Below are 72,089 nucleotides of genomic sequence, written 5' to 3'. Positions count from 1 at the left end.
CTTCAAATTCTCTAAAATGGCTTTATTCTTCGGCCTCGGCTTGTCCATTGCTTTGAAGCGTCTTGGGGAGTGGAGAATGCATGAACGATCTTCCACTTGGCTAGGAGGAACTTTTCGAATTTGTTTTGCCCTTGAACTGGGAACCATTGTCCATCACCAGTGTGTGTGGTAAGCCAAATCTAGTGATGATATGAGTCCAAATGAAATTCGACATGTGACTCTTTGGCGTGTGCAGCCAGGCCGCCGACCCACTTAGTGAAGTAATCTGTGGCAGCCAGGAAAAAGTGGAAGCCGATGCTCTTCTGAGGGATGAATGGTCCCATAATGTCCATGCCCCACATGTGGAATAGCCAAGGGCTCGCTATGTTGATCAGTTCGCGGGCTGGCTGAATGATGTTAATTGTGCCCAAATGTTTGACATTTGACACACTTGAGGACATATGTTTTGGCATCGATCTGCATACGGGGCCAGAAGTATCCTTGGGAGATCGCTTTATGGGCCAATGAGCGACCTCCAGCATGGTTTCCACACTCTCCTTCATGAATCTCAGCAAAAATTAACTGACCTTGTTCTGGACTGATGCATCTCAGATGAGGTCCCCCAGCAGATTTGCGAAATAACCTGTCATTTACCAAACAATAGCTATGTGCCTGGTGCGGAATCTTCCTGGCCCTCGCGCGTTCATCTGGGAGTGTACCGTGCTGGATGTACTGTATAATAGGCTGCATCCATGTTTGACTCATCTGATCTCCAGAGAGTGGGCACAAGTCACTGATCGCTAAGATATGGTCCGCTTGGTAAGTTGGTCGGTCGACCACTTCAATGGTCAGTTGTCTAGGGGCACAATTCGGTGTCTGAGTGGCCAGGTACGCTAAGCTATCTGCGTGACGGTTCTCGTCACGCAAAAAATGGTGCACTGTAGCTCTGTTGAAAGAAGGAAGTAAATCATTAACAACTTGAAGGTACTTGGAAAGGTTACCTTCATCAGTACTGTACTCTTTTGCGATCTGGCGAACAACCAGTTGCGAGTCACTAAAGATTTGGAGCTCCTCTACACCGAGTAGGATTGCCACACGCAACCCCATTATTAATGCCTCGTTACTCTCCTTTAGTTATTGGAGGTTGCGAAGTCTATCGCGAACCGCCTTTTTCTATCATAGCTCCCTCGGGGGATACTAAAAGCGATTCGATACCAGCGCCTCACGGGTTCTTTGGAACCATCAACGTAGGGACGGACTGTTTTTATGTTTGCTTTTGTGGGTGCGACCCGCGCTTCGACTCCCAATTGGGGTCGCCGATTTGGAAAATCTGCTAGAAATCTGCGGCGACACGGCCCTTCTCAAGGACGTCGGGGACGAAGTCCATGTGGTGCTCGCCCAATTCTTCGGCCCATATCGCCATCCTAGTAGTCTTATTCTCCTTGTGAAGGATCCGCTTCAATGGAAAATCGCTAAGTACTTTGATTGGATGAGTTTGGAAGTAAAGTCTGAATTTTCTTGCCGAGTATAATAAAGCAAGCATTGCTCTTTCCATGTGGGAATAATTCTTCTCGGCTGGGGTGAGCGTCTTACTTGTGAAGTAGATTGGCTTTTCTGAATTGTTTTCCTCTTTGAAGAGAACCGAACTGATGGCGAAGTCTGATACTGCCAGATAGAGCCCCAGTGTTTCGCCATCCGTTGGTTTGGCTAAGACGGGTGATAAGAGCCTAAAACTGTAGTTTTAACCCTGTAACAGTCATACTTTTAGACCAATTATGTGAGTAATAATTAAGAGTTAACACTGATTATGTGTTTTTATGCATTTCAGGCTTCAAAGTCTATTATGTGCAGAAATGTGCCACTTTAGCGAGATAAAGGAGCAAAGGTTGGTTACTAAGGAGTTCCGTGACTAAAGGACAAGATTCAAGAAGACAAAGCCTTTCTAAAGCCTGATCAAAAGCTGAAAAGTCGACGCGGGCAGAAACAGCACACAAGTCAGCAGAACTTCCGAAGGCCGTATCTTTGGACTCAGACCTCGGAATGGGATGGGGCCTACCTTATGTCAAAACGACCGGCTCGGAAAGAGCTTTCCAATGGTCCAAGCCTTGAGCCAATCAGAGGAGCAGAAGTGGACGAAAAGTCTGTTGAAGCCAACTGCAGCTGAAGAGGCCTTTTTAGACTGAAAAAATTGGGTTTTGGGCCTGATTCTCTGGCCCAAAACATGGCTCCAAGCCCATGCATGATTTTTGGATCTGAAAGTATAAAAACAAAAGCTTAGCTTTTGGTTAATGGTAGATAGTTAGACCTAGATTAGAATTAGATTAGTTAGCCTCCATTAATGAGTTTTAGAACTTAGTTTTAGAATTTCATTTCTTGTTTTAGATTAATTTCTTGAATCATTGAATATCATTCATTAGATAAATAAAATAGTTATTATTCTTGTCATTTCGATTTTTGTTATTTCAATCTATTAGATCTAGTTTTAATTATTGTTGGTTACCATTTCTTAGTTGTTAATTAGATTTTAATTATTGTTTAATTTAGATTAGTAAATTTCGAATCTTGATATTATGTTTAGTTTAGATTCATATGGAAATGATTGCGGAATGATTCTCGGCTAAACCTCCATTAGAAGGGATTGAGAAGCCTTGATGAAAGCTTGATTCCGATTATCGTAGAGTCATCGTAATTTCTATTCCACTCTAGAAACGATTAATTCGCCATGAGAATGGGTTTAATCGTTCACATGCTAGTTATGAATTGGTAGAAATGTCATGTGTAATTAGGGATTAGGAAGAACCAATTGTTCTGCGTAGCAGTTCAATTCGGATTACGACAATTCGTCGTTAGTGAGTTAAGTTGAGTTAAGGTGGAATCAATCCCCCCTAATTCCTTATTATAGAATCAACGTAGTATTTCCGTAGTTGAATCAATTATAGTTTGTATCTTGTGGGTAGTTGCATCGTAGTATAATTCCCCCTCGTAAAACTCTCATTAGACTTAAGACCGACAAATTAGACTATAAAACATTCCATGTTAGAGAACTAGGAGTGGAACGAATTTGTTACTCCACTCTATTTCGATAGAATTGAGAGTAGAAACGTTGATAAATATAGGCTCATAAGAAAGTTTTAGTTTACTTACATTTTGAGTTCATCGTTCATTTTCGTAGGTAAACTATTCATTTTTATGTTTATCAAATGGCGCCGCTGCCATCTTAGTTTCACTTTAGCATTGTTTTCATAGTATAATTAGTCATTTTTAAGTCCCATTAAACCCACCCACCCTTGTTTGATTCATACTGTGGTTGTCCGTTTCAGCATTGAAAAGTTCCGCAAAAATATACACGGAGCGACCGACCCTATCCGAAAGCACACTGCCAAAAGCTGGAACCTTGAGCGACCGCCCCATGCCGAGTCGCGACCCGCTAAGTTCTTGGAACACGGAGCCGACCACACGCCCAAAGCGAAGCGGCGCCTAAGCTAAAATTTGCGGATTTCCACAGGTTTGTTTGAATTTTGATTTTTCAAGTTTTTCAGTGTTTTAACTTGTTATATACACCGAACACGTAGCGTAAACAAGACACTATTCATAAAGCGAAGCAAGGGCCAATCAGGTATTCCTTTCTTCTACACCTCGCGATCTCGGTTAGAGGTTTCTACTAGTATATCGTAATTGTTTGGAGTGTTGCATGTTTAGTTAAGTTCGACTTAGTCTTGCATGAGATTAAAGATGCGGTCGAAGAAAACAACTAACGTAATTACATGGCAAGCGTCAACAAACAAGTCTATCTAGTTTCCACCCACTACACCTCTAGCTACTATTTCACACACACCACCCGATATTATGGATGAAGAAAGAGAGACTCCTCTCTCGACTTTTATAAAGCCTTGGCGATAGCCCTAAATCTTGCATCGTTCTAGCGGACCGATTGGGGATTTCGCATCCCCCAAATATATTTAATTTGTTACCCGTTTTTCATGGTTTAGACCATGAAAAACCTTATCGGCTACGCGTAGGATTGAACAAGTCCTTACAACATTCCACCATCCTACGGTTGGTGCGGAACAAATTAAATTGAGGGTATTCCCTTTCACCTTAGCGATAAAGGCGTCTTGGTTAAGCGCCCAAAGCCTAATTACAATGGACTCGTGGGCCAAACTTGTTCAATTTGTTTATGGAACATTTTTACCCACCCCTAAAGACGGATGAAATGCTTTCCAAGATTCACTTCTTTTCGCCGAATCCTCATGAATCATTTTCGAGGCTTGGAATCGCGTTTCACCGATCTCCTTATAGAGTGTCCACACCATCACCTAGCAAAAGACACGCGTTAGTTCGTGCCTTTTTCAAAGGACTTCTACACCACCATAAAGAAGTCCTAGACATAATGAATGGGGGTAGTTTCCTAAGTAAAGGAGCCTCAGAGGCATATACATTTTTGGAAGATTAGACTAAGCGTAATAATAATTGGGGTAGTGACGATTACTCCGCTCCGCTAGTTCTTCTTCAACAATTAAGGCTACCAGTATGTTTGAGGTTAAATCAGATCCTGAGCTTAAAACTCTAATTGAATCCCTCACAAAAAGGTAGAAGCCATTTACGTACAACAAAAGCCTATCCCCGTCATGAATGTAAATTCAAATCCATGTAGTTTCATTTGGAGTCCCGAGCATCCCGACTCCCGTCGTCTATAGCCTATGAACATTCTTGTTCCATTAATAGTGAACCCTAGCGCCCTTGGAGACAAAATCCCAACTTCGGTTGGAGAAATAACCAACAAGTCACACCTACAGTGGTACAATAATCAATATGTTAGGCCAACGCACGTTATAACCAAGCTCCACCACAACAAGGCGGGGATCGGGGTAATTATAATAATTATAACAACCAAAGCGCAACCTCGACAAAGTCAAGCACAAGGTCAATGTAGTTATAATAATTATAATGCTAATAGAGGTATCGTTCAGGTAAATAATAACTATCACAATCCGCCCATAAATAATCAACGCGAGATAGTTCCAGTCACACCACCCGTGACTACTACACCCACACAACCGGATCGTCTTGATACCTTCATACAAGTGAGCCAACAACTTTTCCAAACCATGGCTCAATCTAACCAACACATTCTACAATCCATTAATAATTTAAACCAACAGTTAGCCCAAGAGAAAGCCCAACCAAAAGGTGTGTTTTCAGGCCAAGTGATACCTAACCCTAGAACAGCAAACACAGCCTTTGAGGTAAACGGTAATACTAGTACGGAAACTATATCCGTAGGTCAGCTAAATGCCATCACCACTCTCCGGATTCGGAAGAGTGGTTGATAACAAAGTAACTATGCCTATAGTTACCCCATCAAGATACTCCTACACCGGATATCGAACTAGATACGAAATAGAAACCGAAGAACCTACCTTTGTAGAGGTACCGGTTAAACCACAACCTAAGAAACAGAAAGCCAAGGTTACACATCAAGTCGAGCCATACGCTAAATATAGAAGCGAAACCACCGTTCCTAAAAAATTAGCCATGCTAACCGGGGATACTAACTTTGAGGAGATTAGGAACGTTTTCAAAAATCTAACGATAAACCTTCCATTTTCGAAGCTATAAAAAGCTACCTAACCACGCTTAAGTTTCTTAAGGAGTTGTGCACTACTAGGCGTAAGACCAACATACCTAAAGACGCCTTTCTAACTGAGCGGTTCCCAACTTTATCCGAAAATAATGGAATTGTTAAGTACAAGGACCCCGGTTAGATCAAATATAATGCACCTTAGGAGATTCTCACACGACGATCGCAAGGCTTACTAGACACGGGGGCTAGTGTTAACTTACTCCCGTTTTATTTGTATAAACAAATAGGTCTAGAGGAGATGCAACCTACTAAAATGACATTGCAATTACCGATCGGTCTATTAAGTATCCTAAAGGGTGTGGTTGAAAACGTCTTTGGTTAAAGTCCAAATTTTTTACTACCCAGCCGACTTCGTTATCCTCGACACAGAAGTCACTAACGACTTTGTACCTATCATTTTAGGGCGTCCCTTCTTGGCTACTACCAACGCGCTCATAAAATGCCGCGATGGTTCGATGTCCTTGTCCTTTGGCCATCTTTCTGTTGAGGTAAATGTTTTCAAAACGAGGACATAGTATCTCGATTCATCTACAAATAGCGAGGTTAGCATGATCGAGAGCTTAGCTCAAGATTACTTCAAAAACATGTTTCCGGAGAAACATATTAACAAATTCCTTTCCTTCGGAAATTCCGACTTTAACAGTGACTCCCTGGTAATAGACGAAATCGAAGAAGAATTTCTGCAACTCTTTTGCACCACTTCTTTACCACTTCGTGAGTCCCCCCTTGCCAACAACCATTCATCCCTTGATGCTATGACGGAAGATGAATTTTTCAATCTTTATCCCAGTGATCCTTTTGACCCACCTATTGAGGAATGTCTTGTATATATCAAGATTTCTGATAATATGGACTTGAGATCTCTAGCTGAGAATCATTCACCTTCCATCACCAATATTCCCCACCCTCCACCTTTTCAAAGGAACCTCGAGTTTGCACTCGATCCTTTAGTTTCTCCTGTGCTTCATGATTTTCTAAATCCACCTAGTAAACAAATACTTCCCAAGGATAAACCACTTGACACCTTCATTTTCAAACTTGAGACAGTCCCTAACTACACCATGAATGAGTTTTGTGCTAAACCCACATCCTCATTTTTTCCATGCTTTTTCTCTAAAACTTATCCCAATCCACCATATCTTCCACAACCATTCACTTTTCCACACTTATTCACTAGGACACCCTCTCGTTCAAAGATGAAACATAAGGTGCATGCTCGGTTATGCTATAGGTCTATCCGACTTCGCTTTCATTTCACTAGGCTGCGTCGTAAGAAATCTTGGTGCTTGATTGTGTTTGGATATGTTTTCTGTGATATTTATTTATGGAACGATCCACAACTATTTCAGTTGTTGATATATGATAAACTGCATATTCATACATATATTTAGATAAAGTCTCGAAGTATCGACTATAAATCGACTCAATTTTTGTGTTTGGTGCATTTCCTTTCATTTCCATATATTGGTGAATACACCATTCAGGTAACCGGGCCCTCCCTATGGAGTGTGTGGTTGTAAGTACCGGATCCTAAGTCCACGGTTCACATAATTCACGTTTTCCACTCTTGCATGTTTTCTTGGTTTTTGAGTCATGTTTCTCTATGGTGTGAATTATGTCTTTCTCTGCTTATTGTTTTCCTTTATATTAAACCTAATTCATAAAAAGTAAAAAAGTTTAAAGCTATAAAAATAGTAATCTAGCAAGTCTCGGGAATCTGACCTTAAAAGATCCACGTTTTAAAACAAATTTTTACAAACCTGTTTTCAAAAATTTGTTTGGGGTAAGTGTTTTTTCCATTCTTGATCACTCAAATTCCTATTCTTACCCCCACCTCGCCCCTTGTCAAAAAAAAAAAAAAAAACTTGACGCACTCTGGTAGTGGAAGCTAGCGCTGGCATACGACTCAGTAGACCAGAAAATTCCGGTTTTCTGCGGGTTGTTCCTGTGTCATTTGTAGCTGTTTCGAGGCGTAGTTTCGAGATGACATCTCCTACAATAATACCGAACAGTCTTTTTGAAAATTTGTTCCCAAGCACTACTTATGGTGGTTGGACTCATGAGGTGATCACACACGTAGGCTAGGAACCGCTTATGGTTCTTGCTAGCATTTGTTCTTGGACTTGCCATGCCATTTGAAATACAAGACCCATAGTGCTATTGGGTAGATAATATGCATGTCAGGAGATAAGGTAAGTTTTTAATTCCATTTTAGTGTCCGCTTATGTCCCAAGTAATTTAAGTCCTTAACCCCATAATGGGTGGAACTCTTATAGAGTTCGTCGGTTTTTATATTAGTATGTTTTAACCTTGTTTTTGTAGATGTTCGAATTTCCACGCGTTTCCATGGTACTTTTCTACCCTCTTTATTTAAATGCTTTGAGGACAAAGCATGCTTCTTGTTTGGGGTGGGCATAGAAACACGTGTAATTAAGGCATCTGTTAGGATATAGATATGTATAATATGCACTTGTTTTCTAGTTAAAATTTCATAAATTCAAAAATATAAATAAATAAGTTATGCTATACACTTAGGAATATTGGTATTGTTTTCTTTCTCTATGCTCTTAACAATCTAGAAGTCTCACGTAGCTTTTGCATTAGAATAATTTTTAGAAACTTAGGTTAATATGTAGGTAATAATCTTTGCATCTATCTATAAATATATTACATGAGTATCTATGATTGTTAGCAGTAAGTTTATGAAATCTAGGCTAGAGTACTTATTCTACAAATCCAGTGAGAATATAGCCTAAAGTCTTATAAGAGTGAAACATTTGAGAAATAACACAAGGGAGAAGTAAAATCCGGATAGAGAAATCACACGTCCACTTGTTTGATTACTAAACCATATCCTAAGCGAGAATTTAGGCCCTCTTTGGATCGATATAGCCAGAAATTCAAACCTATGAATTATTTTCCGCTAGTCGCCCCTCTAAGCCTTTCTTTAGCCTTTCATAAACCACAAATCCTTTACCCTGTTACAAAAACAAAAAAAAAAAAAAAAAAAAAAAATCAACCTACCCAATTTAGAATAAGTCTGAGAATAGAATGAGGAAGAAAGAAGAAGAGAAAAACCTATGTAAACAAAAATTAGTTAGTTGCTTCAGAAATAAAGAAAAGAAGTTTCCATCCAAAGAAAAGAAAAAAATAAAAATAGAAATAAAATAAAAACTCCAAAAAAAAATAGAATAAAAGGAGTCAAAAGCCAAAAAAAAAAAAAATATGGCTAAGGATGGAAACAAAGTGTAGAAGCAAAAGTAAATAACAAGGTTTTCTCTAGTTACATAATATGAAGACTCTTTTATCTCAGACTTGTCCGTTTTGAATATCCATTTCCTTCCTTCTTAAACCATCTCCTAATCCCCGAAACACCTAATAAAGATCTCTAGCTCAATTAGGAATAGGTTAGTGTGATAGTAAGTGGCAGATGTGTTTGATCGACTCCGGCTTCCTTGTGTGTCATTGAGATTGTAAGGTAAAGTGTGCCCACTGCGCACTAGAGTAGTGAAAGTTGAGTGGAAAAATCAGAGTGTTGTATCTTGACTATTATTGTGAGAACCTACTTAAGGACGCTATTCCGAGTTTCAGAAATGGACCTGCTATTGCATTTCATAGTAGTACTCATTGTATATATGTTTATTGTAGATGATTGATTATTATGCATATATTAGCTTAGGTTTTTTACTTGGTTATTCTTGTTCATAGCTAGTGAGAGGAATAGTTAATTTAGAGCATGGATAAGGAAACAATAGTTTTATTTCTTAGTCATTGTAGTATAGATGAAGTTTGTGAGTACCTTCACTGGAAAACTCTCACGAGGCTATAACTCGTCCACTAGGGAATTCCTAGTGGTTTAAGGCCTTGTTGCATATGGTCAATGCAATCACACTCAGGGAAACGAGAGTAGTTAGAACTCCATTTTTGGTCACTTATTCTAATTTCTCATCTTTGCTTGAGGACAAGCAAAATGCTGTTTGGGGGTGGTTTGATAAGAGGCCAAAACTGTAGTTTTAACCCTGAGTCATACTTTTAGACCAATTATGTGAGTAATAATTAAGAGTTAACACTGATTACGTGTTTTTATGCATTTCTGGCTTCAAAGTCCATTATGTGTAGAAATGTGCCACTTTAGCGAGATAAAGGAGCAAAGGTCGGTTACTAAGGAGTTCCGTGACTAAAGGACAAGATTCAAGAAGACAAAGCCTTTCTAAAGCTCGATCAAAAGCTGAAAAGTCGACGCTGAATGGGGCCTACCTTTTGTCAAAAAGACACACTTAAGTTTAGAGTTCAGAACTAAAGGACAAGGCCATATCTTTGGACTCAGACCTCGGAATGGGGCCTACCTTTTGTCAAAACGACCGGCTCGGAAAGAGCTTTCCAATGGTCCAAGCCTTGACCCAATCAGAGGAGCAGAAATGGACTAAAAGTCTGTTGAAGCCAACTGCAGTTGAAGAGGCCTTTTTAGACTGAAAGAATTGGGTTTTGGGCCTGATTCTCTGGCCCAAAACATGGCTCCAAGCCCATGCACGATTTTTGGATCTGAAAGTATAAAAACAAAAGCTTAGCTCTTGGTTAATGGTAGATAGTTAGACCTAGATTAGAATTAGATTAGTTAGCCTCCATTAATGAGTTTTAGAACTTAGTTTTAGAATTTCATTTCTTGTTTTAGATTAATTTCTTGAATCATTGAATATCATTCATTAGATAAATAAAATAGTTATTATTCTTGTCATTTCGATTTTTGTTATTTCAATCTATTAGATCTAGTTTTAATTATTGTTGGTTACCATTTTTAGTTGTTAATTAGATTTTAATTATTGTTTAATTTAGATTAGTAAATTTCGAATCTTGATATTATGTTTAATTTAGATTCATATGGAAATGATTGCAGAATGATTCTCGGCTAAACCTCCATTAGAGGGGATTGAGAAACCTTGATGAAAGCTTGATTTCGATTATCGTAGAGTCATTGTAATTTCTATTCCACTCTAGAAACGATTAATTCGCCATGAGAATGGGTTTAATCATTCACATGCTAGTTATGAATTGGTAGAAATGTCATGTGTAATTAGGGATTAGGAAGAACCAATTGTTCTGCGTAGCAGTTCAATTCAGATTACGACGATTCGTCGTTAGTGAGTTAAGTTGAGTTAAGGTGGAATCAATCCCCCCTAATTCCTTATTATAGAATTAACGTAGTATTTTCGTAGTTGAATCAATTATAGTTTGTATCTTGTGGGTAGTTGCATCGTAGTATAATTCCCCCTCGTAAAACTCTTATTAGACTTAAGACCGACAAATTAGACTATAAAACATTCCATGCTAGAGAACTAGGAGTGGAACGAATTTGTTACTCCACTCTATTTCGATAGAATTGAGAGTAGAAACGTTGATAAATATAGGCTCATAAGAAAGTTTTAGTTTACTTACGTTTTGAGTTCATCGTTCATTTTCATAGGTAAACTATTCATTTTTATGTTTATCAACAGGAGGCGTTGTGAGGTATTCCTTGAGAGTGGAGAATGCTTGGTGACATTGATCGTTCCATGAGAACTGCTCGCCTTTTTTTAGGATCTGTAGGAACGGTCGGCACTTGTCTGACGCTCTCGATATGAATCGGTTGAGTGCAACGACCATGCCTGACAGTTTTTGTATATGTTTCTTTGTGTGTGGGTCGGGCATGTCTAAGAACGCCCGGATTTGGTCTGGATTTGCTTCGATACCTCGCTGTGAGACCTAATATCCTAAAAAATTTCCGGAGGACGCTCCAAAGATGCATTTTTCTGGGTTCAGCTTCATTCCAGTTCTGCGTAATCTGGAGAACGCTTGCTCAAGGTGGGTCAGGTGGTCGCCTGCTTTTTTGCTTTTGACGACCATGTCGTCGATGTAGACCTCCATGGTATCTCCTAACATGTCCTGGAACATGTCAGTGACCAGTCGTTGATATGTCACCCCAGCGTTCTTAAGTCCAAACGGGAGAACGTTGTAGCAATAAATTCCTTGCTCAGTGATAAATGAGGTATTCTCCTAATCTTCCTCAGCGAGTGGTATTTGGTTGTACCCACTGTATGCATCCATGAATGATAACAGCTCGTGCCCACAAGTCTAGTTGACAAGTCGGTCGATTCTGGGTAATGGGAAGCTGTCTTCAGGTGTTTCTTGGTTGACATTGGTGAAGTCAACGCACAGGCGGACTGTACCGTTCTTCTTCGGAACTGCCACTATGTTGGCTACCCAATCTGGGTAATCGACCTTCCGGATGAAACCGACCTGCTTGAGTTTATCGACCTCATCGTTGACTGCTTTTTGAAAACGTAATGAGAATCTTCTAGGTTATTATCGAACTGGTTTGGCACCAGGGTTGACGTTTAACTTATGGCATGCAACGCTAGGATCTATACCAGGTACATCGATGTACGACCAAGCGAACACATCTTTATTCATGGACAAAAAGTTTACAAGATGAGCTTTAAGTGTGTGGTCGAGGTTAGCCCTGACATAGATGAGTTTAAGGTCGTCTTCTGTTCCCAGATTCACTTGATGCCTTTCTTCAGTCGGTGCCGGGACTTGTGCTGTTTGATTGCTCTCTGGAGGATTGTACTTTGCAGATATTATGCTGGTCTGATGAGTGGCTGTAGTAGCTGTAGGAGCTGGAGCGTCTTCTGTGGTTACGACAATAGGGGGTCGAGGTGACTTCGTGGGTCGCGACAATTGTGTCGGAATGGTTTTCGCAGCCTACACCGGGTTGTATGAGAGCTGGCGGGGCGATCTCTAGGCTCTGCTTGCGCGGGATGCTCTCTACTGGGGCGACCTCTAGGATTTGTAATGCTGGGACAACTGCTGCCTTAGTGGAGCTCGGGATTTGGGCTGGTGAAAGGAAGTTCTTGTTGGAGCCCCCAGCGTTCTGCTTTGGGACGTTGGCTCTAACCTCGGCCACTAAGTCTTTGGCCATTGTATAGTTGGTGGGCTCGTGTCTGACGTTGATGGGAGATTCATTGGTCTTGTTCGTTGTGATGATCTGGTTACAATGATAGGCCTCGAGCTGGTTGCTCCGAAGCTCCAGCATTCCTCTCGGGCCAGGAAAACGGATCACCTGATGCAATGTGGAAGGCATTGCCTACATTTGATGGATCCATTGTCGTCCTAGAATAGCATTGTAGGACGACTTGGTATCGAGGATGCTGAAATGCGTGTTGAAGCTGACCTTTTCTTCTCGGGAGCCCACTGAGACTGGGAGTATGATGTCTCCTATTGGGTCGGCCCTGGAGCCATTGAATCCAAAGAGAGGCGCGATCAGGTCTATGAAGACCGATTTTGGCAGGTTCATCTCTTGGATGGTATGGTAGAACAAAATATCGCACAAGCTGCTAGGATCTATCAAAACTCGCTTGACAGTCCAGTCGCTGATTTTGACGTGGACCACGAGTGCGTCGTTGTGCGGGAGGCAAACCTTGTTGAGGTCGGCCTCTGAGAAGGTAATATCTCCTGACCTGCGTCCTGAACTGCGTGGTGCGGGTGCGGCCTGCGAAGAAAAGTTGTAAACTTTGTGAAGGGCGCCAACGCGTCTTCTCTTTTCTCTAGATGTGGAAATGGAATCATCTTGAAGTGTGATCATGTGAATGGTTATGTCGTATTCCCGACCTGTTGACGGTTGGCGACGATCTTGATGAAAGCGGTCTCGGGGACGTCCTCTGCTGTGAGAGCGACCTTGGGACTTCTGATCGTTACGTCGAGGTGGGGATCTACTTCGTACTCTGCGGGCCATGAGCTTGTGGCGCAGGTCGACGTCGGGTATGTTGGTGTATTGCTTGATGTGTCCGGCTTCTATGAGATCCTTCAAGTAATGCTTGAGCCCCCAGCATACATCGGTCTCATGGCACCTAGCTCGGTGGAAAGCACAGTAGGGCTGGTTGGGGTGATCTGCCGGTTGTCTGATCTCAGGTCGGTAGTAGGTAGCTTGTTTGATCTTCTCTAGTATGTAACTAGGAGATCTAGTGAGTACGGCGAATTCTCGGTCATTGCTTGCTTTAAGTTTGGAGGGCTGCCCTTGTTGTCGGGGTCGTTTTTTAGAGGATGATGTTACCTTGTAAACTTCTCCTTCTTCTACTTCTTCTTCTTCTTGGTTCTGATTTTTCAAACCTTCTTGTAACTTGATGTACCTATCAACTCGAGAGTACAGCTCGGCCAACGTTTCGGGCTGTTCTTTCAGGAGCGATCTGGTGAGCACAATGTTGCGGGTGCGGCAGGCGTTTGTGAAAGCCACCGCGGCGAATGACTCTTTGAGGCCACTCTCCATGTCTAATAGTTCGGTTTTGAACCAACTTAAGAAGGAGCGGAAGGTTTCCTCCTTGCCGAGTGCAAGCTGAAAGAGTGAATTGAGATCGCCCTTCTTACGTCTGTTATGGACGTATTAGCTTGCGAACAGGTCGGTGAGCTGTTCGAAGTTCTTTATCGAGTCGGCCTCGAGGGAAAAGAACCAGTCGAGTGGGCCATCTTTTAGACTAACGGGAAATAGTCTGCAATGAAGGTGGTTGAACTCTGGTGTACTGTAGAGTGCTAGACTTTGAACATATCGAGCTATATGCTGGCCTGGGCATGTGCAGCCATCGTACATTGGGAATCGTGGTTGGACGAAATCTGGAGGAGAAATTTTGCGGAGCAGCTCAGCAGCAAATGGAGATGCGCGGTAGGTTTTCATCATCTTTTGTGCTATCTAGGTGGAGTCTTTCTTTACTGCATTTTTGTCGAGCCTTTGGCTCAGCTCGTTGATCTGTTGACTGACGTTGATGACGTCGTCCTCTGCAGTGGCACCTAGTGGGTTCTGTGTATCCACTTGTGCACGTAGTGTGACGTTTTCCTGCCTGCGCTGAGCTATTTGCTCGTTTACCGTCCCTAGTTGTCCTGCTAACATGTGGAGTTGAGCTTCGAGGCTTGCCATGCTTCGTGGGCTTGAGAGTTTTGGTTATTGATTTGTTTGGAAGTGGTTTGGTTTCTCAAGTAATCGAGACCACAGACGGCGCCAATGTAAAGGTATGATTTAGCTTACCTTTACACACAGTCGACTGGGGACTGGAATGGGTTGTTGGGTGGACCGAGTTCGTCTTGGGAGCAAACTGCCTACATATCTTGCTCTTGGTTTTAGTGGGGGAGAGCAGAATCAGGTCTGGCGTAGTTCATAGGAGAGGTATTTATAGACATTGAGAGTGTATCCTTGCCCTCCACGTGTAAATGGTGTTCCAAACGAGGGGTGGAGATCAGGATAGCATGTGAGAAATGTCTACATAGGTCTGCTGTAATGATGTGGAGTGGCGAACAGACAAGTAGCTTTACTTGGCGTTGACCGATGGTGGACGCCAAGATATGTGCAAGTACATCTTTAGTCATGATTGCTTCTGGAAGGGGTATCTGAGTCACTTCCTAGTGTAGTTCGCGTGATACTGCGACCTGTCTGTAGCGTTCTATTAGCTCATGGATGTGACCTGGATCCATAGGTCGGTGCGCCATTTCCACCATGTCAGGCACGTGCTGTATAGAGAACATCACTCCCCTACAGTGAGGGTATCATCCACCTCCACCCCACCGAGCTCAATGTAAAAGTTTCCTTTGACCGCTATCACTTGAGCTGCCTATTCGTGCCTTTCATGTGTACACAATGTTTAGGTCATATACATGCTCAAACGCGACTCATTCAAATACCTTACTCACGTGTGTGGCGTGGGTAAATATTGTCACCCTGATATTCCAGCCCAAATATTGTGATTAATAAAAAATATCAACACGACTGTCGATATTTCGCACTATAGTTTGTATGTTGCAGGAAAAGCGGGAAAAGGAGGAAGAAGAAGAGAAGGGACACGTGGCAGGAAATGGGGGCGAAGCTACCATTGCAACACTATATAAAAACTGGAAAGAGGAAGAAATATTCATTCCAAATTCATTAGAGAAAAACCAACAAAACCAGAGCAAAGAGAGAGAGAAAGAGAGAAACTTGTAACACTGTTACTAATCAATAAAGATAAATTTCAACTCGATCTTTGTTCCTGATTCTTGTTTAATTCTTGATTGTTGATCTTTGAGAAACTTTTTTGCAAACTACATTGGAGCCGTCCGTGTTTCAAGGATCAAGAAAGAACACTCTTTTCTTGTTTTCTTTGGAGTTTCGAATCTACTGTTAAAAGGGTTGACGGAGTTTCGATAGGATCAGTGAAGAATAGTGAATTTGTTTAGAGAGATATTTGGTTTCTTGTCAAGATGCCTCCCAAACGAGCGACATCAAGTACAACATTAATGGTTGATAAAGCAAACACGTCTCAAGCAGCATCTAAGAATGCAAAGCGAAGAACTAGACGATCAGTGAGTAGACTGGTGGAAGAAGTGGATGAGATACGAGAGGAAGAAGTATCTTTGAAAGATTTGTTGAGAAGGATGACTGAATTGGAAAAACAAAATCAGATGTTAATGGCTGAAAATAAAGCGATGAGGGAAGAAAAGGAGAAGCGTGCTGAAGACGCTATGTATGAGAAGGATGGTGAGGAGTCGAGCTCAGGCACCCCAGTGGTGAGAAAGAGTCACCTCGAGGAGGTGAGAAGAAGCCATCCTGAAGAGGTACAATCTGTGGCGAGAGCGACACCAAAGGTGGTGCAAGAAGAAGAAGTTAAAGCACCAATCACGAAGGAAATGGTGCAAGAAATGATGTAGAAGCAGTTAGGAGATCAGCTACTGGAAAAGGTCTCATCTTCGATTCGAAAGCTGGCAGACGATGTGAGTAGGAATCCATTGAAAAAGGAGATAGAAAGGGCCCATTTACCTCCAAAGTTCAAGAATCCAAAATTCAGTTAGTATGAGGGGGTCACTGATCCCATGGACCATCTTTTTAGTTATCGACATCAGTTCTCGATATATCAGGGTACCGAGTATTGGGATACTGTACTATGTCAATCGTTTTCTTCAGGCTTAAAAGGCAAATCACTAAAATGGTTTTGCACAATTCCAGAGGGATCCATGTCATGCTTTCGTGAAATTGAAGAAAGGTTCCTCACCAATTACGGTCACCAGAGGGTGAAGCCAAAGCAGGTGTTGGCCTTATTTTAATTAAAGCAAGCAAAGAAGGAATCATTGAAAGATTTCTTGGCAAGGTTCAAGGCCGAAACCCAGTAGGTAGAACGATTGGATGAATCAGAAATGACAGCTGTCATTGCTTTTCAAGCAGGTGTAATACCAGGATCTTTTATGCACAAGTATCTATTGAGAAAATAGGTTAAAACTCTGCAAGAATTTTATGATAAAGCTGATAGAGATATCAGAGTCGAGGAAGGATTAAAGACGGCCACCGCTCAAGCAGTGTTGCAAGTCATTGATGCAGGAAGAAGAGATAAAGATAATACTGATTGATATGAAAATTGAGATTCCTCGAGGTCAGATCATAAAAGACCTCAGGACCAGTACACAAACAGAGATAATCAGCCGCAACAAAGAAGGAAGTATGAGAGAACACTGAAGGAGGAATTAGATCCTAGTAATTTCATAGCTCTCAATTCCACATCGGAAGATATATTGAGGATGATAGCAAAAGAAGAGTTTGTGATTTGGCCGAAATTCACTCTTAGGGAGATAAAAGGCAAACCTTACTGTCAATTTCATAAGGTTGAGAACCATGAAACTAATAAGTGTATGCAGCTGGTAAAAGAGATTGACAGGCTCATGAAGGAAGGAAAATTGAGTGAATTTCGGGCTGATGTTAGACCTGAAGAAACGGCGACTATACGTGAGAAGCTACTAGGGGTAATAAACATGATTTACAAAGGAGAAATTCCCTAGAAAAAAATCCTTCAAGATAAGATAAGAAAGATATCGACGGTGAAAGAGGTGCTCGAGGTCAATGTCGAGCCAAGTCCGGTGAATCAGCAGCTGGTGTCGGCTAGCATTCCTGGGGCAATTATGTTCGTACCAGAGGATCTATCCAAGGTAATGTTACCACATTACAATGCTTTGTTAATCACTTTGCGTATTGCGGGCTATGATGTACAGAAGATATTAGTAGACTGCGGTAGTTCAGTTAATATTTTATTTTGGAGAGCATTCAAAGGAATTGGTCTTGATAAGTCTCATGTAAAGCCACTGAAGTTCAGTTTATATGGTTTTAATGGAACTTGTACCAAGCCCGCTAGAGAGATAAAATTGCCAGTTCGAGCTAGGCCTCAAACGGTGATGACGACATTCGTGGTCATCAAGCACCATTCTGATCACAATGCCATATTGGGAAGGAAGTGGAGACACAAAATGCGGGCTATGCCTAGCACATTCTATCAAGTCATCTGATTCCCAACTGTATATGGATTGCATGAAATTAAGGGCGATCAGTCCGAGTCAGAAAAATGTAATTTTGCCACAGTAAAGGGAATGATGAAGGGGAAAAGCCAAGACACTGGGGGCGTCTTGGAAAATTCTAACTAGCAATTACAGCAAGCTTTGCCTGTTGACACCAATGTGCAAATACACGAGCAGGTAAAGTTCACTTAAGAGCTCAACTAACATGAAGAACCCCTCTAGGAAAGAAAGACTATAGAAATGGTAGAGAAAGTTAATATTAGTACAAGAGAAAGTGAGCGTCATACGTTCATTGGTATAGAGATGGAGGAAAACATAAGAAATGAGTTGATGGTCTTTTTGAAAGAGAATCAGGATGTTTTCACATGGTTGATGTCGAACCTCACTGGTATCAATCCAGATGTTTGTTCACACAAGCTGAATATGGAAGAGAATGCAATTTCGGTGCACCAAAAACATCGAAAGGTGAGACCGATGTATGAAGAAGCGGTGCAAGTCGAGATACAAAAGATGTTAAAAAATGGCATAATCAGAGAGGTGAAGCATTCTCAATGGGTAACAAACATCGTGGTAGTACCTAAGAAAGATGGTAGAGTTTGAATTTGTGTCAACTTTACCGATGTAAATAAAAAGTGTCCAAAGGATCATTATCCCATGCCTAGAATTGATGAATTGGTTGATCGAACTGCTGGTTTTGAGTTGATCAGTTTTTGCGATGGGTATTCGGGATATTTTCAGATTCTAATGGCTATTGTGGACTAACTAAAAACGGCATTCGTTGTTAATCACTACTAAAAAAAATGGTTTTATATCGGCCAAAAAGTGATATAAAAGACTTATTATATCGGTTTTTCAATAAACTTCAAACCGATATAAGTACCCCCGATATAACAGATAACCATAACTGATATAATAAGTGTCCCTTTCTAGATCGGTTAAACATGAATTGATGTAATAATCTTATGTATTTATAACATAAATTCATTAAAAATTGATATAACTAACAGAGAAAACCGATATAAAAAAGAGTTATTATATCGGTTATTATATTGTTTGTTATATCGGTTTTGATATTTGTCTGTTATATCGGTTTTTGTAAAATTGTTTAATATCGGTTGTTTTGTAACCGAAATAATATTATTATTATTATTATTTTAATATTAAAACCAATTGCAGCACCACAAAATAACCTGCAATCTCACAATATACCAACAACATCCTTGCAGTAAGCTAACAAAAGAAGACTTGCATAAGAAAGCTTGCTATAGACAATTTTCCACTGAAAAAGTATGTGTTGCACTTTCATGTACAAAAATTTAAAACAAAACAAAAAATCAAAAGTAACACAGGATGCCTCCATGTAAAGCTTCCTCGATTAGTTCTCTAATTTCCATTCCATGCATGTACAAAAAAAAAAATTAAAACTAAACAAAAAACCAAAAGTAGCACATGATGTCTCCATGTAAAGCTTCCCCCATTAGTTCTCCAATGAAAACTTTACCACACGGCATAAATCAAGCACTTCATCAATACTTTGCAAGAGAAGCCTAACAAAATAATACCAAGCACGTACACCAAGAAATTAAACATGTAACTACTAAACTCCAAGAGAAGTCGCCAACCTAACATTGAATATTATTTTACACTATTTCACACATGGCAAATAAGTGTAGTAGTGTAAGTATAAGTGTTTACTTAAACTTCCTATCAATTGCTTAACCAAATGAGATATTGAAAGGCTTGAATGGGCAGGTAAGGGACAGACTGATTGTTCCTACCAAGCACACTCACTCAAGCTCACCTACGAGTGCCTTCCTGGCTTCTGTTCTGACCAAAGAACCAACATAGCGCATTGCCCAACCAAAGGCAGGGGAAGAAAGAGCATGTCCAGATACATCTATTACATAGATGAGGTTACCCTTAACTCCCTGACTACTGCACTGCTCTAGTAGCGAAGTCACTTTTATTAAGTCAGTGTCTCGCCTAACAGCTTTGACAACATAGAGCTTGACAGTGTATCCCCAAGGATAACCTAAAGCCTTGACAGATTTTCCAACTCATTTGTTAATAATATTCATAAGGCATGTTATGTGTGACACAATTATTAATATTTCTAAGGATGTATAAGGGTGGATAGTTGGAACAGTCAGGCTGAGCCTTGGGACTTGGTCTCATTGTCTTGGGTTTAATTCCCACCTTCCCAAGGAAATAGAAAGGGGAATCAAGTTCTAACTATAAAGAAAAAGCTTACACCCCAATCCCAATCACCCTCTAAAAGGTTTGGTGCCTCAAGGCTCTCAAGTGTTTTCTTAAACTGATGACGTACTCACAGTTTTTTAAGGAAAAAAAGGAAATTAATTCAGCAGGGACAAACACAACAAAAAATCACATTTGTTAATACTGATATGTCATGTGAAACATATATAAAAGAACAATTACTGAAGTAAGCTAAACAAGGCAAAATAAACTCTCCGCATTAGCAAAACCGACTAAAAATACTTTTAGACCCTGTTTGGCAGTAACAAATTATGTAGTACTTAATCAAGATTGAAGTATAGTAATGAATGTCATAAAGGTGAATTGTTCAGAAGTTGTTTGGCTTCCACACGTGCTAGATTATGCCACAAAACCTAAATACAGAAGATCAAAAGAACAAAAATAACAAAAAAATTGGGAAAACAGCATTTCAACACCCATAGTAACTCCAAAATGCATACTATTTTGCATAAATTTTACACTGCATAGTTTTGGATTTCCAAAAACAACAAAAACCCTAATATGGAATTAAAAGAAGAAGAAAAAAAAATGTTGGAAGAAAGTACAAGTGTCCGATTTAGACACAGGTACGGAAATTTGGGTACGGCATAGTCTAAAATATCAGATTCGTTGACATGGCTAATATTCATTTTAATTTTAATTTTTTTTATTAAATAGACTATATGACGAGAAAGTTATAGTAAAGATAAGTAAAACTCTGTAGTAGGAATAGACAAGTCTAACTCTTGTCCTTAATAGGAATACAAATGCGGAGGTCAGCTTGTTTTAGGTCATAAAGGGAATAGGTTTCATGCCATCAAGAAAGACAAACATGCATTCATGCCAATTAAGAGCCAAAAGCATAGGAAGTACCTATTCTCCATGGTTGATAAAATCCAAAATGTATTCAACTAACTCCAAGCGAATATCATTAAGCTCCTCGTCTTAGGTGATGTCGCTACTTCCCCAAGTTCTTTCAACTTAGATTTTGTCGACACGAGAGGATCTTCCATAAGGTGCTTCATAAATTTCATTCCATAAACGCCGCATTCCTTATTCCCTGTTTGTTTAGGTAACTACATAGAGATGAAAAAAGTCACACACAGAGGATTAAACTATGTGGTATATCATCAACACAACTATTCATTCCTCACCTTCACCAATTCCCAAGTCGGATTTCCTTTAGTTCTTTTTCCCATTTCCATAGCTACCACTTTCATCGCACTTCACACAACGGTATCCATTACGACTTAGTATTTTAAAAATGAAGCCTTGAAAAAAAACAAACAAGAAGAATGAACTACTCACTCATTCACTATGAACTTTACATCCAAGTCAATAGCCTTTCGTACCATGGAGTCCAACCAAAACACTTCCATTGATGTCATATCAATGACTAACAAAAGCCAATGACCCCTAAAGCCACAAAAGTGGACAGATTAAATGACAAGTAAGATTTAATTACATACAAGTGGTTAAAATTAAATAACTAGTAAGATACATTGAACACACATGAATATACAGTACATACACACTTACATGGTGGAGTATGGCACAAAAATCAATTGATCCTTTCTCACAACTTTCATTCTCTTTATCAGGTTGCATTTCATCTCTTCTCTATCTCCAAAATCATTGAAATGTGAAGGATGGAAGAATCCATATTTTGCTCGAGAACTTTCAAATCGGTCGTAGAGAAACCTAAAAAAATAAGTATAGTAAATTAAATGGCAATACCACCCAATGTATAAAAGATTCCTCTTGAGACAAATAGTTTACCTTAAGTATGCAGTCATTGAGTTAACCTCAAGCTTCTTCATGTTACAAACATCTAACAAATCAGATTTTAAGAAATAATTGAATGCTATCTCTTCTTCAAACACCCCCTTCTCAAGTGGAATACTTATTTGACTTGATTTCATCATTTTTTCTATAATCTTGCCAAACTTTTGGAGCTGACTTGCCACTTCACCATTAGCTACAGAAGAATCATCAACGACATCCTACAATCAAGTAAAAACGTTAAAGTTAGTTACGATAGTTCTAAAAGCATAACTAATAAAATTTGGAAAATATATTTTACCTTATCACCTACTATCACCCACTTTTCAGGCCAAGCCACAAATGAGTTGTGTGCATCTAAAATAGAGGTCAAAACACGTTATGCTGGTATAGGGAGGGAATCGGGGACACAATACACAATCAATCGACACTTTTACATTGTGCTCCCCTAAAGGAAGATTGTGAATTTTTTCCAATGGTCCCGTCTTCTCATAAACCTTTCCTTTGGCAACAATCTTGTCCTTTGATCCCAAAGCCAATCTACAATTCTGCATCTATCAAATAATACATACAAGTATTAAATACTAATGTATATTATAGAATGAAACTAATGTTGGATATACTTTCACAATTTAGCCCATAAAACATACTTGCGGGATACTAAACTCAATATTTGACACTGCCTTGTCCACTTTTGAAGTACCACCATCTTCAAACTACATGTAAGAGATAGTGAAAGTTAATAAATAAAGACAAAGCAACATTGCATAAATTTCTAAAATTTCTACTAAACCAAAAAGCTAAGGTTTGGCAAACTACCTGTCGACCTCTTGAGATGCCGCTACTATTGGATGCAACATTTTCTGAATGGTGGGAGTTATTTGTCTCTTTTTCCTTCACAATATGTTCTAAAACTCTCACCCTTTCCTGAGATTCATGTAATTGGGCCAACAGCTCCGCATTATACTTCTTTGTTCCTCATTTTGGTATTTTGAAATAGGCCATTGGCGTGACATGCTTCCCTTAAGCCTCTAACTAAAGCCCACGAGGTGCTCCGGGGTACCCAAAGCCATAGCAAGAACATCATTGCTTCCCTCAGTCACTATAATCCCTCATCTACTTGCTTTTTCAGATCATCCTACAATAATAATGAAACCGGTGAATCGAGCCATATGTATACGGGTGATATAAAAAATAGCTTGATGTATGGGCATGCAAAGGCGATCTTCCTACTGCCCCGCAAATTAAGAGCAATCAGTGGAAACCACCTACTGCTCAAACCATAAAAATTAACACTGATGGAACAGTTAGGAAGAATTCCGGACCTACAAGCTATAGTTAAGGCGTTTGATACGTCACAACCTTGGGAAATCTTAACAAAAAGTCCAAAACAGTTGACAATGGAAACTTACAATTTTTCCTATTACTTCCCTTGTGGCGTCATTTGAATATTCGCCGTTTTTGTTTTGACGAGCCAATTTCCATTTGACACTCCTATCTTCATGATCAACAAAAATGCCTGTCTCTATAGATTTTTTTTTCTACACATGAACCATAACAACACAATTAGACATCTAAGTTAGTTTAGTTTGATCGTAAGAAACTACTTAAAATAGTATTTACTAAATGTACTTACAATATCTTCTTCAAGACCCACATAACCTGATCTGCTCAGTCGGTGTGTATACACATTATTGGATTGCCTTTCAGATTGTAGCAAGTTTAACTCCTTAAAAATTCCAAAGAAGAAAAGACATTAACATATGTATATATATCTAAAATACATTAACAAACAAAAGAAGTAGATATATACCTGGAACTCCGGGGTCAACCTTGATTGCACAAATGCAGTCCAAACCATTATGTCAAGATATTTATACTTTGTAGGTGGCGCCACAAGTAGTTCGAGATCATCTTTGAATGGAAGTATGTACTTAGTAGTCAGAGTTGTCTTAAATGTCCTCCACTTGAGGCCAATATCAGATATAACTTGAGCCCTCGTATTTGGATCCAACACAAATCTCGTCTATATCAAATGAATTAAATGGTAAGCCCACAGAAAATTCATTCTAAAATATATAAATAACAGGCCGGAAAGCGCATATTTCTTTACCTGCATTGTAGCCCATAAATCTTTTTCCAATTGCCCTCCCCAAAAATCTTTTAGTTTGCGCCAATCACTAAACGCGTTAAGTGGGACCATTACTCTTGCCAAAGCCCCTTCATAACCGGCTATCTTCTTCTGCGTCTTTGCTTTCGTGGTGTAGGCCTACCTTTTTTATCATACTTTCAACGGTAATTACCTTTCCATCCCAATTCTTGGTCATCTCAAGCATTACAGGTTGTCCCCCTACTAGCTTTTTTTTTTTTCTGAATGTGGGGTTGATCAACATTACTTCTATTGTCTCCGTGATTCACCATTCCTTTCGGATCCATTACTATGCTATGAAAAAACCATACATATCAATAAATATATTGTGCATGGCCTAGAATGGGTAAGTTCAACATGATACGAGAACAATGCGAGCATATGAGTATGAATAAACATAGTATAACAATGCAATGCGAGCATCACAGTATGAATAAACATAGTACAACAATGCCTTTGCAAAGAAATATATAGGAACAAAAAAGACACTTACACAAAAATCGCAATTACCATACATAGTCTTCGATTACATGTCTTTGGCATCAATTTTCAAAACAAACAAAAAAAATGTCATAAGACAAAAACAGACTTTAAAAACAGTAGCACCATGCAAAAGATCTATTACTTAAATATCATTGTCGGTCAAATCCCTCAACATCTTCATGTGTGTACATTTTCTCGGATTCATTTCAAAGATCCAAAGGTTCATCATAATGCACTACTGCCGGGGCCGGGTATGATCTTCAATGCCAAACATCAAAGAGGTCTTCTTCATTGTCATCAGCATGATAGGTTCTTTGAGGAGCTGCTAGAGCAATGGACCATTTCTGATTGACTGGATCAGGTACATAGAAGGCTTTCTTTGCTTGAGAGGCTAAAATGAAAGAATCGGATTTATAGCCAATTCTAGAAAGATCAACTATGGTGAAACCAAACTCATCAACCTTAAAGCCATTCTTGTTGTCAACCCAATCACACTTGAACACTGGGATTTTGAAATGACCATAATCAATCAACCATATTTCCTCAATAACACCATAGTATCCTGCTTCGCAGAAAACAAGATTTTTATCCTTTGCACTAGAGACATGCATTGCAGTGGCCACTAGACTAACACCACTATTCTGACTGACACGTGAAGCATCACGATCCTTTGTGGTAAAATGACAACCATTAATTGTGTAACCATGATATGTCATTACATGTATACGGGGACCTTGTGATACCCATCTCAAGATTTCTGAGATTTTGTTACCGGAGACGCGCCGATCTTCAAAAACCTGTCCTTAAAAATGTTAGCTACATTTATTAAATAGACACAAAACATGTTTTACTGTTGACAATTGTTACCTCGTTTTTTAGCCAAGAACTAAAAGAACGATTATGTTCATCTTGTAACCATTTCTGAACTTTGGACTGTTGGGGAAATGTTTTCTTTAGGTGGTTCATGTGTCTCCTACATAGTTTTCCATACGAACCACATGGTTAGCTCTAAAATTTCCATAAAGAATTAGAGTAAAGCGTAAAATTTGTAAGTCAAATAGTTAAAGTATAATTACTCAATATATGGCTGAACAACACTTGTATTGTGCAATACATAGCAATGTGCTTGCTCCAAGGACTTAACATCACCGCAATAAAATCACCTCCGGAGGATTCTTTCGATCACAATTTTAGAGGGTGTGTTATTTTCAATGGGAGAAATTCCAACCTGCATCCAATCCGGAGAAGAACTCACTACAAAACTCAACCGCTTCCCTCGGCAATATAACATTCCGCCATGCAACCTACGGACGATAACGATTTCTTACTTGACCTTTTAACACCGACATATACCTAAAACACAGAAACCACTCTTTACTTTAAATAATTTAAATTAGTAATAATATTAGAAGAATATTTAATGTTCTTAATACCTCTCAAATCCATACATCCATCGAAAGCAAATGGGACCACCAAGCTGGACTTCTCGAACAAGATGGATGGTTAAATGAACCATAACATCAAAGAATGACGGTGGGAAATATTTTTCTAGTAAACACAAGGTGACCACCAAATTCTTCTGAACTTCAAGCAATCTAAGAACATCTACTACCTTCGCACATAATTCATGGAAAAATGAGCAGAATTTGATAAGTACAATCCTCACATGTTTTGGTAACACCGATCGTATAGCCACGGGAAGTAATTGCTGCATCAACACATGACAATCATGAGATTTCATACCCCCCAACTTCAAGTCTTGCATAGAAACCAATGCTCTGAAATTCGATGAGTATCCATCTGGAACTTTTAACTTATGCAATGTTTCACACACACTAAATTTCTCTTCTTTGGAAAATGAGTAACAAGCTGGTGGTAAGTAAGCTTTCTTTTCACTTACATCAGGTACCAATTCATCCCTTAAACCCATCTCCTGCAAATCAAGACGACTATTCAGTCCATCCTTTGTTTTGCCTGGAATATTCAGCAAGGTTCCAATAAGACTCTCACAAACATTTTTCTCTATGTGCTTCACATCCAAGTTGTGCCGAAGAAGCAAGTACTCCCAGTAGATGAGGTTAAAGAAAATTGACTTCTTCTTCCAACAAATTCTACCACCATCATCACTAACATCTTCCATCCGCTTCCTCTTTAATGGAGTTGACCTTTTTGATTTCTTTTTCTTTTTCTTGGGCTTCTCTTTTTGTATTGGTTTCCCCCACAAGGTTTTGATTCCATCAACCTTTTCTGCCACTTTCTCACCAGTCAAAGGAATAGGTGCTGATCGAAGCTCTTGCTCACCATTGAATGCTTTTTTCTGTTTCCGAAAGGGATGATCTTCTGGAAGGTACATTCTATGGGCCATGTATACATTCTTCCTTGAATGTTTTAATCTACACGATTGTGTCTCTTCACCACATACGGGACAAGTATGATAGCCTTTTACAACACAACCAGATAAATTACCATATGCAGGGAGATCATTAATAGTCCACAACAATACAGCTCTTAATGTAAAAGCCTCTTATCGATAAGCATCATAAGCTTTAACCCCTGTATCCCACAATGTTCTTAAGTCATCAATTAGTGGCTGTAAGTAAACATCAATGTCGTTTCTAGGTTGTCGTGGACCTGAAATCAACATCGTTAACATAACAAACTTTCTTTTCATGTACAACCAAGGTGGGAGATTGTAAGTGACTAACATTACTGGCCAACAACTATACTTGCTGCTCATTGAGCCATGCGGATTGACCCCATCTGCTGAAAGTGCCAAGCGCAAATTTCTTGGCTCTTTGCCAAACTCTGGCCATTTCTCATCTACCAACTTCCATGCGGGGGAGTCAGCTGGGTGGCGTAACTTATCATCAACCTCTCTCTTGTCAGCGTGCCAAGTCATATGTTTTGATGTCTGTACCGACTGAAACAATTTCTTAAACCTAGGGATAGGTGGAAAATACCACAGAACTTTTGCCGGCACCCCCTTATGTTGCTCAGTCAGGTTCTTATTCACTTTGTATCTTGACTCACCACAAGTAGGGCAATTAGTTTTATTCTCATTATCAGTTCCCTTTCTATAAAGCACACAATCATTCGGACAGGCATCTATTTTCTCATAGCTCATCCCATACACAGACAATGTCTTTTTCACCTCTCTCATACTTCGGGGTAGTAAATTATCATCATCGGGTAGCATATCTCCAATGATTTTCAACAATCGTGAAAAGCTTATGTCAGACCACCCACTCCTCGCTTTCTCATTAAACAATGTAACGACCGCAGATAATTTGGTGAACTTTGGGCAACCTTTGTATAAAGGTTCCTCAGCCTATTCAAGAATTTTCTGAAACTTTTCGGGATTAGATGAATACTGGTCACAAGCGGTCTGAGCCAATTTTATTGTGCTAGCAGCATCATCTGGGGGTGTGGTATCATCTGCGAGTGCATCATCACCTAGGGCTTCACTCCCAAAATGGTGATGGGTGGGCCTATCTAAAGGCACACTCAAGGGAGCTTGACCATGAGATTTTTCTCCATGCCATATCCATTCGGTATAACTTCCATCAACACCATGGTAAAACAGATGGAACTCAACATCCTTAGCCACAAATTTATTGAGATTCCCACATGTTTTGCATGGACATGGCATGGGATTATGTTCACCAAACTTCTTTTTGGCAAACGTCATAAAACTTTCAACCCCTTTCCCATATGCAGTAGTAAACCGATTCAATGACATCCAAGACTTGTCCATTTCTGGATAGCACAATAAAATGCTAGAGACAAGAAATAATCAGAAAGCGATTGCTTAATTACCTAAGAATTTTCCTAACAATGCCAATATTATGTAAAAAAACACATGTACAACTTATAAAAAATCGGTATATTTAAGCAAATACACAAAACAAAACTGGAAAATAATAAAGTCTACTTCAAGATTTGTTTTAAATCATTCCTATTAAAATACAAAGAAAATGTTTAGAACTGGAAGTAAGGTAGCTTAATGCATCATAGATAAGTTAAGTTTCTAGCAGATTTGGTAACTAGTGTGGTTCTAAGCTAGACAATGGAAATGAAGCTACCTACTTTAAATTTAATTGATGCAAAAAACGTAAGCCACACTTTAATTTACATTCTAAACAAACATTTAGTCAAACAACTGAGCATCAAAGTTCAAAGTTTCATAAACTAATAGATTCACACCCAAAACTATGACTCTAGCAAGAACCCAGAAAAAAACACAATATTTACATATTATATTGAAAACTAAAACAAACCCCAACCATGTTTAGCAACCGACAGATGCACAATCGCAGTAAACACAAAGATATTCACAAAAACAAGAAGAACACTGCAAAAGAGGAAGAAAAATTACCATGGGGAAACACACCAAAGCACTGCAAAAGAAAAGAAGAAAAGTCGCAACTTTGGAGAAGAAAGATGTCTACTTTTGAGCGAGAAGTTTCTATTTTGCTGTTTGAAGTATTGTGGGCTGCGAGAAGAAAGATGTCTTCTATTTCCGTTTTAAGCGGGAGACTCAAAACTTTCGGCGTTGTATCCCGCCTATGATTTTAAGTGATATAACATACTTTGAGAGAGGGCTTTAGTTTTTAACGAAATATATTAAGTTATGGCTTTAAGTTATTATCATAGCACATGAGTCGGCCCGATATTAAATATAACAAACTAATTGTATCGGTTTCAATTTTGTGATATGAAATTGCAAAATTAATATATCGGTTCTGATGCCCGATATTTGAAATTTGAAACCGATATTACAAAACTGGAACCGATATCAGATATTTTGGAGGGGATTATTATATCGGTTTTACTTACAACCGATATTAAGAGATTTTATAACCGATATAAAATCACTGTTTTTTAGTAGTGAATGGAGGGATATACTGTTTTATCAGAATGTCATTTGGGTTGAAGAATACGGGAGCCACTTATCAAATACTAGTAGAGAAAATCTTTAAAAAACTCATCAAACGAATTGTCGAGGTCTATATAGATGATATGGTCATCAAATCTATGAAAGTTGTAGATAATGTAAAAGACCTCGACACTGTATTCAAAATATTGTGAGAGTTTAATATGAAGTTTAATCCTGAAAAGTGTACCTTCGGGATTAGTTCTGGCAAGTTTTTAGGGTACATCGTTACGAAGCGGGGTATCGATGCTAATCCTGATCAAATACGAGCACTTCAGCAAATGCCATCTCCTACAACCAGAAAGCAGATACAAAGGTTGACGAGAATAATAGTTGCGCTCAATAGATTCATCTCCAGAACTTCGGATTGATGTAAGCCGCTTTTTAAGTCGCTTAAAAAGAATGTTAAATTCTGTTGGAATGAGGAATGTGAAGAAGCATTTTTTGAATTAAAGAAATATTTGTAAGAAATGCCAATGCTTACAAAACTAGATGAGGGAGAAAGTTTGCTCCTTTATTTGGCTGTATCAGATTTTGCTATAAGTTCTGTCCTTGTGAAAGTAGAAAATGGGTTGGAAAGGCTCGTATATTTTTAGAGAAAAACGATGGTCGAGGCAGAGACTCGGTACTCCATTCTGGAGAAATATGCTTTGGCACTTTTATTTTCATCTCAGAGGTTGAAGCCATATTTTCAAGCACATTCTATGATATTGATGACGAATCTACCGTTAAAGCAAACTTTAGCAAAAACTACTAAGTCAGGAAGGATGTCTGATAAGAGCCCAAAACTGTAGTTTTAACCCTGTAACAGACATACTTTTAGACCAATTATGTGAGTAATAATTAAGAGTTAACACTGATTACGTGTTTTTATGCATTTCAGGCTTCAAAGTCCATTATGTGCAGGTATGTGCCACTTTAGCGAGATAAAGAAGCAAAGGTCGGTTGCTAAGGAGTTCTGTGATTAAAGGCCAAGATTCAAGAAGATAAAGCCTTTCTAAAGCCCGGTCAAAAGCTGAAAAGTCGACGCGGGCAGAAATAGCACACAAGTCAGCAGAACTTCCGAAGGCCGTATCTTTGGACACAGACCTCGAAATGGGGCCTACCTTATGTCAAAACGACCGGCTCGGAAAGAGCTTTCCAATGGTCCAAGCGTTGACCCAATCAAATGAGCAAAAGTGGACGAAACGTCTGTTGAAGCCAACTGCAGCTGAAGAGGCCTTTTGATTTGAAAGAATTGGGTTTTGGGCCTGATTCTCTGGCCCAAAACATGGCTCCAAGCCCATGCACGATTTTTGGATCTGAATGTATAAAAACCAAAGCTTCACTCTTGGTTAATGGTAGATAAGGGTAGAGAATTAGGTTAGAAAATAAAAGTAGCTTAGAATAGAAAGTAGCCATTAGAATAGCTTCTAGATCTAGATTTAATTCTTTATGTTAAGTTTAGTTTCAAATCCAATTCTTGTTTTAGATTAAACTCTAGAATCATTATTCTTAATTAGATTGATTAATAAAATAGCTAGTTTGTTAATTTCGATTCTTGTCATTTACATTTGTGTTAGATCTGATTTCATTTATTACTTGTTATTCAATTCTTAGTTATTAATTAGATTTTAATTATTGTTTAATTTAGATTAGTAAATTTCAATTATTTATATTATGTTTAGTTTTAATTTAATCAGAAATGATTGTGTAATGATTCTCGGCTAAACCTCCATTAGAGGGGGTTGAGAAGCCTTGATGAAAGCTTGATTCCGATTATTGTAGAGTCGTCGCAATTTCCTTTCCACTCTAGAAGCGATTAGTTCACCATGAGAATGGGTTTAATCGTTCACATGCTAGTTATGAATTGGTAGGAATGCCATGTGTAATTAGGGATTAGGAATAACCATATATTGTTCTCGGGCGATTCGATTCGGATTACTGACGATTCGTCGTTAGTAGGATTAAGTCGAAGTTAAGGTGGAATCAATCCCCTCTAACTCCTTATCATAGAATCAACATAGCATTCTCATAGTTGTTACGATAATCGACTAGTTGCATCTTGTGGGTAGTTGCATCGTAGTCTAGTTGCCGCCAGTAAATCTCTCATTAGACTTTAGAGTTAAGAGTACTTATCGTGGAGAACATTAACATCTTGGAAGGACTAGGAGTGGAACGAACTTCCTACTCCACTATATCTCATAGGATTGAGAGTAGAATCTTTGATAAACTTATAGGCTCATAAGATAGTTTTAGTTTACTTACGTTTTGAGTTCATCGTTCATTTCGTAGGTAAACTATTCAATTTTTTAATTTATCAAATGGCGCCGCTACCATCTTAGTTTCACATTCGCATTGTTTTCGTAGTGTAAGTACTTTTCTTAAAGTCCCATTTCACCCACCCACCCTTGTTTGATTCATACTGTGGTTTTCCGTTTCATCGTTGAAAAATTCCGCGATAAAATTAAACCGAAGCCGATCGATGCCTATAAAGGAGCGACGCCTATATACTGGAACACGAGCGACCCCCCCATACCGAAAAGCGAATCGCCCAAAGTTCTTGGAACATGGCATGACCAGCCTTTGCTAATTTTTTCCGAATTCTACGGTTTTGACTCGAACTTTGATTTTTCAAGTTTTTCGGTGTTCTAACTTGTTATATACGAACACAGCGTAAACAAGACGCTTATTCATAAGCGAAGCAAGGACGAATCGGTATTCCTTTCTTCCACACCTCGATCTCTGTTAGAGGTTTATACTTGTATATCATAATTGTTTGGAGTGTTGACGTCTTTAGCTAAGTTTGGTTTTAGCCTTGTATGAGATTAAGGTCTGGCCGAACAAAAACACCGAACGTAATTACCCAACAATGTCAACAAACAAGTCTATCTAGTTTACCACCTACTACACCTCTAGCTACTATTTCACACACATCACCTGACACAATGCCCGACGAAGAAGAGACTCCTCTCTCTGACTTCTACAAAGCCTTGAGCGATAGCCCCAAATCTTGCATCGTTCTAGCGAGACCGATTGGGGATTTCGAATCCCCCAAATATTTTTAATTTGTTACCCGTTTTTCATGGATTAGACCATGAAAAACCTTATCAGCACATGCGTAGGATTGAACAAGTCCTAACAACATTCCACCATCCTACGGTTGGTGCGGAACAAATTAAACTCAGGGTATTCCCTTTCACCTTAGCCGATAAGGAGGCGTCTTGGTTAACTGCCCAAATGCCTAATTTCGTGGACTCGTGGGCTAAACTTGTTCATTTATTTATGGAACATTTTTACCCACCCTAAAAGACGGATGAGATGCTTTCCAAGATTCATTTTTTTCGACAAAATCCTCATGAATCATTTTTGAGGCTTGGAATCGTTTTCACCGATCTCCTTATAGAGTGTCCACATCATAACTTAGCGAAAAGACACGTTAGTTTGTGTTTTTTCAAGGACTTCATCACCATAAAGAAGTCCTAGACATAATGAATGGGGGTAGTTTCTTAAGCAAAGGAGCCTCGGAGGCTTATAAATTTTTAGAGGATCAAACTTAAGCGAAATAACAACTTGGGGGTAGTGATGATATCCACGCTCCGCTAGTTCTTCTAATCTGATTAAGGCCGCCGGTATGTTTGAAATTAAACACGATCCCAAGCTTAAAACTCTAATCGAATCACTCACTAAAAAGGTAGAGGCCATTTCGGTTCAACAAAAGCCTATCCCCGTCATGAATGTAAATTCAAATCTATGTAGTTTTCATTTGGAGCCCGAGCATCCCGACTCCCACGGCGCCCTATAGCCTCTGAGCGGGCTTGTTCCATTAATAGTGAACCTAAGCCCCTTGGAGACAAAATCCCAACTTCGGTTGGAGAAATAACCAACACGCCACACCTCCAGGGTACAAAAATCAATATGTTAGGCCAACACAAAGTTTTAACCAAGCTCCACCACGACAAGGGCGTGGTGGGGGTAATTTTAATAATTATAACAACCAAGTGCAACCTCGACAAGGTCAAGCACAAGGTCAAAGGTAGTTATAATAATTATAATGCTAATAGAGGTATCGTTCGGTAAATAATAACTATCAAAATCCACCCATAAATAATTCCGTGAAATAGTTCGGTCCACACCACCCGTGACTACTATACCTACACAACGGATCGTCTTGACACCTTCATACAAGTAAGCCAAAACTTTTTCCAAACCATGGCTCAATCTAACCAACAACCTACAATCCGTTAATAATTTAACCCAACGGTTGGCTCAAGATAAAGCCCAACCCAAAAGGTGTGTTTCAGTCACGAAATACCTAATCCTAAAACAACAAATACAGCCTTTGAGATAACCGATAATACTAGTAATGAATATGAAAATGTAGGTGAGCTAAAGGCCATCACCACTCTCCGATTACGGAGAGTGGTTGATAACAAAGTAACTATGCTTATAGTTACCCCACCAATAGCCCCTACACCCGCTATTTTACTAGATACCGAAAATAAACTGAAGAGCCTACCAGCTGTAGAGGTACCGGTTACAACACAACCTAAGAAGCGAGGAAGCCGCGATTAAACATCGGGTGATACTATTGCTAAATATGAGCCGAAACCACCGTTTCCACAAAAATTAGCCGTGTTAACTAGGGATACAAATTATGAGGAGATTAGGGAAGTTTTCAAGAATCTAACTATAAATCTTCCCCTTCCTCGAAGCTATTAAAAGCTACCACACCATGCTAAGTTTCTTAAGGAGTTGTACTACTACTAGGCGTAGGACCAATATACCAAAAGGCGCCTTTTAATAGAACAATTTCCAACTCTATCGAACATAATGGAATTGTTAAGTACAAGGACCACTGGTCATCCCTCTCATACAATGCACCTTAGGAGATTCTTATACGACGACCGCATTATTAGACTTGGGGGCTAGTGTTAACTTACTCCCCGTTTTATTTGTATAGACAAATAGGTCTAGGCGAGATGCAACCCACTAAAATGGCGTTGCAATTAGTCGATCGGTCTATTAAGTATCCTAAGGGTGTGGTCGAAAATGTTACGGTAAAAGTTCGAGGATTTTTTACTATCCGGCTGATTTTGTCATCCTCGATCTGAGAAGTCGATAAGCGACTCTGTCCCAATCATCTTAGGGCCTCCTTTCCGGCAACTGCCAATGCGGCTCATTAATTGCCGCGATGGTTCAATGTCCATGTCTTTTTGGCCATCTTGCTGTTGAAGTCAATGTTTTTAAAACAAAAGACCACGTTTACCCAATTAGTCTATGGATGGAGAGGTTAGCATGATCGAGAGCTTTGCTCGAGATTATTTCAACAACACGTTCCCGATAATTCATTGGCCAAATTTCTTTCCTTTGGAAGTTCAAGACTCCAACATTTCCATCCCTACACTAGTCGATACACATATTACGGATGAGGATGAGATAGATGACTTTCTCAAAGATGTAGAGGACTATCATAGTAACGAGGATATGACCAATCTAGATGAGCAATTCGATGAGTTTCTTAGAGCAGGTCATGATTCACCCTATCAAGAACTACTTTCCATAACATCCACCTCGACCATTTCAAAGGAATCTCGAGTTTGCACTCGATCCTTTTGTTTCTTCTGTGCTTCATAAGTTTTTAAATCCACCTAGTAAACAAATACTTCAGAAGACAAAAGCGTTTGACACCTTCATTTTCAGACTTGAAACAGTCCCTACACACACCATGAATGAGTTTTGTGCTAAAAGAACATCCTCATTGGTTACATTCTGTCCTTCTACAACTTATCCATATCCACCATATTCTCCACAACCATTCACTTTTCCACACTTATTTACTATAACACCCACTCGTTCAAAAATGAAAAAGAAGGTGCATGCTAGGTTACATAATAGGATTATCCGACTTCGCTTTCAATTCACTAGGTTGCGTCATAGGAAATCTTGGTGCTTGATTGTGTTTGGATATGTTTTCTGTGATATTTATTTATAGAATGATCCACAACTATTTTGGCTGTTGATATATGATAAACTGCATGTTCATGCATATGTTTAGATAAAGTCTCGAGTATCTGACTATAAACGACTCAACTTTTGTGTTCGGTGCATTTCTTTTCATTTCCATATATTGGTGAGTGCACCATTAAGGTAACCGGGCCCTCCCTACGGAGTGTGTGGCTGTAAGTACTGGATCCTAAGTCCACGATTAACATAATTCATGTTTTCCACTCTTGCATGTTTTTCTCGGATTTTTGAGTCATGTTTCTCTATGGGGTGAATCATGTCTTTCTTGTTTATTGTTTTTCTTTTTACAAAGTAAATATATATATATATATATATATATATATATATATTAAAGAATAAACATAGTAATCTAGGAAGTCTCGGGAATCGACTTTAAAAGACCATTTGTTAAAAACAAATTTTGAAACTTTGTTGTAAAAATTTGTTTGGGGGTGGGGTGTTCGTATTTCCGTTCTAGAATGTTTATGTCCCATTACAGTTGCTTAGGCCGTTTAATTGTATTACGATCTGGGTTGACATAATCTTGAATTTAGAGATCAGTCGTACGCATAACATACATCATGCACGCACTTCGAGGCATTTTCCACTATCTTATATGTCATCCACGGTCGGAATAGAGTGTTTTATGGATCATTGGATTGGAAATTCTCTCCTGATCATTTCCATATCTCATTCGTAAAAATCGGACCGGTAACGAAGCGGCAATTTTGATTTAAAGTTTCGCGAAAAAATCGAAAAATTCACAAATTTCGATTTGGGCTTGGGCCCAACCCGCGCCCACCGACAGCGCACCCGCGCCCTTACCTTTACCATCAGTTCATCATTTTTTCCACAAACCGCCATTAACAAAGCTTCAAACCCGACCAAAAAAAAATAAATTAAAAACAAAACCTAATTAACCCACGCCCACAATCCAAGACCCAACCCAAATCTACTCCAACCGCGCCGCCCCACAACCTCCACCAATTTACATCAACAAAAACCACCGGAAAATCAAAATTAAAAAAAAAAATCGGTGCTGCCGCGCCACCACACCACCACCACCATCGTTCTTTTTAGTGAGGTGTCCCTCATTGCTTCCCCCTACCTTCTACAAACCTCAAACCGTATTCAAACTTCCAATGACTCAACAACGCCGAATTTTGCCGGAGCAAGCTTTTACTGGCGACCACTTCGCGCCGTTTTACGATAACGAAATGATCAGTAGAGACTGGAATAGTTTGTGGTACTCGACTGAAGCCTATTACCACGAAGACTTAGTCCGACGGTTCTACAATCTGAGAGGGAGTTGGAGGTGACTAGGATTTTGTTATGGTTGCGAAGAGGAGGAAGGAAGTGACTACTGGGTTGTTGGCTGAGATTCTAGGTATTCCGCCTAGAATCTATCTGGATGTCATGTTGCGGGGAGTCCCAATATAATGGGGTAGAACCATTGATGAGCGTGGCGATTACGAAGGAACTACAATGCGAGATCGCATTGTGTTCGCCGATCATCCCTCATAACCAACCCGGTGGCTGCATTTCGATGGATTGGTCGAGCGAGCGTCTGGGAAAGGAGAAGGTCGGCGACATCGGCCTGAACTGCCTCCACATCTTATGGATACTCGGGGAGCGAGAAATGCGAGTTACGTATCTTGGAGTTTTGCTTAGCATGATTAGGGGAGTAGGGAAGTCTATTGCACCTCTCCCCGCGTGTTGATAACCAAGATCATCTTTGAAGTTGAGGAAGCTCAAAGGCGTCGATAGGTCTTACATCACCCTACACCAAAACCCTCGCATCTATAAGGAGTGTGTCCAACGAGTTTGGAGGTTGGCTGAGGATATAGAAGAAGAAGGAGGAGGATGGGGAAGCGAGAATGCCGAGGAGGATGGGGAAATCGAGAATACTCGGAGGATGAGGAGGACTTGACTTGTTTTGATCGCGGATGCCCCGGAAAGGTGTTGGTCGGATGCGAGCGCATGGCCGTAATTCATCGTGGCACGCGTTAAGCTCAACACTATCCCGAAGACCTCCGGACTCGACAGGCAACTATCCATCATAACCGAGATCCGTACCGAGGAGAGGGGATGAGAGGTGGGAACGGATGAGGCCGAGCTAGAAGCTTCGGCGCCGAGTTCGGACCGACATGCTTGCATGATTCCCACCTCGCGGGGATTCTCGCCGAGGACACACCATTGAGGCATGGCGTCGTCGCCCGAAGGGCGAATGGTGTTTGGCCCATCGGGGAGCTCGGGGAGCCATCTCGGACCGTGTGCCCTCATTACCGATGCATCGGAGTGGTTAGGGATAGTATCGTTTGATGTTTCTATTTTTATTTGTAGTTTCATTATTGTCATTTATTTTCATGTAAGTTTTAATTTCCGTAATTTGAATTTTGTAGTGAAATGTACTTCGAATGAAAATTTTAATATAACACGGTTATTTTCATTATGCGTGGTTGTTTAATATTGATCCCACCTTCCCAAATTGTTTGGGGGTGGTTTTATCTATTCCAGCATGATTTTTATATGACCCTCGTCTTAGAATTTATTGCGGAGTCAAGGTGAAAATATGGCCGTTTAGGCATGTCTATGAATAAGTATCATTCTAGGATGAAATCTCGATTAAATAGGTAGATTCTATCATAAATTCAACCTAAAAGATACTAGGTTTGTTTTAGAATCAAGAAAATGAGTTGTTTCCGTTTTCGGGTTTGGAAATTTTGGTATTTCCGGAAACTGCCGTAAAAACCTTTTGGCAACTTCCCGATCCGTTTTAGCAACTTAAAACCTATATAAACTTCATACATTCTACACTCACAACTCACACTACACCTAACCTCCATCACTCACCTTTCACTCCCACGATTCCCCGTTTTAGTCTCATTTTCGAGTTTCAACAACTCCGGCACTTTCAGCCCAGAGGGCGCGCACTTTCGCTCTGCAATTTTTTCAGATTTTTTGTCGAGGGCCTTCAAAGCGCAAGGTGCCAGCGACCAGCTCAAACAAACACTGGAATTCAAATCTTCATAGCGCTCGGCGCCACGACTTCCGTGGACCAGAAAAATTTCGGTTTTCTGCGGGTAGTTTCGGATCATTCATAGCTATTCGAGCATAATTTTGAGATGACATCTCCAACGATACGGAACAGTCTTCGAAGATTTGTTCCAAAGCACTACTTATGGTGCTTGGTTTTGTGGCGATCATATCGTTGGTGGGAGCCGCTTATGGTAAGACGATGCACTTTATTCTCCAACACTAGCATCTTATTTTTACGATAACTGCATGTTCTTTGAAAGACCGGATGGAGAACAAGTGTTCTCCATCAACATTGATAATGAACCAATGGAAATTACCGGGTTCTTGCTAGCATTTGTTCTTGGACTTGCTATGCCCATTTGAAATACAAGACCCATGGTGTTATTGGGTAGATAATATGTATGTATACACTTATGAGTTTTGCATGAGTCGTATGGGGTGGGCATTTTTTTATATCGAGGACCAAGGGAATATAGCGTCGCCTTTGGTGCTTTGTCCATGAACATAGGCTGTTATGTTTTGGATCATGCTAAACATTTTAGGGAATGGCGTTTTTCTTACGTGAATGATGCCACTTGCGGCGTTTTCCTTGTTTTAGCCACGGGGACGTATGTGTCATGACCTTCCCGAACCTTGATGTCTAGTTTAGCTTTCGATCCCATAGCATGAGGCATAAGTACCTTCTTATGCCTGTTTACGATTCCGTATTATGCTATGTTTCTTTCTGTTTTTGTACCACGTTTCCGCGGATTGGATTACGGTCGATTAATCATGCGACCCACCAATAGTATTATTCGATCCTTCCGGTGCAATGACTTGGAAAGGGTGGAGGATACAACCTCATCGAGGTTGCACCCTACACCCGTCGGGACTAAGTGGCTCTTAATAGGTTAGCAATAATAGATGATAAATGGCGGGAAGCGCGGCAAATTATCATGGCATGGCAGGGCGCTTGAAGGAACCTCACTTCTTTATAGAAGAAGAGGATGAGGAAGATGATGAGTAATGCAGGAGATAAGGTAAGTTTTCATTCTATTTAGTGTCTGCTTATGTCCCAAGCAATTTCATTCTTGTTAACCCCATAATGGGTAGAACTCTTTATAGAGTTGAGTCAGTTTTATTTCCTATATTAGTACGTTCTAACTTTGTTTTGCGGATGTTCACGAATTTTCGGCGCTTCAATGGTAATTTTCCTACCCTCTTTATTTATATGCTTTGAGGACAAAACATGCTTCTTGTTTGGGGGGGGGGGGGGGCATAGAAACACGTGTAATTAAGGCATATGTTAGGATATAGATATGTATGATAGGCATTTATTTTCTAGTTAAAATTTCAAAAATTCAAAAATATAAATAAATAAGTTATGCTATACACTTAGGAATAGTGGTATTGTTTCCTTTCTCTATGCTCTTAATAATCTAGAAGTCTCATGTAGCTTTTGCATTAGAATAATTGTTAGAAACTTAGGTTAATATGTAGGTAATAATCTTTGCATCTATCTATAAATATATTACATGAGTATCTATGATTGTTAGTAGTAAGTTTCTGAAATCTAGGCTAGAGTACTTATTCTACAAATCCTGTGAGAATATAGCCTAAAGCCTTATATGAGCGAAACATTTGAGAAATGACACAAGGGAGAAGTAAAATCCGGATAGAGAAATCACATGTCCACTTGCTTGATCACTATGCCATATCTAAGCGAGAATTTAGGCCCTCTTTGGATCGATATATAGAAATTCAAACCTATGAATTATTTTCCGCTAGTAAGCCCCTCTGAGCCTTTCTTTAGCCTTCCATAAACCACAATTCCTTTACCTGTTACAAAAACAAAACAAAATAAAAAATTCAACTTACCCAATCTAGAATAAGTCCGAGAATAGAATGAGTGAAGAAAGAAGAAAAAAAACACGTGTAAACAAAAATTAGTTAGTTGCTTGAGGAAAAGAAAAGAAGTTTCCATCCAAGAAAAAATAAAAATAAATAAAAAACTCCAAAAATAGGATAAAAGGAGTCAAAAGCCAAAGAAAAAAAAAAAGAAAAAATATGGCTAAGGATGGAAACAAAGTATAGAAGCAAAAGAAAATAACAAGGTTTTCTCTAAGTTACATAATATGAAAACTCTATTATCTCGGACTTGTCCTTTTTGAATATCCATTTCTTTCCTTCTTAAACCATCTCCTAATCCCCATGACACCTAATAAAGACCTCTAGCTCAATTAGGAATAGGTTAGTGTGATAGTAAGTGGCAGATGTGTTTGATCGACTTCGGCTTCCTTGTTGTCATTGAGATTGTAAGGTAAAGTGTGCCCACTTGCGACACTGGAGTAAATAGGAGAACTTGAGTGGAAAAATCAGAGTGTTGTATCTTGACTATTATTGTGAGAACCTACTTAAGGGGCTATCGAGGAGTTTTTAAACTTGAACACTGCTAGGCATTTCATAGTATTACTCATTGTATATATGTTTATTGTAGATGATTAATTATTATGTATATATTAGCTTAGGGTTTCGACTTGATTTACTCTATATGCATTGCTAGTGAGAGGTATAGTTAATTTAGAGCATGAATAAGGAAACAATAGTTTTATTTCTTAGTCGTTGTAGTATAGTTGAAGTTTGTGAGTACCTTCTTTGGAAAACTCTCACGAGGCTATAACTTCGTCCACTAGGGAATTCCTAGTGGTTTAAGGCCTTGTTGCATATGGTCAATGCAATCGCGACTCAAAGCGAGTAGTTAGAACTCCATTTTTGGTCACTTATTCTAATTTCTCATCTTTGCTTGAGGACAAGCAAAATGCTGTTTTGGGGTGGTTTGATAAGAGCCCAAAACTGTAGTTTTAACCCATATAACGGACATACTTTTTAGACCAATTATGTGAGTAATAATTAAGAGTTAACAACGACACGTGTTTTATGCATTTCGGGCTTCAAAGTCCATTATGTAATGCGGATATGTGCCACTTTAGCGAGATAAAGAAGCAAAGGTCGGTTGCTAAGGAGTTATGTGATTAAAGGCCAAGATTCAAGAAGATAAAGCCTTTCTAAAGCCCGGTCAAAAGCTGAAAAGTCGACGAGGCAAAATACTTGACACAAGTGGTGAGAACTTCGAAGGCGTATCGTTGGACTCAAACCTCGGAATGAGGCCTACCTTATGTCAAAACGACCGGCTCGGAAAGAGCTTTCCAATGGTCTAAGCCTTGACCCAATCAGAGGAGCAAAAGTGGACGAAACGTCTCTTGAAGACAACTGCAGCTGAAGAGGCCTTTTTGGACTGAAAGAATTGGGTTTTGGGCCTGATTCTCTGGCCCAAAACATGGCTCCAAGCCCATGCACGATTTTTGGATCTGAATGTATAAAAACCAAAGCTTCACTCTTGGTTAATGGTAGATAAGGGTAGAGAATTAGGTTAGAAAATAAAAGTAGCTTAGAATAGAAAGTAGCCATTAGAATAGCTTCTAGATCTAGATTTAATTCTTTATGTTAAGTTTAGTTTCAAATCCAATTCTTGTTTTAGATTAAACTCTAGAATCATTATTCTTAATTAGATTGATTAATAAAATAGCTAGTTTGTTAATTTAGATTCTTGTCATTTACATTTGTGTTAGATCTGATTTCATTTATTACTTGTTATTCAATTCTTAGTTATTAATTAGATTTTAATTATTGTTTAATTTAGATTAGTAAATTTCAATTCTTTATATTATGTTTAGTTTTAATTTAATCGGAAATGATTGCGTAATGATTCTCGGCTAAACCTCCATTAGAGGGGGTTGAGAAGCCTTGATGAAAGCTTGATTCCGATTATCGTAGAGTCGTCGCAATTTTCTTTCCACTCTAGAAGCGATTAGTTCACCATGAGAATGGGTTTAATCGTTCACATGCTAGTTATGAATTGGTAGGAATGCCATTTGTAATTAGGGATTAGGAATAACCATATTGTTCTGCGAAGCAGTTCAATTCGGATTAAGACAATTCGTCGTTAGTACGATTAAGTCGAGTTAAGGTGGAATCAATCCCCCTCTAACTCCTTATCATAGAATCAACGTAGCATTCCTATAGTTGTTCTGATAATCGACTAGTTGCATCTTGTGGGTAGTTGCATCGTAGTCTAGTTGCCACTTCGTAAATCTCTCATTAGACTTTAGAGTTAAGAGTACTTATACGTAGAGAACATTAACATGCGGAAGGACTAGGAGTGGAACGAACTTCCTACTCCACTATATCTCATAGGATTGAGAGTAGAATCTTTGATAAACTTATAGGCTCATAAGATAGTTTTAGTTTACTTACGTTTTGAGTTCATCGTTTATTTCGTAGGTAAACTATTCAATTTTTTAATTTATCAATGTCTAAATGGTCGGTACTATTAAACAAATTCGGAGTAGAGTATCGAAACCAAGTATCAGAGAAAAGTCAGGTATTGGCCGATTTTCTGGCAGATTTTCCATCTGAGGATGCTAGTGGCATGGAAGAAGAGGAATTCTCAATGCTGCAAGGGCTTGAAGATGTTATCGATACAGACGATCCATGGGTGGGAACTAATGCTTGGAGATTATTTGTCGATGGATCATCTGGATGTAAGGGGTGTGGCATCGGAGAGGTCCTGGTCACTCCTGAAAATCAAATACTTGAAATGACAATAACATTGGGGTTCCATGCATCTAATAATGAGGCTGAGTATGAAACTTTAATAGTTGGTCTCGAAATGGCTAGATCTCTCAACATAAAAGAGTTGTCAATCTTTAGCGACTCGATGCTCGTGGTCAGCCAGATCAAGGAGGATATTTGGCAAAATGTGAAAATATGGTGGATTATTTGAACTTCATAAAATCCAAATTGAGGGACTTCAGTAAGATAAAACTTCAGCATCTCAATAGAAATGAGAACATGCATGCTGATGCCCTGGCATATGTTGCAGCGATGCTGGAAAACACAGAGGGTCACACTCTACATATTGGAGTTCAAAAAAGGCTAATCATCGATATCGACGACTCAGAAGTGATGGAGATTGACACACTGGGGGCGTCATGATTAGCCTGGCATCATGATTCTGCCCTCATTTTTGTCCTCCATTACTTTGCCCTTAGATAAGTAATGGAGGACAAAAATGAGGGCAGAAGGATTAAGTCTGGCGCTCAAAGATATGTATTGATGGATAATGAGTTATATCGAAAGAATCCTGGAGGTCCACATTTGAAATGCATATCACTTAAGGAAGCCTGACTAATCATTGTTGAGCTTCCACGAAGGCGAATGTGGAAACCACTTCGAATTGGTAGATCATTGGCTAATAAAATCGAGGTAGGGATATTTACGGCCTCGGATCGCGAAGAGACTATCTTCAATATGTGAAAAAATGTATGCGATTGCCAAATTCATGGGAAAGCCATACATGTTTCAGCTGAAGAGTTACATTGTGTCTCAAACCCCTAGCCTTTTGCTCTATGGGGTATGGATATTGTCAGTCCACTAACACCAATGAGAGGCAAAAGAAGGTTCATATTGGCAGTCACAAACTATTTCACAAAGTGGGTAGAAACCATCGCTTTACAACACATCAAAGAGCAGAATGTCATAAATTTCCTTTTTGAACGAGTCATATGTCGATATGGGTTGCCTTATGCTATTATATCATATAATGGTCCGCAGTTTAAGGGAGGGAAGGTAAAAGCTTTCTTGGAATCTTATAAGGTAAAGCATTTCACATATGCACCATACTATGCTCAGGGTAACGGGCAAGCCAAGGCAACAAATAAAACCATTATGGATAATATCAAGAAAAAGTTAGAGGACAAGAAAGGTCTTTAGGTGGATGAGCTAAACAGCATTTTATGGGCTTATAGAACAACACCTCGAATGGTCATAAGTGAATCAACTTTTACTTTGGCCTATGGCATGGAAGTAGTAACTCCATCTGAAATGGTGGTGTCTAGGGGTGCCAATGGATCGGTTTGGATCGGATTCTCTCAAATCCGAACCCGAACCGATAAAAATTTAGTGAATCCGAAACCGATAAAAATTTAATGAATCCGAATCCGATCCGAACCAATAAGAATTTAGTGAATCCGAAACCGAACCGACCCGAACTGCTAATTAGGATCAAATATTAAAGATCTGATAAGTAGTACAAAATAACTAAATAAGGGACCAAAAGAAAATTTAAGATCTTTTACATATACTTCCAGCAAAAATTCAAGATCTTTTACATATATCACATCCACCAAAATCTCATAAAGCTTCCATGCAAATCATCTCTGCCAAATCTAACTACCCCAAAATCAAGATTTTTTTTTTGCATATCTTTGCATCTACTTATCACATCCACCAAACTCTCAAAGTAAGCTTTAGCAAAATAAATCCTGCCAAAATAAAGCAACCCCAAAATGTCAGCATATGTTCAAATGACATCAACCCGAAAAAGAAAGAAGTAAAGAATAATAAATTGGTGGGTTATTTGTGTATTACAATCAAACCACCAATGCGGACTTTCCGTGGATAACATATGCTGACCAATTTAACATAATCTACTTTAATATAAAAACTATAGTTCGATTATGGAGTATATATCCTTTTCACCCTCGCAATGCGGACTCGGTTTTCTCCACAATGCCAAACGAAGCCTTTAGCAGATTTGGTAATACCTTTCATGAGACTCCTTCACGCGAAGTGAGTGAGGTATTGAAATAGCACAAGACTAAGTAATTAAAACATACCAAGCTTTCTAATTCAAGCGATAGTTTTACCTTTGCATCATTCTTTGCCATATGTTCTGCTTGTGCTAATTGAAGAGAATGATGTAGATGAATCTGAGATAAATAATTAACTGACGAGTTACGTAACTATAAATTACAATAGACACACTTACAAGTTAATATATTATTAATCCATTACAATAGTAAACTTAATTATACGTACCTACTGGAATTGCTGGCAACCAACTTTGTGTGCATAAGAGAGCTTCAACCATGTCAGTCCCCAATGATGTGCGTTTATCACATAGCACTCTACCCCCAGTACTGAATGCTGATTCTGAAGGAACCGAAGTAACTGGAATACTCAAAATATCTCGCGCCATCCTTGACAAAGTGGGATACTTGGGAGCGTTAATCCTCCACCAATCCAATACACTTGCACCCTGGAGTGGAAATACAGATTCCTCCAAGTAAAGTTCCAACTCAGATTTTGTTTGTATACCAACAATAACTTCTTGCAGATACCAATTTTCCATTCTTCTAGCTTTCTTTCTAACCACACTTTCTGCACTAGTCGATTGTGTACTAGCACAACCACTTGAACTCATGGACACCTGACTTGTCGAGAGCGAATCATATGTCGTAAAAATATGAACTAAGGCATCTTTAATCTTTTTTGTCTGCGACTTGGCCGAAGTTTCATCGTAAATATCTGCAAAGTAGTACTCTATAAATCTAATCTTGAACTCTGGATTCAACACAGCAGCCACTCCCAATATCAAACTGCAATCAGACCAGTATTTACTAAATTTCTCCATCATCTTGCCTGCCATAACTTGCACACTAAATATAGGACTGTCTTGCCATTCTAAAATGCTCAAGTGAATCTCACAAACCTCAGAGAAATAAATGTCTGCAGTTGGATACTTTTTACCTAAAGTAGACATTCAGAAACATGCATGATTACTCACTTAATTATATCAAACAATAAACCAATTACAAAAGAATTGAAAAAAGGAATTGCTTATTAAATTATATACCTGAAAGAGTATTTGTTGAATCAGCAAACACTTTCAAGCAATTGCAAATAACTCTTGCCATATCCCATTCTTCTCTCGAAGGATTCACCTTAAAATCATCATCTCGTTGGTCTAAACGCATGAAAGCTTCTTGGTACTCGAGTGCAGTTTCAAGCATTTCTTGTGTTGAATTCCACCTAGTCTTGCAATCAAGAGAAATAGACTTTTCTGTTGTTACTTTGACTTGATTAATTGCAGCCTGCCATTTCGTCTTTCTTTGAGGTGTAAGCCTAACATACTTGCAACACTCTCGAATATTTTTCAAAGTATTTCCTAATACTTCTAGACCATCTTTAACAATAAGGTTGATGATATGGGCTGTACAACGTATATGAAAATAATCCCCACCCGATATCAACAAACTATCTCGATTGAGAGTCCCCTTCAAGCTTGCAATCAATGTATCATTAGATGAGGCATTGTCCAGAGTAATAGCAAACAATTTTTTATCAATGTTCCAATCAAGTAAACAGCTCATCATTACTTTAGCCAATTCTTCTCCTGTATGACCACAATGAAGCTTCAGAAAGTTTAAAATCTTTGACCTCAAAACCCAATCATTGTCAATAAAATGACAAGTTACACACATATATGAATCTTTTGTATTTTCAGATGTCCACAAGTCGGTTGTCAAACTGATTCGGCTGGGAAGCGTCTCTAATAGACGATATAGTTCAACCTTTTCCTCTTTAAAAAGTTCGGTAATATCAGACCTTAGTGTATTGCGCTTATGAAGGTCAAAAAGAGGTTGAAGGTTTTGCACAAACTCCCTAAAATAAAGATGATCCACCATACGAAAAGCATATTCATGTTTCACAACCATCTTGGGCCGACGGATCCGCACGACTCCTCGCTTGAGTAAATTTGTGATTCTTGATAGAAGCGGTTCCATCTTCTCTCTTGAGTGGTACAAGTTGTTCTTGACCGACCACGGCTTCACCCTACGAGAGCATCTTTTCAAGTGTGACATCAAGTGACTAGTTCCATTAGCACTTTTCCCATCAAAATTCTCTTTGCAATGCATACAAATGGCTCTATCCACTCCTTTCTCATCTTTTTTTCTTGTCAAATTCTTTCCACACAATAGACCTCAACTTCCTAGCAGGCACAACTTTACAAATTTGAGTGTTTTCATCTTTCCCATCATCAATCACAATAGTATTACTTTTAGCAATGAGAACTAACACTTTCGGCGATGGAGTAGACATAATATGTTTTATAAGCAACGCAATGGAAAAATAAAAAACACAAATGCAATAAATATTTGAGTGAGAGAGGAGAATGTTTGAGTTGTTAAAAATTAAGCAAGTAAAACTAAATGGGTATATACCTTGTTTGAGGAGAGAAAAGTCGTACTGGAAGAAATTATAGCAGGTTGAGAGAAAATCATGGCTTTGTTTGTCTTGGAAGAAATTGTAGCAGAATGGAAGAGAAATTGTAGTAAAATCTTGTAAGAAATTGAAGAGAGAAAATCATGGCTTTGTTGAGTGAGAGAGTGAGAGAGGAGAGGGGGATGTGAAACAATCGATCTAAATTCTCACTAAATGATTGGATCTTAGCCGTAGATATTTTTCATCAGTGGATCTCAGCCACATATTTTGTTTTAACTTATACCAAACTAATTACAGATATTACTACAATACCACTATCGGTTCGGGTTAATATTGGTTCGGTGGAAGCAAATACCGAAACCAAACCGATAGCTTATCGGAACTGAAAAATGGATCCATTACCGAACCGAACCCGAAATATCAAATCCGAACCCATTTTTTATCGGTTTGGTTCGGATCGGTTATCGGGTTATCGAAACCCATTGACAGCCCTAGTGGTGTCGACATCCAGAACCAAAATCTTAGTAAATGGTCAAAATGATGAAGGAATGGCTTCAGAAGTTCTCAATCTCGAGGAAACAAGGGATCAAGCAAGGGTAAGGCTCGACACCTATCATAGGCAGCTCAGAAAAGCTTTCAACAAGAAAGTAAGAGAAAGGCATTTTCAAGAAGGTGATTTTGTATTGAAAATGGTCACTCAAGCTACTAAAGAAAAAGGGGCTGGTAAATTAGCAGCAAGCTAGGATGGGCCTTACATCATTCACAAGGTCGGAATCAATGGAGCTTACTACTTAAAAACGGCTGAAGATGTAATATTACCAAAACCTCAAAATGTAAGCAATTTAAAAGCATTTTATCAATAAAGACTATTTCAAGTATCATAATGTGTTTTTTTTAATCAAGGTTATACATTCAATAAAGATATTGTCATTCTCAAAATCAATATTTGTACAAATATAGCAGATCTTTGTATCTTTAGAATTATATGATTGATAACAGGTCAAAAAAAAATCCTAGTGATCTGTAGATCCTCATCTCGATACTAGGTCAAACAAAATCCTGGTGATTTGTAGATCATCATCTCGATACTAGGTCAAACAAAATCCTAGTGATCTGTAGATCCTCATCTCGATACCAGGTCAAACAAAATCCTGTTCTTGGCAGCAATGCGAGTTCAAGTTAAAAAAATCTAGTTCTTAGCAGCAATGTCAAGTTAAGGTAAAAAAATACAGTTCTTGGCAGCAATGTCAAGTTCGGGTAAAAAAATCCTGTTCTTGGCAACAATGCGAGTTCAGGTAAAAAAATCCAGTTCTTGGCAGCAATGTCAAGTTCGGGTCAAATTGTTTTTGGCAACAATGTGAGTTCAGGTAAAAAAATCCATCTCTGGGCAGCGATGCGAACTTAGGTAAATATCGTGATGATAGAAAGTATGAAATATGTGGTATCGGGTGATCGATACCAGGTTACAGAATAAGGTGCAAATAAGGTATGTCTTTATAAGTGGTATTTTTAATGCGATATAGATGTCAATATCGAATGTCAACGGTAGCTTTTTAATTATAGATACAATGTCGAAGGTCGCAGCATGTATTAATGATTAAGGATGCCAGTGGACGAGATAGTGCGATAATATTTCATTAAAAGGGAAAAAAGCGTAGGCCAAACAACCTATTACAAATTGAAATAAAAACTAAAAATATAGAAAATAAGGCTAATCATCATCTTCATCGTCATTATCATCCTCTTCTTCTTCTTCATCTTCATCATCACCATCTTCACCATCATCCTCATCATCACAGGTGGTGGAAAACCCATCGCCATCTTTAACATAATCATAGCAGTATGGGTCTCTCAACCATTCGCCATCATATTCTTCTTCGTCTTCTTCATTTTCTTTTTCTTCTTCTGATTCTTCTTCTATTTTTTTCTCATTATCGAAGTAATCTGTAGTAGGACAGTCAGACCAGTAGGGAGGCCGTCGGGCATAACCATAAAAATGGCTAAGATAATAAGGAAGAAGGAGATGAGAGACATGGTTTTTAGTCAGTAAAACTAATGAGGATTGATCAGTAGGGAAATTGTAAGAGATGATTCAAAATCAGATGTTTAAAGGGTTTTTATAGTAGTAAAAGTTTATACAAACGAGAAAATTTAATGGTGATTAGCAAGAAAACGAGGAATATTAATGGCAGGTGAGCATGAAAATGAGGAACATTAATGAAAAAGTAACTCTTTTTGTTGTTTGTCGCGGGACGGTTTAAAGTTTGAATAGTAATTAAATAAGGGTTAATGACATGGTTTAATTTAACGGATGTTGATTTATGAGCCAGTTGGTCAGAGTTATTGTTTGTCAAATATAAATATTTATTTGTTATATCTAAGCATGGAAAAGGGTGCAAAGGTAAAGAAAAAATCCTGGTGATCTATAGATTATCATCTCGATACCAGGTCAGAAAATTATGATTCAAAAGCAAAGGTATATATGGAGACATATTGATGTTATTTTTAAGTATTGATACTGCTTTTGGTTGGAGTGGTATCGAAACTCGATTGTAATTTTCAAAATATATGCTAAGTATCGATACTGCTTTTGGTTGGAGTGGTATTGAAACTCAATTGTACTTTTCAAAATATCTATTAAGTATCGATACTGCTTTTGGTTGGAGTGGTATCGAAACTCGATTGTAATTTTCAAAATATATGCTAAGTATCGATACTGCTTTTGGTTGGAGTGGTATCGAAACTCGATTGTAATTTTCAAAATATATACTAAGTATCGATATTGCTTTTGGTTGGAGTGGTATCGAAACTCGATTATAATTTTCAAAATATATGCTAAGTATCGATACTACTTTTGGTTAGAGTGGTATCGAAACTCGATTGTAATTTTCAAAATATATGCTAACTATCGATACTGCTTTTGGTTGGAGTGGAATCGAAAATCGATTGTAATTTTCAAAATATATATTAAGTATCGATACTGTTTTTAGTTGGAGTGGTATCGAAACTTAATTGTAAATTTTAAAATATGTACTAAGTATCAATATTGTCTTTGGTTGGAGTGATATCGAAACTCAAAGATGATTTTAAAAAATATTTACTAAGTATTGATGCTGGTGTTTGGTTAGGAATGGTATCAAAAAGTTATATTTTTTTTCTTTTTCATAGTTGGTAAATATCAGATATATTGCATACATAATGAGATTATAGCAAGCAAAAAGATATATTTGCATAAATTCAAAAGGAGTTTAAAGAGATCTAGAGAGATAGTTAGATCATTGTATCAATTTTACAATCAAGAGATATCAGAAAAATAAGACTAGAGCTGGGAGGAGTTCTTGGTAAGCTTTGCATCAAGACATTTGGTTTCAAAAAGGGTGTTGAGGGCAGTCCGCACTTCGACTCCCTCCAAACAGTTGGGTGTACTGATGAACGAGTCTGGATTGAAAGGTGGGGTACTCATTGCTGTATCGACAGCTTCAATAGTAGGGGTAGCAGAGTCCACAACATATTTTTCTAGATCAAGGGCAGCAATGTTGGAAGGCATCTTGCTCTCCTCATCAGAATCAAGATTGTATTTAGCGATAACATCAGTAGGGAGATAGGGTCTGAAACTCCCCATCGTTGTAACACAATACTTCATCTGTTGGTTAGTTGTAGCCAAATCAAGCTTAGCTTTTTGAACTTCTGCCTCAAGACTAGCTGTCTTTGTCTCGAGATCAGCTGTTTTTTGTTTTCTCTCGCTTGAGGCTCGCTACATTTGTCTCATAAGATTCCTTTAATTTCGAGATCAACTCGGTATTATCATCAACAAATTTCTTCAGCATCTCGGCGTTAGCAGAAGTGAGTTGGGAGCAAGTGAAAGCATGTTTTTTCTTTTCTTCATCCAAAGAATGTTGTATTATCTCTTTCTCTTGTTTCAGCTTGTCATTATCTTCCCAGAGAAGGTGCAAGGTCCTCAGATCATGCTCAAACTTGCCAACAGCAGCAACTTTAACCTGAAATGAAGATATGATTCATGGATACATTATACATCATGAGAAAACTGGGATGAGAGTATGACCAAAGTTGTTTCCTCACCTTTTCAAGGGAGGAGCACAATATTTGAAAATGTTCGGTTGTGCAAATTTCAGCCATTGCTGATCTATCTTGAAGGAGTATAGTATTCATGACAAGAGCTTCTCCGAGTCTAGGTGTCGGAAAATCAGAGAATAAAGAAGCAGATTTAAGAACTTTTTGTTTATTTTGAAGGACGAAATCAGCAACAAATACTTCAGAATGAGAAGAGGAGCTTGAAGCTGTGGGTGGAACAGTGGGTTTGTGAGTAGCTGGTATAGTTAATGATTTGGCAGGCACAGGGACAGCTGTTTCAGTGGTGGTAGTTTTTGCAGCTTTCGGTATCCTCGAGGTTGGTGGTGCATCAATGGAACCAAGTTCTTTTTTTTTTCTTTGGTGAAGACCGGTATTGACAGGTTGTTCTTGAGAAAGGGGAGGAGCCTGGGAGGAGCTACCAATTGTTGTTTTTGCAAAACACTTTTCGTGTGTTTCATTGATTTGTCTTGAACATGAGGAATGCGAGAGCCCATATCTGTGTACAATAAGCAGTAGTGATCAAATACATCTTGCAAAAGTGGATAATTATAGAAATCGGGAATCTCTTGTTTGATTTCGGGAAAAAGATCTTCAGTCATTTTAAAACCATTTAGCATATAATTAAAATAACATCGAGGAGTGTTAGCAGGCAATTCAGTGGAATCAAAAGTTTTTCTTAATATTTTTTCAGATGAACAAGGTTGTAAGGGACATGGAATAGTTTTGCATGACATAATAGATTGGGGAGGTAAAGGATCTTGACCTCGAAGGACGATACTTTTTAGGAAATAGAGAGGACCAACATAATTATCGATATCTAGAAGATCGATATTCAATTTTGGATTGCCATATTTATCAACACCAGTTCGAGCAGTGATTTCTTTATTGGTGCCTTTTAAAAGCTCCATTACTCTAGTGGATTCTCCAAGACTTCTCATCGAGACTGGTCTTGGTACTAAAACAAAGTCACAATGATAGACCGGTCAGATAGCAGGTTCGAGATAGAGGGTTGAAATATGGGTTCAAGGGATGGGGTGTCGTAAAATAATGTAACTCTAATGTTAAAGACATGATGTGCCAAGGATGGAACAGCGATAGAAGCAGATGACTCCCATTGCCTAGATATAATGATAGGATATAATGGCCATCTGAAATCACTATCTAGATTTATCTTTATGATGCCTGTGTGGTTGGTTCATTTTTTGGGATAAAAATAGCCACTAGGCTCCGATATACCATTTTTATTCTTTTCCATACGTTCGACAAAGGTATAATGTTTTTGAATGTCGATAAGAAGGATTCTTTGGGATCTCCATACATCGGATGCAAGGTGAGAATTATAGTAATTACAAATGTGCAGTAGTCTCCAAAAATTGGTTGTGCCTTGGCTAGGAGAGATGGTCAGATGGTTCAGTACCTCTCGATTGAGGTCAGATAAGGGAAGGCGCAAACCAGCAGCTATTTGCCCAACAATAATAATGGTTGTTTGAGGATCGCCACTTTGGCATCTAGTTCCTTTCATACTTCCAGCGTAATGTCGAAGGTGGACAGTGTCTAGTATCTGGTAGGCAGCTTTAACTATGTCTAAGTTGGGTCTTTTTAGAAAACAAGGATTCAAACCACTACTCCATATACTATCGTCGTCCATAACTTTGCGCTCAGACTCCGAGCTCACAGTCTCAAAAGGATGGCATCCTAAGCCATCAGCCAAATACATGGGACACACCACTCTGGTTCGTCAGTCTCAGTTCTTTGTGATGACGAAGCCGAGGAAGATGAGCTGATTCGAGTTGCAGATTCAATACTTTCGTTCGACATGTCGGTATCACTAGAAACAATAAACTTTTTATTAGAATTATATCCTTTATATGAGCTACTATCACTATATTTAGTATAATTGTATAATATATTATTTATTAAACACGTATCGAGGTCTCTAGATGATAATGTCGGGATTCGAGGTGAAGAACTGTGTCTCAAACACATACATTCTTGACGTCAAAGCCAGGATTGTTTCAAGAGGGTGCGTATAAAGTTAACACAAGTTTTTCTCCTAGGCATACTGTCAAAAATTATAATTCAAGGTATAATTAGTATAGAGATACACAGATAATATGTGAGTACTCAAAGCCTAAGCCTTAAGTATAATAATTTGGAAAGAGAAACAGGCGAAATTATTCAGCATATTTAAAGACAACGATAAAGTTTGGTTAGTATGTAGCTTATTAAGTTACTCTTTTTACTAACCTGATAAATGTACAGAAAGATTTGGTGGCGATGACAGCAAATACAGCCAAGATTAAGCTTTCCAGGTGATGTTAATGGTGGTGGGGTTTGGGTTTTCTCTCAAGTTTTTTCGCAAATAAGTGAAGAGAGAGAAAGCAAAATAAAGCTTTTATAATTTTGATGTAACTGGTCTGTTTCCAGCTGTAACCGCTTTGATTTTTTTAATTTTGAAATTGGTAAATTTGTTTTGGTTCTCGAAACATTCAAATTTTTCGTGGTCAAAATTTGAAAGTTTCAAGAGGGGTGATGTCATGGGCAAATATCATCACCCGATATTTCAGCCCAAATATTGTGATTAATAAGAAATATCGATGATTTGCCGATATTTTAGACTATAGTTTGTATGTTCGCGAGAAAAGCGGAAAAGGAGGAAGAAGAAGAGAAGGGACACGCGGTAGGAAATGATTGGGCGAAGCTACCATTGCAGCACTATATAAAGACTGGAAAAAGGAAGAAAGATTCATTCCAAATTCATTAGAGAAAAACCAACAAAACCAGAGCAAAGAGAGAGAGAAAGAGAGAAACTTGTAACCACTGTTACTAATCAATAAAGATAAATTTCAACTTGATCTTTGTTCCTGATTCTTGTTTAATTCTTGATTGTTGATTTTTGAGAAACTTCTTTGCAAACTACAACGTGCATGTTGGAATACACTTCAAGCAAGGATTTTGTTCCACTCTTAAAGTCTAGAACTTTTGAGTTTCTTCATTGGAATTACTACACTAGGGAACTCATGAGAAGGATTTTCTTGGTGATTATTCGACTACACTATGGTGTTACTTGGAATTCAAATCACTAAAGCTTTCAAAATTTGATTTTCTTAATTCGAAGGAGATAAAGAGAAAGAAAGGTGGAGAGTTAAATCTACTCATGTTAAACTATTTTCATAATTAAGAAGTCTAAATCATGTTGTCTTTAACTTGTTTTGGGTTCATAGAAAAACCCAAAACACGTTGAGACGTCGATCCCTAACAACACGAACCTCTCTCTAAGCCCATCTTGTTAACATAAGAGATTGAACTAATATTCATCTCTGAACTACTTTTTCAATCCCTGGTACTATTCTACACCAACCGCTCAAATTTTAGAACCTGGATGCACCAATGGGTCACGCGCGCGACTAGCCTTAGTGTCACTTGGGTTGCGCACACAACCTTATCTAGAGCTCCAGGCTCTAATCTTGGACAATCACTGTCATTTTGTGACATGATGTTAAATATAACCTAAGTCATAAGCAATGATCAGTTCTCCTCAATCGGAGTTTGATCTTCACATGAGTGTCATTAACCCTCCACCAGGGAAGGTTTTAGCTCCTGATCATTAAAATTAAAATATAAACAATTTTAGAGCTAGAGGTACGGTGTCCGTGCTTTGGAACTTCTCACTGTTTTTGAACGTTTGAGACTAGATACGACACGACATAAAAATCAGTTGGATGGGAAGAATCTTCATCCAAAGCGAAAGGAACAACATGCGAAAGGGGTGTCTATCCACTCTTATACATGTCACTGCAATGAACCAGACACCTATAATCTAGCTGAATCAATAGAAAATGTGAGCTACAGATTCCGTGCTTATTTGACAGAAGGGGCAATTAAACCCTCCTTCCATACCTATAGTCAACATAACTTCACTAGTTGGCAATCCTCCCATATCAATCTTCCATGGGAAGTGTTGCCCTCCAGTTGCCAAATTTGCTTTCCAAATTGGAATGATGAGCTCCCCACTCCCAGTTTTCTTTGGATAGCAACTTGTATGCAAATTTTACAGTATACAACCCTTTACGATGGCATTTCCTGGCAAATTTGTCATATTGTATAGAAGGTCTAATGAGAGTTGCCACAATGATATGAACAATAGGTTTAGGGAATAGTATAGATATTCTAGGAAAATTGCATTCCGACTATTCTTATTTGCATTTAAAATCCTTTTGACTTTGGTATTTCTAAAAGAATGAGGATTAAAAATATGATCCCTCACAAGAACAGGCTTATTGTTCAGATTGATCCATGGATCATTACATAAAGATGTATGTTTTCCATTGTTAATACTCCAGATCAGCTAAGGCTTGATAATTAAGCTCATATGTACTACCAATTCCTTTCCAAAAGTAATAAGTATGTTGAAGTATGATCCCATTATTTCCACCCCTCCCCTTTCGCAACCATTTGTGATCAATGGCTTTGAAAGTTCTAGCCCAGAGAGAGGTGTTATTTGTGAGTGAAGACAATATAGTGCACTTACCTTTTGTTGAAACAAATCAATAAACTTGGCAACGGAAGCGGAATCAGAATCGGAATCGATCAACGATACGTCTCTTGTTGTCGTTGCCAGAATTACTAGAATAATGGCTATATTTTCACACCAATAAAACCCTATTGAGCTTGCCAATTATTAATGGAGAGAAGAGAGTGAGAATGGGAATATTTGTTATATTCTAGGTTGGGTTTACTCTTCCCTTTTCTTATAAGGAGAGAGTGATACATACGTATCCAAAGTGATACTTATCTCAATCTCAACAAATAGAGTTTTGCTTTACTTAGTGATACATACATATCCAAAGTGATACTTATCTCAATCTTAACAAGTAGAGTTTTGTTTTACTTGGAGACTTGAGGGCTTTATCCAATTTGGATGTATGCAAATAGCCCATGTCTTACAGTGAGCATTCTTCGAAATCATCAATATAAATTAAATCACTCTCATTGTCTCTTCTCCTTTTCTCTTACTTGGTTTTTAACTTCCCATTGTTTGTTTGAAGGTGGATTGACACCCTTATTCTCCTATATTACATGACATATTATTAGAGGGTAATATATTTGCATGTAGTACATGTTACGATTTGGTGCATTAGGGTTAGCTTCTTTTTTCATTACAAATTTTAATGCACATCAGTGGGATCTAGTAAAGCATAAACTTCAAAGAAGTTGGGATATGATGTAGTGCAGCCAAAACTTCAAAGAAAGTGGGAAGAAGTGCAATTCCAAGAAGTAATTGAGATGGCTGCTGTTAGAATTTTATTTTGTGGTTCTGTGTTAAGTATTTAAAGGATGCAGGTTTTATGAAGGGTGATGAATGACTTATATGTTGGTATATGCATGTAGCTAACATATGTTGGTATGTGATTAAATCTAAATTTGGTTAAGGTTTTCTATGAATGAAAGTATGTCATATACCATTTCATTTTTTTGCAGCATGTGTAACTAAAATTATTTGCGAAGCCTATACCAAACTACATGTTGCAGTCCAAATCTAAAATGCACAACAAATTCACCTGAAATGCACACAATATACACTACAGCCCAGATTAAGCGAGATTGTACGCCTGATTCATACAAAATTCAACTAAACGTACACAACATAGCATTCACCATAGTTTTCTTCTATTTCATAACCAATTTCACATTTAACATTCATTTTAGCTTACAAGAACTTTGGAAACACAACAACTCCTATCAACTAATCCAATTCAGTGAACTGACGTGACTGAGAAACTCATTTAAATTTCTCTTCCTCAATTCCGTACCGGCAAAGTAAAGTATCAGCAGATAAAAACGAAATTCCACGGTAATTTGAACTCTGGTCGAAAATAAATATTAATAAATTATTAATTATCTGGTCTAGATCACTCCAAAAAAAAGACACGACTTGGTGGTAACAAGTTTGTAAGTCAGTTTAAGAGTTTAAAGTTTTAAACTACCAGTTCCTACCTACAGTAACAAGATAACAATTATCATCGTCATCTCGTTTTGTGCGTAGACCTTTTTTCGTGTTTTATGGTGGCTAAATAGAGCGATCCATGTTGTTTCCTTCCAGATTAAGGGCTTGATATTATTTATATTGCAGATTCCTCCTTTCTTCTAAGGTGCGTATTCCGTTTAATACTTAAATAAATGTTAAGTAAACAAATTTTAACTAGTTTGAAGTTTGAACTACTTATATACACTTTTTTACATACTGGGTCTGTTTGATTATCAAGTGTGGGTAAAAGCTAATTTGGTATGCTAGTTTTAAGAGTATTTTTTTTTTATTGCTTGATAATAGGTGGTGGGTACTGAAGATCTGCCTTTTTTTATCTGTAATAAAGGATAGAGTGAAATGGATCCAACAGCTGAAGAGCAATTGGATTATGGCGAAGAAGAGTATAGTCAAAAATTGCAGTATCAAGGTGGTGGTGGGGTAGCGATATCTGCGCTTGCTGAAGAAGAGGAGCTTTTAGGGGATGAGGATGAGTATGATGATCTTTATAATGATGTTAATGTCGGCGAGGGTTTCTTGCAGCAGCTGCATCGGTCCGAGACAGTCCCGTTGGGTGCTGCTGGTGGTGGTATGGTAAATGGGGTGGAATCACAAGCTCAGAAAACGGAAGTAGAGCATGGTACTGTACCGGGGGTGAGCATTGTTCCAGGAAAGGATTTGGTGGGAGGACGTGCACGAGTCCCTGAGCATAGTAACAAGGGAGTGGAAGAAGGGCCTGGTGGTTACCAAGATGGGGGTTCACAGAGAGTTAGGTTGGCACAAATGAGTCATGATGCACATGTGGGAAGTGATGCAGGACTTCAAGTAGCAGCACCAGTGCCTCCTAAAATTGGGGTTGTTGATCCTAATTTGATGCCTGGAAATTATGTCTCGGGGTCGTCTTCGTTGCCAAATTCAGCCCATGACGGTCCAAGAGGCGCCCCACAACTGGCAGTTAATAGGATGGGCATTAATACTAATTATTCACCGGCTAATGAAAATTTGAACCGTCCAGTTGCAGAGAACAGCACCACCATGCTTTTTGTCGGAGAACTGCATTGGTGGACTACTGATGCAGAGCTCGAAGGTGTACTATCTCAGTATGGGAGGGTGAAAGAAATCAAGTTTTTCGATGAGAGAGCTAGTGGGAAGTCCAAAGGCTACTGCCAAGTTGAGTTTTTTGACCCAAATGCTGCAGCTTCATGTAAAGACGGCATGAATGGCCACCCTTTCAATGGACGACCTTGTGTGGTTGCTTTTGCTTCTCCGCAGACTCTGAAGCAGATGGGGGCTTCCTACATAAATAAAGCCCAAGCACAGGCTCAATCTCAGCCACAGGGAAGAAGACCGAATGATGGGGTAGGGAGAGGGACTGGAATGAATTATCAAGGTGGAGACACAGGGAGGAACTTTGGCAAGGTTGGTTGGGGTCGAGGTGGGCCAGGAATGGTCAGCAGAGGTCAAATGGCTGGTGGACCGATGAGGGGAAGAGGAGGTGGTATTGGACCAAGGAACATGGTTAACAATGGTGGGGTCGGAAGTGGTGCTGGTGGAGCAAATCCTTATGGTCAAGGCTTTGGAGGTCCCGGTATGGGTGGTCCTGCAGGAGGGATGATGCATCCTCAGAATATGATGAATGCAGGGTTCGATCCAACTTATATGGGCCGAGGAGGTGGTTATGGAGGATTCCCTGGCCCTGTTTTTCCTGGGATGATGCCTTCATATCCAACTGTAAATACTGTGGGACTTCCAGGCGTAGCACCTCATGTAAATCCAGCGTTCTTTGGCAGGGGAATGCCCGCAAACGGAATGGGAATAATGGGTAGCTCTGGGATGGATGGGCATAATCCAAATATGTGGACTGATACAAGCATGGGTGGATGGGGAGGAGAGGAGCAAGGACGCACGAGAGAGTCCAGTTATGGTGGTGATGATGGGGCTTCTGATTATGGTTATGGAGATGCAAGCCATGAAAGAGCAGGAAGGTCAAATGCTGCTCGAGGGAGAAGGAGAGGGATCTGAGCGTGACTGGTCTGGAAATTCGATAGGAGGCATCGTGGATGACAGAGAGCAAGAGTTTGACAGGCCTGATAAGGACCGCAGGTATAGGGAAGAAAAAGATGGGTACAGGGACCAACGCCAAAGAGAGCGTGAATGGGATAATGGGGATGACTGGGACAGGGGGCAGCCCTCTTCAAGAGCCCGGAGCAAATCAAGTATGATTCAAGAAGATGACCACAGGTCTAGGTCAAGGGATGTTGAGTATAGGAAGAGGCGTCGCTTGCCGTCAGAATGACAATCTTGTACCTCTCTGTTCATCCTTCTCTGATTCGGAGTATTCTGTCAGGCCTTGTAAAGACCATGTGCTTCACTTTCAAGGAGTGGGTTATCATTTAGTGGTAACAACTGCATCTGCACTGCTTTTCTAATACTTCTACCCTGACGCATAGGAGTGTGGATTCGGATATATAGAGTAAGTTCTTCACTTGTGTGGTAAAAGTGGGCAAAATATTACATATGCTCTTATGCATCCTATTGAACATCATTAGATGCAAAGATTGACACTTTAAGTATTTCTGTAGCAACTCCATGCGTCAGTGGGGAATTCGTTTTTGGTTTTGTTGTTTTTATTTGACATCAGTTTGAACTTTTGGTAGTACCTGTCTTCTTTTATCTGAGACAGTCAGACAAGTTGGGTTGCCTTGGCATGCTTAATACTCTACCTGTTGTTTATATCAATCTGTGCAATATGATTTTGTATCTGTTTATTAACATCAGTAATTTAAGTGTCTTTAGGCAAGAGATTTAAATTCAACGTAGATGCACAGACTTATAACTTGTTTGACACGTAATATTTATTGTTATGCTGTTATATTGATATGTTAAACCTGCTAGTTCTCTTTGTTGTTGTATCTTTTCATAGCTGTTTTCATTATTAGTGAGATACATATATTTGAGCCGAAGTTACCCTGAAAGATGTCATCAGTAGATTCGTTATTCTTCTTTACATTTAAATATAGTTTGTGCTCTGTGTTGTTTACCATGTCAAATTTGTAAAACAAACATCGACTATTTTTGTTGTTTACCATGTCAAAGTAGTGTAAAACATACGACTGTTTTTTGAAGCTTGTTCTGGTGGTATTGGAAAGTTGCTGGACAAGTTTCATCTATATTCCTGTCTAGGAAACACTAATCAGAGCTCCAAGTTATTTTAGTTATAATAATGTTTTTGTTGTTGTTGTTGTTGTTGTTATATTGTTATTGATTATTGACATTATGTTTCCAAAAGGGTAACTTTAAACAGGCAGAAAATTAAATAAAGATTTTGTGTGTGTGTTGCGTTATATTGAACATTGGACATTCTAGCTAGGTTGGCACCTCCACAGCCTAAGCTGTAACTAGCAACTAAGCGCCCTTAAGATGTAAAGTCTACATCTTAGGACTCACCCTGTTTGGGAAGATAAGCTTGTGGAAGGTACTCCCCCTCGGGACAGATTTAATTAATTAGGTTTCGTTCTGTACTTTCCACCCTAATTCGCTGTAGTCTTTAATTGCTTTTCACGATGTATCTGCGAATTTGATATTATGTATAAAATTATTTTGGTTATTTAATCTTTTAGTAAGAGGTGTTTAAGGTTTGATTATAGAACGTACACCAACCATTTACTAACAATGTTCTGTCTCCATTCCCCCATCTTTGAACAAAACGTCCATATCCATTAACATCTGTATGCATACCTTGTTATCTTTGATTTCCGATTAGCTTGGTCCATCTTTTGATTTTAAAGCCCCAGTCTGTGTAGTTTTTAGCGTCTTTTTTCCTTGGGTAGACACATTTTTCAACCAACAAGGACGGGTCTACGAGTACCCTCATGGTCGGCTAAGTAGAATCATCTGCAAGCTGAAAATGGAATACAACCTTATATGCTGTGATCAGTTCAATGCAGTCAACAATTATTCTAAACAACTTCAGTAGGCTTTGCACTTCATTAAACACAAAGGCAAGTATTGATGCTTTTGAATTAGTCAAGAAGGATTTCAACAAATAAAGTGATTGCTATGGTTCCCTTTAGCGAATTCCTTGATTTACAAGAAAGCAAAACGTGGGGGTTCCTTTTTATGTGTTCATCTTTTCCGGCTTTAGCCTCATTTATAGTCTTTCTTTAGTAAGTATGAACCCTGCCAGTAGTATTCTTTTTCGTGTACTCGTTGTTCTCTTATATATCACATGTGTAAAGAATAACACTTGGAGTCTCCATCACCAGTAGAAAGAACCTTTCTATTTTATTTGATCAGGCCTTGCCAATAGGTTCTGAAATTTTCATTTGTCTGTGGTGTCAAAAGAATTTCGGAGATCTATATATGTATGATAGTTTTGGCCTACATGACAATCATATATTAATTTTTGGGGTTTAACTGTGTTGGCTATATTAGTTTCAGTTCTCTATGCCAGACGACTTTCACTATTCTAGTTTTTGTTATTGCAGTTCACATTTTGTTGGAGATCACTTTTTTGAAATACTTTGGGTGTATATATCCTTTACAAATTACTCTATTGGGCACACACATTCCTTCATGTTTTTTTTTAGCAAGTTTAAATATTTATTACATTTTTCTCCAACTGTGTAATCAGTTTAATTCATGGACATTTCCCAATGGTGTGTCAAGAACTTCCAGCTTTTGTGATGGTGGCTGGATAGATTGTATGGATGGTATCTAGATTGATTGTAAGATGGTGGTTTTCAGAAGACTGTTTAGGCATATTTTTCTTTGACTTGGACTTCTTTTATCCTAATATCCAGGGGAGAAAAGTGGGGCAAATATACACTCGTTACTGAATCAATCCATTTTGGTTACACGAAGAGTATGATTTTTGATTGGGTGCCCCAAATGTATCTCAGCTGAGTGATGATCTGCGCTAATTTTGAAACACGTCAAATGATGTTAGCCCATGCTTATGTTACAGCAGAAGAGACTAGTTTTTCGTTTTTGCATCACATCCCTCTCAATATGCAAACTGTTGTAACTTTACAAGTGTTCTTCAAGAGCACAAGATAGTTTTTGAAGAGTAGAACTTTATGAGTTTTGTAAAATGTTGTAGTTCTTGAGCTTCTTCCCCATGCCCATTGTTCTGTAATTTCGTTGTATCGTGTAAGATTTGCTGAAAAATGTAGTGTCTTTCCCTGTATCGCACTTCTTTGGTGTGCTTGTAGACAAGTCTTTTATTTTTGACATGTCTAGGTTTTGCTTTTTCAAAGTTGATCGGTTGTATTGATTGTGCTGTCTATATCCCTGAAACGAGCAAGGGTTATGCCGTTTAGACTTTGTAACAGTTTGTTCCTCTTCTATTATAATGGATTAAAATAAGATTTGCTGAGTTTCTGTTGAAGCACTTGCATACATGCATATTTTCTGTCAATTGTATATAGTCAGTAATATGGAATAGTCAGGCACTCTGGAGCTGAAGTACCGCAGCTTTGCTGCACGATTTATTAGGATTGGTTCACTGTTGAAGATTGTCTGCCAGTTTTTATTGTCAAAGTGTATTGGTTAATTGGATTGTATTAAAGTTTGTCAGACTGGTTAGTCTGTAGGGGATGAGAGCAGGGATTCATATGTATTGTCCATGTTTTTAGCTTTGGTAAGGCTGAGTACAAGTATAATTTGTATGCAGTGTGCGCACTATAATTTGTTATGTACTTTTTTTTTATTAAGTTGTATTGTCTAAAAATCTGTTTTTAGGTCGCATTAATACTGAATATTTGCTGGGTGCCTTCTGGGTACTTAATCTGAGTGCCGTGACCCAACTGGATATTCCATATAAGTTGGTTTCTGGTTGTTAAATACTCCAAATGTCCTCCTGAGTACTGCCCACGCTTATTAGCTGTCTCAGGTTAAAGCAAAAAGTAGGTAGCTGTTCTACTCCCACCCTTCCAGTCTAGTATGACAGCTGTAGTAGCTTCAGTACTTTCCTGCAAAATGAGCGTAGGATGGTTGAACAAATCATGGAGTTGTATGATGTTCAAAGAGTTTTAAAAGTTGACTTTGTATGCTGAACTTCGCCCATTATTCTGTATTTCTAGTTTGTAATCTGCTCAGGAAGCTTGTCTTTTTAGTCTGTAAATTCTGCATCTCATTTGGTTGGCAAGCTTGAAAAGAGTTGTACTACTAGGTTTCTAGAATTGATCAAATTCGTTTCAGTTGTATTCTCAGTCACTAATATGCAAACTTTTGGGGAATTCTGGATCTGAAGTACCAATATTGCTGGTACATTGTTGATCGAATAATTGTTAGAAGTGTTTACTCTTGGTATGGTTGCTAACGGGTTTTCTAGTTGTATTTCTGTAGGTGGTTCATTTAATCATTTGTTTTATGCCAGCTTAGCTATTTTTTTAGATTGACCGGTCGGGATACGACACTTTTGTGTCATATAGATCTTGTCAATGTGTGGTTGATTACTTGATCTGTTCTTATATACTAGTATGTGAATGCTTCGCACTGGTTTATCGAAAGTAGCCAGTGCACACGTGTTATTTTAAGAATTTAGGTACAGAATGTCTTGATATGGATAAACCAGTGCACACGTGTTATTTTAAGAATTTAGGTACAGAATGTCTTGATATGTTAATTTCTATCGATGGGCTACTACTGTCTTCATCTTGGCACACTCATGAGCATTACATGTATCCTGTGTTTTACCTTCTGAATTTCTTGCCATTTTAATTGGGTACTTTTGTTTGCCTGATTGGTTTATGTATGACGCATACTTTCTTACAACATAAGAAATTTTCCTGTATTTGCATCCAAATTAGGATGATCACGCTTAATTGAACCAAATAAACCCCACTTTCATTATCATAGGCTGTTGATCTCTGTTTTTTTTGTTGCCTAAAATTACTTCTATATCAAACCACAAATCCCCGATCGTTACTATATTGACGTCTCCATCCTTTCCACGCTTATATTAGCTTATAACATTACATTCCATTACTACCAAGTGTTTTCACAGTATAGAAAGATGAGCACTTCTTCATTGACACCATCTTCAATCTACTCACCTTTGTCCATCTTCAAAACATCATCAACACTCCAACAAACACTGCAGTTTTTTGTCGAAAGCCGACCTGAACAGTGGGCTTACGCCATCTTCTGGCAAAAATCCAAGGATGTTAATGGAGGACTGGTATTGGCTTGGGGTGATACCAGCCCAACACGCAACACTCAAGTGAATGTTTGGACTAGAAATTCCCAAACACAGTTAGGGTTGTGAAGAGTGGATTGATTGACCAAAAGAAATGAGACTGAACCTTAGAAGGCTTTCACGCATTCCCAACCGAAACAGGGATCAAGTCTCAGCAGTTTTTGTTTGCGTAGTTCTGAAAGTGAGAGTAGACTCTTATAAGAAAGATTCGATCCCAAGATCCGGATCCCACTCTAACCCCTAAATCTCTGAAGATTTTGGTTTATCTTCTTTTTCCTTCTCGTCCGGATTGACGGTGATCGCCTTTATTTTCTTTCTTAAACCTGTGCCAGATGCACTTGTAAATATTTGGATCTGGACCAAGTCCGGAATCATGTTGGGTTGAATCTAGAATGTTGGGCCAGAGTCCGGAAAGGTGATGAGCCGGATCCGAGTCTGGAAACACACCGAAGGTGGGGCCCAAACATCACCGTGCCAGATGCACCTGTAAATATTTGGATCTGGACCAAGTCCGGAATCATGTTGGGTTGAATCCAGAATGTTGGGCCAGAGTCCGGAAAGGTGATGGGCCGGATCCGAGTCTGGGAACACACCGAAGGTGGGGCCAAATATCGCCCCCTCTTTGTCATATGGATGAAAGCCATGTGGCAAAGAATGAGAAAAAAATGCAAAAAATACTTTTGCAAAAAAAAATAAAACCCAATCCAGAGTAGACATTGTTTGACTAAAGGGCACAAAAAATACTGTTGTAATAAAAAAAAATAAAACCCAACATCTGTTTAAGTGCTTTGCTAGTACTTAAGTTCTTGTCCGGAAACAAAACTTATGCTGCGAGTGTCTGCACTCGGCTGTTTAAGCGCGCGTTTGCTAACACTTACAATTATTTGTCCGGAAACAAACTTATGATGCGAGTGTCTGCACTCGGCTGCTTAAGTACGCGTTTGCTAACACTTACAATTATTTGTCCAGAAACAAACTTATGTTGCGAGTGCACTTCCGCGACTGGCCGCTTTGCGTTTGCTAACACTTACAATTTTTGTCCGAAACAAACTTATGATGCGAAAATGTTCTTTCGGTGTTTTTAATCTTGGCGTTGTTTGCTAACACTTACAATTTCGTCCGGAAACAAAATTGTTCTGCAAGTATCTACACTTGGTGGCTAAATGCGGGTCAGCACACAGACGTCAACTTTGTTCAGAAAACAAAATGTTAAAGGTTTACGCCGATGATTGCACTTGCTAGATGATGTAAAAATGTATTATGTAAAAATAAAGCATAGTAGCATATGGAGAAATTTGATTATTAATGAAAATCAAAATAGAATTAATTAAATACTAATGGTAAAATTCTTAAGCCTTGTTGCATTCCAAGGCTTTGGAAGAAAATCTCGGAAAGAGTTTTCAAGACATAATAACCGTTAGGCCCCTCGCTTTCCACAATAAAAGGACCTTCCCAAGCTTCTTCGACAGCTTGCTCGACGGGTCATCCAATTTTCTCGAAGTACCCAATCTCCGAATTTTGGAATGTTTCATTTTTAACGCTTGTCATAACTTTTTTGACACTCTGTTGATACTTTTCCAAATGCCGGAGTGCCTCTTCTCTCTGCTCATCAATGAATTGTTTCTGGGAAGACAAAAATTCTTCATTATCATCAGAAATGACATTTTCAGTTCGACTGGTGGGAGCCATGAGTTCAGTTGGCAAAACTGATTCTGTCCCATATGCTAGAGAGAAAGGAGTCATTCCTGTAGAAGTTTTGGGCGTGCTGCGGTATGCCCACAAAACAGCTAGTAATTCCTGTACCCATTTTCCTTTTGCTTCTTTAAGCCGCCTTTTCAAATTGGCTAGGAGAGACTTGTTAGTTGCTTCAGCTTGTCCATTAGCCTGTGGATGGTAAGGAGCCGAAAAATTATGTTGAATTTTGAAGGTGTCACAGAATTGACGAATTTCATCAGAATCAAACTGCTTTCCATTATCAGATACAATTACTACTGGTATTCCATATCGACATATGATATCTCTCCAAATGAACTGTTTGACTTTGGAGGATGGAGTCTGCACGAGTGGAATCGCCTAAACCCACTTTGTGAAATAATCAGTGGATGCAAAAAGGAATCGGAAATTTCCTGGTGCTTTGGGCAAAGGTCCAACAATATCTAGACCCCATTTAGCAAATGGCCAAGAACTCAAAACTGGAAACAATTCATTGGCTGGTAGATGGTTTGAGTTCGCATGCATTTGACATTGTACACAAGTTTGATCAGATAACTTAGCTTGTTTTCGCATTCCGGGCCACCAATAACCACGAAAGTGAGTGCTCTATGTGCCATATTACGCCTCCAATATGATTGCCGCGAAATGCCCCGATGCAACTCTTCTAGAATAAAGTGACCTTGTTCGGATGTAAGACAATCCGAGCAACGGAGATAAATTATGCTTCCTATATAACTAGATCTGTCCCCGCCAATGGAAGAATGGAAAACTTGAATGATGTCCGGAGTATGTAATCGACCAAGTTTCTTGTCTTCGGGGGAGAGTCGGTGTTGCGGGTACTCTATGTAAGGAATCGCCAATCATTCATCGGGAATATGCTCTACATCTATTAGGGATTGTTGTTGGTGGGGATCTAGCGTTTCATCATGGTCCGGATGGACATTTTCATCGTCAATGTCGCCCCTGTGATTTCTTCCTTCCTGCGAATCCTTTTCTTTGACCGGACTGCATAAGAGGCTTGTGCAGAGTACAATACTTGTAGTGCTAAACATTCATCAACACATATATTTTTCTGTGGTTGAGAGTGGTGAAGTCGATGCTTGGTTGCTCCCCGATATTCAACTTGTATCGTCCGTGCTTCCTTGCAATTTGTAGTCTTTGAAAGATAAGCTAAAGCATCTGTGATGCCTCACATCATGTCTTGATTTCTTTGTGATAGATACAGATCTTAATCTTCTTGCTAAAGAATGAATAACATCTAGATAATGCGGACATTCTTTCATCTTTAGCTCTATATATACCTCCAAATTGGTTGGTGATTAATTTGGAGTCCGTGAAAAATGGCAATATCGATTAAGCCCCCAAATCAATAGTCGTCTTCATACCGAAAAAATTCGCTTCATATTCCGCTTCATTGTTAGACGCTTTAAATCCCGGCCTAACAAATTTTTCTATCTGTAAACCATCAGGACAGATAAGTACACATCCAATTCCGGATCCTGATTGATTTCGAGAACCGTCAGTGTAGATTTTCCAAGAAATATGCTTCGAGGATGGGTTTTCGCCCCCGAGAGATGTTTCTTCAGTTTGAGTTGTGGCTGCAGCTCTGTTTGGCTAGTCCGGAATGATAGCAAAAGAAACATCATCGATTGGAAAGTCTGCAATTAAGGATGCCAGAGCATGTCCTTTTTCTGCACGACGTGGTTCATATATGATCTCATATGCACTAAGATAAGACTGCTAGAGGGCAAGTCTGCTTGTGTCCTGAGCATTAGCTAGAGCTTTTCTAAGAGGGTACTCTGTATGAACCCGGATGGTCCTACCCTGAAAATAAGGTTTCAGTCGTCTAGCAGCATGTACTAAAGCTAATGCTATTTTCTCAATATTACTGTATCGAGATTCCGGACCTGTTAAAGTCTTACTTATAAAAAAAATTGGCCTCTCTTCCGGACTTTCAACGAAAAGCACTGCGCTTACTGCAATACCAGTTGTAGCAAGATATACTCCTACTGGCTGACTAGTTTTAGGACTTACCAATACTGGTGGTGAGGAAAGATAAGTTTTAAGGCTATCAAAAGCTCTTTAGCACTCAGAAGTCCAAGTGGAGTTTGATTTAATCGTATTGAAAAATGGACAACACTTATCTGAGAATTTAGAAATAAATCTCATTAAGGCTGCCAACCGTCCAGTAAGTCTTTGAATCTCCTTTTTGTTTTTTGGAGTCGGCATGTCTAATATGGCCCTTATCTGATCAGGGTTAGCTTCAATGCCTTTATGGGTCATAAGATAACCCAAAAATTTCCCAGAGGAAACTCCAAAAGAACATTTTGCTGCATTCAATTTGAGATTGAATTTTATTACCCTATCAAAGGTTGTCTGAAGATCTCGAAGATGATCACTTGTTAACCATGACTTAGTGACCATGTCATCAATATATATTTCCACAGTATCACCTATTAGGCCTTCAAAGATTGTGTTGCCTAATTTCTGAAAAGTGGCTGAGGCATTTTTAAGGCCAAAAGGCATGACTGTAAAACAATAAATGCCTATATATGTTAATGTTATAAAGGTTGTATGTTCTTGGTCTGGACCATACAAAAGTATTTGGTAAAAACCTGAAGAAGCATCCATGAATGAAATTCTCTGATATCCTGAAGTAGCATCAACTAAATCATTTATCTTAGGCAAAGGGTAAGGATTAAGTGGGCAAACTTCATTAAGTTTAATGAAATCTATACACATTCTTAATTTGCCATTCTTCTTGGTAACTACAACTATGTTTGATAACCATTTAGGATATTCTACTGGTCGAATAAACTTAGCCTTCAGTAAACGACTAACCTCTTCATAGACTTTCAGCCTTTTATCAGGTGCCATGCGCCTTGGTCTTTGCCCCGACGAGGTTTTCTTTGTATGATCCACATCAAGATGATGACATGCTATGTCCGGATCGATGCCGATCATGTCATCTATGCTCCATGCAAAAGTCGTGCTATTTTTCTTTAACAATTCTGTCATGTCTCTTTTCTCAACTTCGAAAGCTTAGTTGATATGAAAGTGGTATGTTCGGACTCATTCAATCTGAACTTCCTCAAGTTTATCAACAAAAGAGGGAAGGTCCTTTTGTTTTCACTGAAATGGATGTGGAGCCATCGTAATTGCTACTACGTGGAGTGTCCTAAATGACTCTATTGGCATGAATTCGGAAGGTTTGTAGTCATCTAGTGCTTTGTCATGACATCCGTGGGATTCCATCCGATCACTCGGATTTTACTGATTCCTTGACTACATGGAAACTTGATCGCCGGTGGAAAGTAGATATAATCGCCAGATCCGATGGATCAATCTGCGCCCGGAATTACATTATATGGAGAGTGGCAATTCATGAGCAAAAATTGATTTTAGCCCACTTGTTTCCGATCATTCATGGTAGACGCATACGACTCTATCGAATAGTTGTCGTTCCATCGAACCCAACAATAGGGTTTTCTTCGAATGATAAGCCCCGTGGCAACTTCATTTCTATATAAGCTCTAGAAAATAACACACTTACAGAGCTTCCAAAGATTATCTAGCATAATTTTTGAACCCTCCACATTCCAATGAATGCCGATATCATAACAAAGATCATAATGTATTTGAAATACTCCATATAAGTCCACGATCACTAAAAAGGATAAGGGTTCAGTTCATATATTTCTAGCGTTGTCACCTTTAAGAAAATCAATGCTGTTGACTCTGTTCCAGTCCGTTAGAAAATTGAATTTTTGTTTTTTCTCAAACTTCCGCTGATTATTTGAAATGGAATTTAGACGGGCATGTCCAACCCTGATGACCATATGTTCGGCAAACTTCACTTGTGCTGCTTTCTGTATGAATTCATCCAACTTCTTGTCATCAACTAAGCGCTGAATAGCACTCCGAAGAATTCTGCAATCATCAGTAGTGTGGCCAAAATCATCATGAAATTTGCATCGTTTGGATTTATCTTTGATATTGGTTGTATCTTCAGGTAATGGCCTTGGCTTATAAAGAAGATTTCGCCCTTTTATTCTTTCGTAAACTTCAGAAAGTTTCATCGACAAAGGAGTGAAAATCTTTTCCTCTTTATTTGGCTGGGTAGGCTTAGAGTTCTGTCCGGACTGGAAGTTGTTCTGCTTGTTTTTGTCCTGTCCTTTATAGTTGCTGGAGTTCCGTCCGGACTCTTTTTTGTTTTTCTGAAGATTTTCTTCTCGAAGCTGCCTAGCTTTGAGATCATCCTCAACTCGTGCAAACTCTTCAGCACAATCAAACAGCTCAGACTTAGAGAAAGGCGGTTGTCTAGTGAGCGAATTGTATAGACCACTACGATCATATCCTATGGCATCTTTGAAAGCTTGGATGATAAACTGGTCAGAGGGAGGATCAGTAACATTGAGTAAAGTTTGAAATCTTTTGCGAAAATCCCTGATAGATTCTCCAGAATTTTTTGTGAGATTAAATAAGGCAGCAGAATCCTGTTTAATCTCGCAGTTATACTGATAGTGATCAACAAACTTCTTAGCTAATTCTGGGAAGTTTCTAATTGATTTGGAAGTAAGAGAGTTGAACCATACTAAAGCATCACCTTTGAGAGTGGCTGGAAACAACTTACAGAGTAGTGCATCATCATTTTCCATAGCCATTTGTGACCTGTAGTAAAACAGATGAGTGTATGGATCTCCATTCTCTTCATCATACATTTCGAAGTCGGGCTTCTTGAAGTTCGTAGAGGCTTAACGATAGTTCTGAATATAATCTGAAAATGGATAATGTTGAAAACCCATTACGGCTAAGTCTCTGATTTGGTCATTGCGAGTACTTCTTCCTCTGATTGCTCTTGCTACAATATCTTCGATAGTCCTTCGATCGAGTCCAGCATTACTTTCTTCCGGGAAATCATGTCGGTGTGAATGAGTAGGCCGATATCTGTGAGCATATGGGGGAGGAGTCAGAACTCGATGTCGATGACTGCATGAATTAAAATTTATCCGTCCGGAATGACGGGATGGGGAGTAGTCAGGAGTCCGGGCTCCATGTCTGAAATCTGTCCTTCTGGTTGAATGATGATCATGAGTCCGGACTCCATGTCCGGACTTTGTCCTTCTGGGTGAATGATGATCATGAGTCCGGACTCTATGTCCGGACTCTGTCCTTCTGGTATTATGGCGAGAATCCAAACCTAGTCTGTCCCATACATTGGATTGTGCTGGAGGAACTGGTTCTCGCCTATCATCAGTAGCATTTCGATTCCTTCGCGGTGCTGATGAATGTTGTTCAGAACTATTTGGAGAGGGAATTCTAGGCCTTTTCCCCCTAGCATTCCGGAGTCTTTCATTCTCTACAGTAAGCCTC

General features: G+C 38.9%; 4 protein-coding genes across 4 annotated transcripts; 1 reads left to right on the top strand and 3 right to left on the bottom strand.

Annotated features, from left to right (window-relative positions):
* Positions 1–24,883: 24,883 nt before the first annotated feature.
* On the bottom strand, positions 24,884–27,819 carry LOC147493951 (uncharacterized). Its single transcript, XM_086567988.1, is given in 4 exon segments — positions 24,884–25,420; positions 25,952–25,976; positions 26,057–26,734; positions 26,819–27,819. Coding segments are annotated over 4 exon segments (2,241 nt in total).
* A 23,196-nt stretch (positions 27,820–51,015) lies between these two features.
* Positions 51,016–52,685, bottom strand: LOC147493950 (uncharacterized). The gene is made up of 3 exons (XM_086567987.1): positions 52,510–52,685; positions 51,766–52,273; positions 51,016–51,683 (listed from the first exon to the last, which is right to left on the bottom strand). Exons 1-3 carry the CDS (start codon positions 52,683–52,685, stop codon positions 51,405–51,407), a joined length of 963 nt encoding a protein of 320 aa, XP_086424113.1. The 3' UTR covers positions 51,016–51,404.
* Positions 52,686–57,693: 5,008 nt separating this feature from the next.
* LOC147493949 (RNA-binding (RRM/RBD/RNP motifs) family protein) lies at positions 57,694–60,461 on the top strand. The gene is given in 3 exon segments (XM_086565809.1): positions 57,694–57,929; positions 58,109–59,815; positions 59,817–60,461. Coding segments are annotated over 2 exon segments (1,935 nt in total). The 5' UTR covers positions 57,694–57,929; positions 58,109–58,162; the 3' UTR covers positions 60,099–60,461.
* A 9,944-nt stretch (positions 60,462–70,405) lies between these two features.
* LOC147493948 (uncharacterized) lies at positions 70,406–71,437 on the bottom strand. Its single transcript, XM_086567986.1, has one exon. The coding sequence runs from the start codon at positions 71,435–71,437 to the stop codon at positions 70,406–70,408; it is 1,032 nt and encodes a 343-aa protein (XP_086424112.1).
* Between the last annotated feature and the right edge of the window lie 652 nt (positions 71,438–72,089).

Source organism: Coptis chinensis, chromosome 6 (assembly GCF_015680905.1).
Source record: "Coptis chinensis isolate HL-2020 chromosome 6, ASM1568090v1, whole genome shotgun sequence".
Classification (NCBI taxonomy): domain Eukaryota; kingdom Viridiplantae; phylum Streptophyta; class Magnoliopsida; order Ranunculales; family Ranunculaceae; genus Coptis; species Coptis chinensis.
Note: the sequence above shows the minus strand (reverse complement) of the source record. Positions and strands in the feature narration are given on the sequence as shown.

Coding starts and splice junctions, on each gene's coding strand:
- LOC147493950 (XM_086567987.1), bottom strand. CDS start 52,685: ATGGAGCTTTTAAAAGGCACCAATAAAGAAATCACTGCTCGAACTGGT. Junction 52,274..52,509: donor TTACCTCCCCAATCTATTAT/GTCATGCAAAAC, acceptor TATTGTACACAG/ATATGGGCTCTCGCATTCCT. Junction 51,684..51,765: donor TGTGCTCCTCCCTTGAAAAG/GTGAGGAAACAA, acceptor TCTTCATTTCAG/GTTAAAGTTGCTGCTGTTGG.
- LOC147493948 (XM_086567986.1), bottom strand. CDS start 71,437: ATGTATGATGAAGAGAATGGAGATCCATACACTCATCTGTTTTACTAC.